This window comes from Sorex araneus, chromosome 3 (assembly GCF_027595985.1).
Source record: "Sorex araneus isolate mSorAra2 chromosome 3, mSorAra2.pri, whole genome shotgun sequence".
Taxonomy (NCBI): Eukaryota; Metazoa; Chordata; class Mammalia; order Eulipotyphla; family Soricidae; genus Sorex; species Sorex araneus.
In genome coordinates, this window is record NC_073304.1 from 33,863,743 (window position 1) to 33,935,831 (window position 72,089).

Below are 72,089 nucleotides of genomic sequence, written 5' to 3' on the forward strand. Positions count from 1 at the left end.
TAAATTCCTTTGTTTCCTCATAGAGAGAAGAGCAGTAGTGTTGGCAAATGCAGTAGCTATGTGTACCTGGGTCGAGAACTCAACATGAGGAACGACTTGGTGCCAGAACTGCGCAGGAGGAAGAGAGCAGTGTGGAATGCCTTCAAGAGCGTCAAAGAAGTGGTTAAGTGGATGAATAACCTCCGACTCTGGGCTCATCTTTTCGATTCCACCATTCTTCCTGCACTAACATATGCCTCAAGACCTGGCCCTATGCTAACAGGATGAGAATGCTATTTGGGTATCCTAAAGAGGAATCAAAAGAGCTATGCTAGGAGTATCACATCTCACTCAAGTGAGAGAAAGAATCCGGAGTTCTGACCTCCATCTACAGTCAAGAATCAGGGATGCTGTCTCGTTTGCCAAGGCATCAAAAATCAGATGGTCCGGTCATGTAATGTGATTCAGAGACTGCTGGACTAGAGCTGTTACCAACTGGGTTCCATGGGATGTCAGAAGACTTCGTGGCAGCCCACCAACTAGGTGGTCAGATTTCTTTGTCAAATCCCTGTATGAACGATTTGAGGCTCTTCCTGTGCCTGGAGCAAGCAGATATCATTGGGCTGCACTAGCACGCGACAGGGACAAATGGCGATGTTACTGGTGCCCACTCAAGCAAATCGAAATCAACAGGATGACAAGTGATACAAGTGAAGTGTTCACATACCTAGAAGCAGATTTATGGGTCCTATGATAATAGAATAATTTTGTTTGTTATGGGGCATCATCTGGTGGTGCTCAGGGCTTACACCTAACTCGGTAATTGGTTCACTCTTGGTGAGGCTCCAGGGACCACATGGGGTGCCAAGGAATGGATTTGGGTTGGCAGCATTCAAGGCATATGCCCTACCTGCTGTATTATTGCTCTGCCTGAGTTATTTTTTTGAAGCCTAAACAATAAATTATGATAAAATATAGAGTAATCTGAAATAGAATAAAAAATTTCCTTCTGGTAGAAAATAGCTTTTTTAATCTAGATATGTTTTTTTTGCATAATACTTAGATATGAAGTTGGGTATTTGAAGTTAGTGTTTGTGATTTTACTAAAGCTAGACCTACCTTTCTAAGCAAGAAAAGTATAGAAAGAAATCATGACTAAAATAGCATTAAGGAAGGGTGGTTTTTCTAAGACATGACTGCTTCAGTACTTAATATACTACATTTTAGGAGATCTCTCATTCTCAGGCAAATTAAGATAGTAAATCACTCTGTTTCAGAGATGGATAGTAACCTATACTCTTTAGAAAACCATGATCTTAGTTTTCTTGTTTGTGAAAAAACTGGGTACACCAATACCCACCGGATAGAGTTGATATCAAAGATATACAAGGCACTGGTTGAACTCTACAAAAAGAAGACATCCAATGCCATCAGAAAATGGGGGGATGGAGTGAACAGAAACTTTCTCAAAGAAGATATCCGAATGGCCAAAAGGCACATGAAAAAATGCTCTTCATCACTAATCACCAGGGAGATGCAGATCAAAACAAGATATTATCTCACACCACAAAGGCTAGCCCACATCCTAAAGAACAAAAGCAACCAGTGTTGGTGTGGATGTGGGGAGAAATGGATTCTCCTTCACTGCTGGTGGGAATGCCCACCGGTTCAGCCCTTTTTGAAAACAGTATGGACAATTCTCAAAAAAATTAGATATTGAGCTCCCATTTGACCCAGCAATACCACTTCTGGGACTATATCCCTGAGAGGCAAAATAGTATGATAGAACTGATATCTGCACGTGTATGTTCATTGCTGCACTGTTTACAATAGCCAAAATCTGGAAAACACCCGAGTGCCCAAGAACAGATGACTGGTTAAAGAAACTTTGGTATATCTACACGAAGGAATACTATGCAGCTGTTAGAAAAGATGTCACTGTCATGCCACTGCTCATTGATTTGCCTAAGCAGGCACCAGTAATGTCTCCATTGTGAGACCTGTTGTTACTGTTTTTGGCATATTGAATATGCCATAGGGATCTTGCCAGGCTTTTCCATGCTGGCGAGATATTCTCAGTAGCTTGCCCGGCTCTCCAAGAGTGAAGGAGGAATCGAACCAGGCAAATCCGGCATTTACCTTGCATGTGGTGAGGGTCAGCCACATGCAAGGCAAATGCCTGATGAAGTCATGAAATTTGCATATAAGTGGATCAACATGGAAAGTATCATATTAAGTGAAATGAGTCAGAAAGAGAGGGGAAGACATAGAAAGATTGCTCTCATCTGTGGAATATAAAGTATCAGAATGGGAGATTAACACCCAAGAATAGTAGAGATAAGGATCAGGAGGTTTACTCCATGCCTTGGAAGCTGGCCTCAAATGCTGGGGGAAAAGGCAGCTCAGATAGAGAAGGGAGTCACCAAGTAAAGGGTGTTTGGAGGACCCGTTTAGGTTGGGAGATGCCTGTGGAATGTAGACTATAGATCAAACACAATGGCCACTCAATACCTCTATTGCAAACTACAACACCAAAAAGGAAAAAGAGAACAAAAGGGAATGCCCTGCACAGAGGTGGGGTGGGGAGGTGGGGGATGGGGTGAGGGTGGTGGGAGGGATACTGGGATCATTGGTGGTGGAAAATGGGCACTGGTGGAGGGATGGGTACTTAATCATTGTATGACTGAAATACAAGCATGAAAGTTTGTATGTAACTGTACCTCATGGTGATTCACTAATAAAAATAATAATAATAATAAATAAAATAAAATGAAAAAACTGGGTATAATATTTTCTAAAAAAACTGCATGACATTTTGGGGAAAATAATATGTGGAAGATCTTTGGAATGAACTTTAGATGTGTCAAGTAATGCGGTTTTACTCTTAGAAGGTTGTGTGTTTATTAAATCACATGATGCCTAAATATCATTTTTTAATCAATAATTTGGTCTTCAATTATTTTTCTTCCCAATGAAATGATAATTTGGCAAGTTTTCTAATTTAATTTTGACTCACCATCTGCACCTTCACTGAGTCAAGTCTTTAAAACCTGGATTGCAGGAAGAATTGCAAGGTAGGAGTACACTATACAAGAATCTAATCAAGTGAATAAGGATGACTGCCTTAGGCAAGGTGCTTACAGAATTCTTTACAGGAAAGAGCTGGTGTTTGATGAAGCTCAAGAATTCTAGATACGATCCTGGATTATAGTACTAATAGGGACTATACAGGAGTTGCTATATATATATGTATATAAATATTTTCTAGCATAGTCAACAGGATCTATAGCAAATGCCCTGTAATTAAATGCATGAATATTTCTGCAGTGAAATATGTAAGGACTATAAACAACTTAAAAGGCATTTAGGTCAAGTGTGGGCAGATGAGTTTTGAAAATACACTCAGTTTTAATAGAAATTCATATTTTATAATTATAGATTAAAGATGGCATAGTTCTGAGTAAATATTCTAGTAACATTTTCATTGAAATGATAAAATATTAAAATGTAGAAGAGAATTCATGGGTTATCTTGTCTAACCATTTTTACAGCTAGGAAATAGTAACAATGTTCAATAAGCATTTACAATACTAATCTTGAGTTACCTCACTTAATTCTGTTTCACTATCACATTAAAAATCATCAATATTGGGTCAGGGAGAAAGGACAAGGCACAGACTTTTCATGCAGAAGTCCCAGATTTGATCCTTGGCATAGTCCTTTGAACATAAGGACTGTTCAAAAGATTGTCCCCCATACCACTGCTGGTTGTGGCTCCCAAACTGAAAAAATAAAATGTGCTATTAACCTCCAATAAAAAAACAGGTCTATATTTTTATTGAGTTAATGAAACATGTTTGTCTATTGAATTATAAATATAAGGAAATCAACACGATAGCAAAATTCTCTGATATGTAAATCTATGCTTTTGGGTTTTCCCAAAAACTTCACCAGTGGATAGATAGTGGTTAATTGTCATACTAAATAACTTAGTGTCATGAAGATATTTAAAAGTTTCACAAAGGTATTTTTTCTCCTGAAAACTCCATTTAAAAGCCATTATTCTTTGAGACATAAGAGATAAAACAGGGATTAAGCTGTTTGGGAGTCTGCTTTAAGAAATATGCTCTACATAAATCTAAATATAAACCTAGATAAAACTGTAATTTTGGGGCCGGAGCGATAGCACAGCAGGTAGGGCGTTTGCCTTGCATGCGGCCGACCTGGGTTCGATCCCCGGCATCCCATATGGTCCCCCAAGCACTGCCAGGAGCAATTCTTGAGTGCAAAGCCAGGAGTAACCCCTGAGCATTTCTGGGTGTGACCCCAAAAGAAAAAAAAACTATAATTTTATCTATATTATAAAATAATACTTTGCAAACAAATTTTAAATCCAAGATTTTAAAAATTACACTTTCTCTGGCACATTTGGTTGTAAATATTAGTTATTTGATTGAGAGTCTATAGGAACTACTGCCAAATGCTGATCAAACAGAAATGATGATAAAGAATTTCTGAAATGATAAGATGAATCATAGGTAAAATGCAACAAAATCTATTCCATTTTCCATAAAAATGTATGTATCCTAAAAATGGATTGATTTGAACTGGGAAGGTTTTTTTCATCAAGGTAGTTAGGTGACATATTTTCAAAGAACTACACTGAAAATAGCTCTGTCAGAAGTCTTTAAGGGAATAACTGCTCTAAACTGTAAGCAGGAAAAATTCTTATTTAAGAATGGGCAGACCAGGTAAATAGGTTATGCATTCAATGCTATAAATAAAGAAATAATGCTAAAACCCAAACAAAATGTTGCTAGTTCTTTGTTACTCTATCTACTCTATCTTCAACTTGAAGATTACTTGGCCCCTTTTAATTACTCCTGTTCCAGATATTACATATAGAATACCCAAATACTTCTAAGAGATATACTGATTAAAACCACAGAAGATGGTTTGACATCACAGAACAATAATAAAAGATTAAGAATGTAGATGAGGGGGCTGGAGCAATAGCACAGCGGGTAGAGTGTTTGCCTTGCACGCGGCCAACCTGGGTTCGATTTCCAGTATCCCATATGGTCCCCCGAGCACCGCCAGGAGTAATTCCTGAGTGCATGAGCCAGGAGTAACCCCTGTGCATTGCCTGGTGTGACCCAAAAAGCAAAAAAAAAAAAAAAAAAAAAGAATGTAGATGAGATACAACCCATAAAAGCATATTCTGAGTAAACAAAAATTAACTTCCTTGTGGAGGATTTTTCAGGATGAGAAAGAAATAAGAAGAAATAAAAATTAGATGGTGGGAATTGAAAAGTAAGCTTCTGCTTAATAAAACCTTTATGATTATATAACAAGATAGGTGCCCAAATAAGACCCAACTACTGAGACACTATACCGATTCAGAAAGATATTCTTTCTAAGTACTCCATTAAAAATAATTTTTCATATTTTCTCTTCAAATTCCTCTCTCTTTTATTGTAATATTGATTTTCAAATAAAGGCAGTTGATTTCACATCATCATATTCATATTCACCTTTAACAGCCCTCTTCCTCCTTTGAAAAATACAACCCTTGATAATTTCATTGTTTTCCATCTACAGAGTACTAAGGCAAACCTTTTATATCAATAACAGAAACAGTAAGGACAGCATTTACCATTTCTGGGTATCTTTTTTATTGAAGAAAGCACAGAGTATACACATTTAGTTTTTTCACATTTAATCCCCAAACTCAGATTCTGAGATTTAGAGATATTATGTGATTTACTCAAGACCAAATTTAGTTGCTTTTCTTTCCATCCACTGTAGAAAACATGAACCACAATGTACTTGGTATAAGTTTATGCAGCAGCTTTCCTCAAGTTGTAAATGTGATATACATTTACAATGGAATGGAAGAATCAGAATTTGAACATAAGGTTTCTTTTTGATTCCAGAGTCTTTGTTCTTAACCATTACATAGCACAAGTCACTGCTCCAGCCACACGTCCTTGGTGGTGGGAGTTTTCCTGAAATTGCAGTTGTATAAACACATTTTGTAGACCATATATTTTGAATAGTAGTTAGGTTATATATCTTAAAGGTAAATAATTAAAAGGGGGTTCAAAGGGGTCTCAAGTATGGAGATTGTAAGGATGAAAGGAAAGCTAAAACACTTGGTCTCCATAGTCTGACAACTGGACAATAATTGCTCTCCTTAACTATCCATGACTCTTTAATCCATGATTATTTTTAGAAGATCTTTAAAGAAGTCGATATGTAGCTATTAATTTAAACCTTCAGGTTAGGTTAAGAAAGAGAACCAGTTTAGTCAAAGATTAAATCATTTACCAGGTGATTGAAATTGAGCTCCTCTGGGTCAGGCTCTATGGGAAAGAGAAAAATCAGATAGAATATTTACTTTCACGTTGGAGTTTCTTCTCTAATGAAATTTTGATCTAAACCTTTTGTCAAGTTCTCTCCACACCACCAACAAGGGACTGTACCCCTACTACTAATATTTGTCCTTATAAAATTGAATTACCCAGCTTTATTTTTCTGTAGCTTGCAGCTACCTGTGGAAAGCTACTGCAAAAACTTATACCAAGTACGCTGTGGTTCATGTTTCTACAATGAATGGGAAAAAAAGCAAGTAAACAAACAACTCATTATGTTAAATCTGATTTTAATTCTCCTTTAAAAAATTAAGCAACTGGCATGATATTTTGGCCGTTTTTTGACATTGCCCACATTTGATTTGATTAGATGTGTGCTCCTATTTGAGTTGTGTCCAAAAGAGGGCAAACAGATGGAAGGTTTTTACAAAAGTGAAAAAAATCCTGGTTAACATGAGCCTGGAATTCATAATTTGCTTTTAAGTTTTTTTCTTTTAAAAAGCAATAAATAGGTCTAAACAGATGGGCAAACACTTGAATTACTAGCGTCCTTTGAAAAAATTCAAGTAATGAATGCCTTTTACGGATGCATAGAGTTCAAACACTGGCAAATCATAGCAAACCACATAGAGTGAGGTTAGAGAAACAGAAAATTTCTGAGAAATAAATACGTACTGAGAGCTATAAAACAATCTGCTGTGACCTTCCAGCACAGACTCTCAAACTGTGAATCGTGACACACTAATAGGTCATGAAATCAATTTAGTGGGTTGTGACCAAACTTGATACCAAAGATGGTGGTGGGAGCAGGAGTAGGAAATAATCAGAGTATAGCACATATGGTAAGAATAGATGTTTCATGGTAGTATGTTTCACCTATGTACTACATACTGGGTCATTATATATGCATGTATTACATATATATATTTAATTGAATCACCGTGAGATTCTGAGTTACAAAGCTGATCATGGTCAAGTTTCAGTCATAGTGTTCCAACACTAGTATACATTTCACCCCACCAATATCCCCAGTTTATCTCCTGCCACCCTCCCCCAATCCTGTCTCTATGGTAGGCACTTTCGTTCCTTCTCTCTCCTCTCCTCTCTCTTTACTCTCTCTCTCTCTATTTCTCTCTCTCTCTCTCTCTCTCTCTCTCTCTCTCCCCCTCTATCTTTTTCTCTGTCGCTGTGTCTATCTGTCTCTGTCTCTTTCCCTCCTACTTTGGAGCATTATGATTTGCAATACACGTACTGAAAAGTTATTATGTTTGTTTCTTTACTTGTTTTCAGTATGCAGTCATGATTATAATTTTTACTATGGGTTATAATTGGGAAATAATTTAATTTAGTTTGGGGGCCATACCCAGCGGTTCTCAGAGCTTACCTTTTACTCCTATGCTTAAGGATCACTCCTGGCAGTGTTCAGGGGACCATATGCAGTGCTGTGGATTGAACTGGGTTTGTTGTGCAAGGCAATGGCCTTAGCCATTATATTGTCTCTCTGTCCCAGAAAATTTTTTTCAAAGATGTCAGTCTAGAAGATGAGATATGAAGTATATTATACATGACTCTGTTCACAAATAGTTAAACTTTATTGTGTATTATGTAGCATTAACCTTAAGTTGTATTTTTGAGTATGCTAAAAGTGAAAAGAAATCCTAGTTGACTTGATCAGAGTTGACCAAGAATGGTTCTGTGAAAATATCCGATCTAACAGACATCCCTGGCAAGGATGCCTGAGGCAGACTCAGAATCCTCCTGTCTAATCTCAGGATGGAACCCAAAGAGAATATTTGGGAACTCAACTTAAAAAGACTATGCTTCAGATTTAAGAGGTTGATGTTATAAGGTGTGTGATAAGAAGCAAAAGATATAGAAGAAAAGAACAAAAAATACGACTGGTTGTTTTACAGTAAATGATTTTTTGATTTTTAGTTTTTTAGGGCCACACCTATCAGTGTTCAGGGTTTAATCCTGACTGTGTGCTCAGTTATCATTCCTCGTGATACTCAAGGAAGTCTACTTGGTTCCAGGGATTGAACCTGAGTCTTTCATGTCTAAAGCAAACACCTTACTCTCTGTACCATGTATCAGGCCCAATATACATGATTTTAAGGGAATAAAAATCATGGCAATCTAAGAAATTTTGAGCACTATGCCACTGATATTAAGTGTTCTAAATGACATTATCTAAGCACTATTTTGGGAGACAGGCACTATCCCCACCATTTCATAGATGAGGGAAGAAATGAAAACTCAGAGATGAGGCAGGGAAAATGGTACAAAGGTTCCAAATTACTAATTGTGGAATAAGAACTTAAATTTAATATTGCTGTCCTTATTCTTTATACTGTCTTGGTTGTATCTGTTTGCATTATCTAGGTATAATGTCTTCTTGTTAGAGCAATCCCTGAAACAAAATAAAATAAAGCTATTCTCTTTCCCCAGAAAGATAGCAAGAATTTGATTCTACAAATTATATTTAATTTCCTATTTCCTATTCTGCTCTAAATCAGTTCATTAGCTCTTTCTCAAAGTATGACTATGGCACACCAATTTACTTGTCTCCATTTTTTTTTTTTGGAAAGACCCTAATCCAACTCACCCAAGCCTCATGCTTTATGTGACATAGCAGTTTCCTTGCCTGTCTCCCATTTGCTGTTCATACTGTCAGTCAAATTACCTTTTATGTAGCAGTAATAGAAGTCTTTTTTTTTTTTTTTGACAGGAAAAAGTTTTATTTTCCTTTTCACCCTTTCACCCAGAATCTAGATAACTATGTTTTGGGACAACTTATTATGACACATCTATGTTCTGAGGATGCCGAGTTTTACATTTTTGAAATTTTGTTGTTTCATTATTAAAACAAAGCTTAAAATTATTTAGTTTGAGGTAAAACTCTGGTTGGAAAAAGTATATTTGGCATTTGGTTGCCTTCTATAATTCTTTTTTTTTTTTTTGTCATTAATAGATTGTATGTTTTCAGTTTTTAGAAAAGGTCGCGCTCCAGTCCCGCAACCCGGAGCCGTGTTAGTTGCTTCTCAGTGTCGCCAGGGTTCCATCCGGAGAAGGTGTACCAGCTGTACCTCCTCCGTCTGGATCCCTGGTGTTGTTGGCCCGGATTCGGGTCCGGAGCATTTCTCCGGCCGCGTTGCTCACCAGACTGCCTCAATAGAAGTCTTTTAAAACAAAATAATGCACATCAATAATACTTGTCACTTGAACGACCCATTATATGGCAGTGACAGAAATCTTTTAAAACAAAATAATGCTCATCAATAACACTTCCACTCACTCTCTCCATTAGTTTTTCCTTGAAATTGGAATAAAATTTAATTTAATTCTAAGATCTACAGATTTTCCCTTGCCTACCTCTTCAACCTCATTCCCTAAATGTCCTTCCATAGCTCTGACTTGGCTCAATCATGTGTCTGCTCTCCTCTTTGCTTGGAAAACATTTTTTCTAGTTCTCAATCAGACTGACTTCTTTCCCAGCACAAGACTTTGGTGCTGTACAGATGAGGATGTGTTCTCTGACCTATCTACCTCAAGATACAAAGAGCTTTGCAGATTGCCTATATGGAAGACCCCATATAAATTTTCCTTGCAGCACTTAACCACATATGAAGAAATATCATTTGTTTACTTTTTTTTAAATCTGTCTCCTCATATATGTGCCAAAACTCTGAGAGTTTGTCTGTGTTGTCCCTGGCTGTTTCTCTAGAATTTAAAACAGAATTAGCTTGGCAATTGTAGGTACTCAAAAATATCTTTGAATGTATGTAAATGAATGAATGAATTTGCTAGAGGATATCCAAATTTGGGTTCTGAGAAAAACCAAACAAAAACAAACTATGTAGAGAATTACAGAATGCAGCTAGAATGCAGCCAGATCCTGCCTTTTTTTTCTTTGGTAGAGAAAGAAAGGTTTATTGGAACTAGAGGGAAAGGAAAATAACTCTCCCCAGTCAGGGAGGGGGTCCTGCCTTTTGAATGTCACTTTTTGAATATAAAATAGTTCTGTCAGAATATGGTATCTCACTTACTGCCCTGGTTGCTTTTACCTTCCCACAAGACTTGCTGCTATCATTTTGACAGATTTAAAATTCATATAACATGGTATCAGAAAAGCAGAGTCCTATGATTGTTTGACTCATGATTCCTGTATCTATAAAATAAAGGTAAGAACAAATCTACAAAGGAACCTGAGATAACTCAGTGGTAGAGCACTTGCCTGACAAAGTTGGAAGCAAAGTTCCACCCCTGGCACTGACCCATATTGTCAAGTGAGATACTGTGGTACTGCTGTTATGTGATCCCTACTGCCTAACAGTATTAACATGAGCCCTGACACCTAGCAAACCTTCTCTGGGAAACCAGTTGTATAAACACAACAAGAAGTGTGCAATCCATAGTCACCCCTCAACAACAATAAAGGGAAGTGAGGAGAAAGGGGAAAAAACTTAACTAATTTACAAATGGAAAAAATATCTGATTAGTTTTTTCCCACAGAAGACATACATATAGTCAAACACATACATGAAAAGATGTTCGACACCAACTAGTCACAAGGAAGTGTAATTCAAAATAACAGTGAAGTATCTAGTATATGTTAGAATGACAATTATCAAAGACAGGAGTGGTAAGGAGGGTGGAGAGGAAACGTTGGTACACTGTTGCTGCAAATGCAAGTTGGTGCTGTCACTATGAGAAAGAGTATGAAATTTTTTAAAAAATTAAAAGTAAAATTAATCCCTTATCAGATGGGTATTGGGTAAATATTCTTTCCCATTCTGTGGGATCTTTCTGTATTTTGGTTACTGTTTCTTTTGAAGTGCAGAAGCTTTTTAGTTTGATGTAGTCCCATTTGTTTATGTTTGCTCCCACTTGCATGGTCAGTGCTGTTTCATCCTTAAAGATGCTTTTAGCTTCAATGTCATGGAGAGTTCTGCCTACATTTTCCTCTATGTACCTTATAGATTCATGTCTGATATTGAAATCCAATTTTTTTAATCCACTTTGATCTGACTTTTGTGCCTGGCATTAGACAGAAATTAGAGTTTATTTTTTACCCAATATTTACCCAATACCCATCTGATAAGGGATTAATATCCAGGATATACAAGATGCTAGTAGAATTGTATAAGAACAAAACCTCCAACCCCATCAAAAAATGGAGAGAAGAAATAAACAGAAGTTTCCTCAAAAAAAAATACAAATGGCCAAAAGGCACATGAAAAAAATGCTCCACATCGCTAGTCATCAGGGAGATGCAAATCAAAACAACTATGAGATATCATCTTACACCACAGAGACTGGCACACATTCAAAAGAACAAAAGCAACCAGTGCTGGCGTGGACGTGGGGAAAAGGGGATGCTCCTTCACTGTTGGTGGGAATGCTGACTGGTCAAGCCTTTCTGGAAAACAATATGGACAGTCCTTCAAAAACTAGAAATTGAGCTTCCATATGACCCCGCAATACCATTTCTGGGAATATATCCCTAGGATGCAAAAAAGCACAGTAGAAATGACATCTGTACCTATATATTCATTGCAGCACTGTTCACAATAGCCAAAATCTGGAAACAACCCAAGTGCCTTAGAACAGAATGACCGGTTAAAGAAACTTTGGTATATCTATACAATGGAATACTATGCAGCTGTTAAGAGAGATGAAGTCATGAAATTTGCTTATAAATGGATAGACATGGAGAGTATCATGTTAAGTGAAATGAGTCAGAAAGAGAGGGACAGACATAGAAGGTCTGCACTCATTTGTGGAGTATAGAATAACATCACATGAGGCTGACACCCAAGGACAGTAGATACAAGGGTCGGGAGGATTGCCCCATAGCTGGAAGACTGCTTCATGAGTGGAGGGAAAAAGGCAAATGGAATAGAGAAGGGATCACTAAGAAAATGATGGCTGGAGGAATCAGTTGGGATGGGAGACGCGTGCTGAAAGTAGATAATGGACCAAACATGATGACCTCTCAGTGTCTGTGTTGCAAGCCATAATGCCCAAAAGTAAAGAGAGAGTATGGGGAATATTGTCTGCCATGGAGGCAGGGGGAGGGTGGGAAAAGGGAGGTATATCATGGATATTGGTGGGGGGATGTGCACTGGTGGAGGGATGGGTATTTGATTATTGTGTGATTGTAACCCAAACATGAAAGCTTTTTAACTATCTCACAGTGAGTCAATAAAATTTTAAAATATTTTTTAAAAAATTAAAAGTAAAATTACCACATGAACTAGTAATTCTATGTCTAGATATTTATCCAAAGAAAGAAGCAATAAATGGTACAAGCACCCACATGTCATTGCAGCATTAGTTATTAATAGTCAAGATATGAAAACAATCTAGATGTTCATTGGTGGATATATTTATGGATAGAGAAATGTATACATATAAATGCAGATACATGTACAATGGAATATTATTCAGTCACAAAAGAGATTAATTCTTGCAACTTGTGAGAACATAGAAGGACCTTGATGGAATTATGCTAATACATAGATCAGACAGTCTTACTTTTCTAATAAGTAGAGAGAACTACTATAAAAACTCATCTATATTGGTGATCTTAGTAAAAATATCATATGGCTAGAGCTATAGTAGAGCAGGTAAGGTGCTTGCCTTGCATGTGGCCAACTTGGGATTAATCCCTGGCACCACATATGGTCCTCTGAGTACTACTAGAGTGAGTGATCCCTGATCTCAAAGCCAGAAGTAAGTCTTGAGCACTGCTAAGCATGGCCCCCAAAGGAACAAACAAAAAACCTCAAAACAAATTTAAGAATATGACAGCTACAGAGAACAGCCACCCATGCTCCAGGCCACTTTCCAGCACTCAGGCCAAGCCTCACGCATGAGTGAAACCCCACAGAACCAGGCAAAGCAGAATTTTGTGACCTTGGACTCCAGGCTCAACTAGACCTGGGAACAGAGATCCTCTGTCTGCTTCCCCATCTCCGGTGCCCCAAGAATCACACCTACCTGACCCACCCTACCAGCGCCAGACAAATACTTCATTGGCCAACTTCCACTACCTCTACTACCCACCCACCGCCATACTCCAGTCCGCTTTCAGGACCACAAGGCTACTTTGTGGCCATGCGACACATAATAAGACACAATACCTATTTTCCATCATTACCGCACCATATTTAATGGGGTTCAAATATGGTGTGAACCATAGGAACACCTGTAAGGGCGATTAGAGGCCGCCCTAAAAGCCTCTATCCCTCTTGGAGAGCCCGGCAAGCTACCAAGAGTGTCCCACCCCCACAGCAGAGCCTGGCAAGCTACCCATGGTGTATTTAATATGCCAAAAACAATAAAAACAATGGGCCTCATTCCCCTGACACTGAAAGAGCACACAATATGGCAGCATTAAGAAGGATGAGCAAGGAGAGGCTGATAAAATCTCAGGGAAGAACTAAACTGCCAAAACGAAGAAGGACTAAAATGATTGTCTGTACTTTTAACGCACATATGCTGGCATCAGAAGCATCCATTGAGGACCTGATGGTGCAAGTGCAGAAGATCAAGTACGACATCATTGGTCTCACTGAAACGAGAAGGAATTGAACACATCACGCCATTTTCGACACTGGAGAAGAACTGTTGCTCAGAACATGCAACAATAGAGGCAAAGGAGGTGTTAATGTTCTTGTCAACATGAACTTTGCCATGAGCATTGATTCATTCAAATGCCTGACAACCCGAATTGGAAGATTACACCTGAATAGATGTGGCTCCCTGCAAGCAGTTTCTATCTTCATTGTCTACGCACCAATAACCAACTGCAATGAAGAAGATATTGAGAAGTTCTACATGGAGCTGGAGAAGTTCTATACAGAAGACCACACCTTGTACAAGATCATTGTTGGTGATTTTAATTCTAAGATGGGACTGAGAAGGCCGTCGGAAGAACTACACATCTGGACCCATGGCCTAGAATGGAGCAAACAGGGTGAGAGACTGTCTGAGTTCATCATGTCGACCAAGACCATATATGGTAACTCACAGTTCCAGAAGGCCGAAACTAAACATTGGACATGGGAGTCTCTCAGTGGACAGTTTCACGATGAAATTGACCACATCATATTCAATCAACAGTTTAGTCTGAGTGATGTCGCTGTTGTCCCAAAATTCCAAATAGGATCGGACCACCGTCTCCTTCAGGGAAAATTCTATTTCACAGCACGGGGAGAAAGGACTGCAAAGTTTAAGTTTAAGAAGAGAACTCCCAGAATGACCACCAACTTGGAGCTCTTTGTCACTATTGTGGCAACGTGGGAAGACGCAGTCATTGACAACATCGACTAAGAACACGATCGACTGGTTCAGCACTTCCATGACTGCACGAGGAATGCTGAGAGTGGGAAAACCACAAAAAGACGCCTGTCTTCAGAAACTCTCGAGCTCATTCATCAACGCAGTTTGGCACAAGCCTCAGGCAACCACTAGCTAACGTCTGAGCTCAAAAATATGTGCAGAGGAGTGATAAAAGAAGACCTCAAAGAGAGAAGAGCAGCAGTGTTGGCTGATGCGGCAGAAGCCAGGAAAAGTATTCGCAACACTCGCCTGTCCTTTGCCAACTACAAGACCAAGATGCTGCCCTCCGATGTCCTGATGAATCTATCACATCTTCCAGAAGGGCAATGGAGAGGATTATTCATGACATCTAGTCGGATCTCTTGGATAGTCACGTCCACATCCCCACATACCAAATTCCACAGGATGAATATGTCATTCCCAATGTTCTTCCTTCTGATATCTGATATGCCATTTCGTCAGTAAAAACGCGTACAGCACCCAGTCCAGACAAGGTCAGACCTGAACACCTAAAGAATCTGCTGCCAGTACTCATAAATACACTGGCTCAGCTCTTCACATATTACCTGTCTGAATGCAAGGTTCCATTCCAATGGAAAACCAACAGGACCATTCTGTTGTATAAGAAGGGAGACATCCACGACATCGGCAATTATCGCCCAATCTGCCTGTTGTCCGTCATCTACAAGTTGTTCACTCGAGTCATCCTGGATAGAATAGGCAGAACACTAGATGAAGGACAACCATGTGAGCAAGCCAGGTTCCAAAAAGGATTCAGCACGATAGACCATATCCACACGTGACCAAGTTCCTTGATGTTTCATGAGGGAGAGGGTGGGAAAGGTGGGATATGCCATGGATATTGGTTGTAGAGAATGTGCACTGGTGGAGGGATGGGTAATTGTGTAATTGTAACCCAAACATGAAAGCTGTAACTATCTCACAGTGATTCAATTAAAAAGAAAAGATGCCACTCTGACTAACGTTCATCGATTTAAAGAAGGCCTTTGATTCTGTTGAGACTGACGCAGTCAACAAAGCCCTAACCAGTGTTCAAACTCAATACACCAGGATCCTCCATGAGCTGTACTACGGATTCACCACCAGGATCTCACCATTCTACATGTAAGTGATCTTGATGTAAAGAGAGGGGTTCAGCAAGGTGATACCATTTCACTGAAACTCTTCAGTGCCACCCTCGAGAACCTCATGTGACGACTGGAATGAGGAAGAATGGGAGTGAAGATAGACGGTCGACAACTACACCACCTATGCTTTGCCAATAACATAGTTCTAATAACACCAAACATTAGCCAAGGGGCACAAATGCTGGCCAGTTTCAAGCATGAGTGTGGAAAGGTCAGACTTCAGCTGAATCTCACCAAGACAATGTTCATGAAAAACAAACTTGTCGCTGATGTTTCATTTGCTCTCAATGAATGCAGCAGCTATGTGTACCTGGGTCGAGAACTCAACATGAGGAACGACTTGGTGCCAGAACTGTGCAGGAGGAAGAGAGTAGAGTGGAACGCCTTCAAGAGTGTCAAAGAAGTTGTTAAGAGGATGATGTTAAGAGGATGAAGAACCTCAGACTCCAGGCACAACTTTTCGACCCTACCATTTTTCCTGCATTTACATGTGCCTCAGAGACCTGGGCCCTACGAAAACAGGACGAGAATGCTTTTTGGGTAACCCAAAAAAGAATCAAAAGAGCTATGCTTGGAATATCACATTTCACTCAAGTGAGAGAAGGAATCCAGAGTTCCAACCTCTGTGGATGATCAAAATCAGGGATGCTGTCTCGTTTGCCAAGGCATCAAAAATCAGATGGGCCAGATGCATAATGCTATTTAGAGACGACCACTGGACTAGAGCTGTTACCGACTAGAATCCACGGACGTCAAAAGACTGAGTGGCCGCCCACCTATGAGATGGTTAGACTTCTTTGTCAAAACCCTGAATGAACGGTTTAAAGCTCTTCGTGTTCCTGGAGTAAGCAGATATCATTGGGCTACACTAGCATGTGACAGAGATGAATGGAGACATTACTGGCACCCACTTGAGCAAATTGAAGATTAACGGGATGACAAGTGATACAAGTAATACAGAGAACAGAAAGGGGGTGTGAGCAAAATAGGTAAAGGTGATCAATGTATGCACACATTAGTTATAAAATAAATAAATCATGGCACATTAATGTATGGCATGGTGATTATAACAAACAACATGGCATTGCATTCTAGAAAATTGTTAGGAGAAAAATCTCAAAGTTTTCAATACTGGGGTCCTGAGAATGGCTCAGTGGCAAAACAGCCTTGGAAGCATGAGGTCATGAGTTTGATCTTTATAACTGACAAGATGGAATCCTGTACTGTCTTAGCAGTCAAAATATAACATAATCTCTGACATATTGCAGTCAGGTGTGAGCAAGAACTGTAATTAAAATGTGAGACCTCTGGTAATTATGAATGTGAGCATGATGTGACCCCTGGCATATTTGCAGAAATACAACCTGCTAAATACAAGTGCTAAGCGTCACAGCTGAAAGAGGGTGACCCCAGGCAAGCACATGTGAAAGCGCTACAAACTGATATGCAATCGCCAGCAAGCACTGCAGCCAAGGGTGTGTGTGCAATTCATGATCATTACTCTTGCTGCTAAACTGCTTATTCTGAAAGAAGGAAGGAAGTACAGAAGGAAGGAAGGAAGGGAGGAAGGGAGGAAGGAAGGAAGGAAGGAAGGAAGGAAGGAAGGAAGGAAGGAAGGAAGGAAGGAAGGAAGGAAGGAAGGAAGGAAGGAAGGGAGGGAGGGAGGGAGGAAGAAGAGAGAAAAAGTAAAAAAGAAAAATTCTCAATACTAAAAAACTGTACAGTTATGTAGGATGCAATATGGTGACAAGACTTATCATGGTCATCATTTTGCATATGTAAATATGTTATAACCGAATAAAAAGTAAAACCTAAATCTAAACCTAGTAGGGATTTTTGAAGATTACCAAAAAAACTGATGTACAAAACCAAATATTTGCTATTGTGATTACTTTTATCTTAAAGCACTTTGGAGGTACAAGAAGTAAATGTAGAAGTGCTTTACCGATTCCATACTTGAGAAAATGCTTCTATGGACATCATCCTCTAGACCTTATTTCTCTTTATGTCCACATTTAACCATAAACCTAGAAATACTTCCTTGTTGCTGTAAAATGGAGACTATCTAGCCCATTTAACAGATGAGGTTTACATTGGATCAAATAATTTGGATTAGATGCTAACATGAGAAGACTCATAAATATTTCTAAAATGTTAAGTTCCTACCTTATCTCAAGGATAATTCATTTGTACCTTTTCCTGCTTTTCCTGCTTTTCAGTGTCACACAACTGCAGTTACAGTTGGATTTGTCAACCTTAATTGCTGAGAGGCAGTGAAGGAGTAAAGTTGCATAAGGTTTCATTCCTACCATTTTTCATATGATTTAAAATTTCCAGTAGTTACTGAAATATGTTCAATTCTACCTGGGTACCTCAGTAGTTCTGCTTTACTCTTAATCTCGAATGAACATATCACTTGCTTTTACTAAATCAGTCTGACACTTGTAGAATCTTCTGGTATGGCTTTCATGGAATATACATATATCTTCACTTCCTTTCATTACGCTTTTGCTGCCAAACCACTAACTCTTGATTTTTTTAGGGGCCTTCTCAGCAGTGCTGGGGGTCAAAAGGACTATATCTAGGGGTGTTTGATTGGTCCTGCTGTGCTGGGGATCAAACTCTAGGCCTTACACAGGCAAGGCATGTGCTATTTTGACTCTTAAAATTAATTTAAAATATAGGTTTTATAGGGCTGGAGTGATAGTACAGCAGGTAGGAAGCTTGCTTTGCATGCAGACAATATAGATTTGATCCCTGGTATACCGTATGCTCCCCTATTTTCTCAGGAGTGATCCCTGAGAGCAGACCCAGGAGTAATCCCAGAGCACTGTTAGGTGTGACTCAAATAACAAACCAAAACCATCTGTTTTATGTTTATCCATTGCCCACTTTCCTTATGTTCATAGTCTTCTCTTTTTTATTTTTTAATTAAAAATATTAAAATGACATATTTTATATAGGTTTCAGATCTACTGCATTGTAATTTGGTGCCTGATATCTTATAATCATCAGCAAAAGTCCACTTTCCATTCACCACCATATAATTGATCTGTTTTACCCAATTCACCCATTCCTTTCCCCTCCTTTTCATGCTAACCATTTTGTTCTTATAGTCTTGGGTGTCTTTTTAAAAATTTTTATTATGTTATTTTAATCTTTCTTTTCTTTTAACCTAATTTTTTATCAGCAGACTACTTTAATGGCCACTGAGTAGTTTCCTTGCCTTTAATCTCACATGCTCCCATATAACTTTCCAGTTATCGCTGTTATCTCATCCCTTTAGGCCTATTTCTGACCTTCATAGAGACAATCAGGTAACCTGGGAACAAATTAAAGCCAGGGCATGGAGCTATGAGGCAGTGAGGTGTGGCTCCTACTTTTCTTATCCATCTCAAAGGAACTATTTTAAATGAACTAACTGTGGACCAAATAAAGGTATTGCCCCAACTGGCCAATTCTAGGTCCAAGTGTGTACTAAATTGCTGGTTAATCTGGATAACTCACATAATGTCTCTGAGCTTGTTCATTTGAAATTACAAAATTATAGAAATAATAATAATGGTTTCATTTGTATTCAGTAAGTGCCAAGAAATATTTTTAGTGCTTTACACAAAACTACTTATATTTCCAGTAAAACTCTGAAGTAAATACTACTACTACTACTACTACTATTACTACTTGTATCTTACAGATAAGAACAAAGAGGCAGAGAGGTTAAGGAACGAGTCCAAAAGCACAGAGCTAAGAATTGTGGGTACTTTAATTCAAACCCAGGAAGGGACTTCAAAGCTGCACTTGAATGATGTGAAAAGAGTTGAATTACATGAGCTTCTGAGGGTCTCTTTAGCTCTAAAAATACCTTAAAATATACCAGAGAAGTCTGCTAATTCTCCCAATAAGCACAAAGGGCAGGAATAGAATTCTGTTAAGGTGTGACATTGCAGCCAGTACAGTTCATCCTCAGGCAGGGAACATTGTCTAAATATAGAACCACCCTTAACATTGGAAGGTCTGACTAAACTGGGTTAGTTGCTGGGTGAGGTGCTAGAGGCAGAGCAAACTGAAAGGTGTGCCAGCTGCGCAGTAGCGCTGTGCAACAATGTAGGGCAAGATTTCTCCCTGAGCTCTGCCCTGTTTGCATCATTGCTTTCATTGCACGTACTTCTGCGGGATTATATAATGCTGATTAAGGTGGATTAGTTTATGAATCAATCTGCTTCTCAGAGAAACCGGGGCATTTTTCCAAATCTTTCCACCAGGATGACAATTTCATGCCTTTAGGTTTATTCTCTTTGTATTTATTTGTCAGTTGCAGGAGAAGCCCTGGCATGTGTTTTATCCCTGCACAGCTGGACTGTCTTTGGGCATGCATGTCTTCCAAGGATGTTAATTACCTTCCTGGCATGATCTTTGAAAGATTTTTCTATACCACTTAAATAATGTTGAGGTTGAATGTGTCCTCTGAAAACGGTGTTCAAATTTTAACCCCAGTACCTGAGAAAGTTGCATCGTTTGGACGCAGGGTCTTTGCCGATGTAATCAAGTTATGATGAGTTCATGCAAGTTTCAGGTGGGTTCTAGTTAAAACATGTACTCAGAGAGAAGTCATGTGATAATGGAGCAGATATTGGATGATAGGTGATGTTTCTATAAAACCAAGGAATGTCAAAGATGGTGGGCAAAAAATCAGAATATATATATATTCACACAAATAGCCTTGGTTTTAGACTACCAGATTCAGACAGAATCATTCAGGAGAATGTTGTGACATAATACATTTCTGTTATATTAAGCTAACCTGTTTGTAGAACTTAGTCATGGCAGCCCTAGGAACCAATAGAGATCTTTTAACAAAGACACTTAGAGTATTTCATAAAATTTATTTCATTAATCCATGCAACATAAATTGAACTGGATTTATGGAAGGATACCATGGAAATGAAGCTACGACATAATTCTGAAGATGTGTGATGTCATTTTAACTCCTATTTAATTGCTCTGTGTTTTGGGAACAAGTGTTTTAACCTTTATGAGTTTTCTAAAAGTTACTCAAAAGTAGGTTTATTGTGATACTATTTTCCTGCTTGCCTTATAAAGTTGTAAAAAGAACAATAATAATTCATATTTATATAGATTTATACTATTTACAAAACAAATCCAGGTACAAACATTATTGTATTTGTTCTTCTCAATCATTACACAGGATGGATAGTTGTTGTGATTTACTATTGCTGATCTATGCCTAATTTAGAGAATCTATTTACTTGCCAAAAGTGACACAGCTGGCAAATATTAAGAATGGAGGATTTTGTGCTCTCTGCTCAATAAACTCCACATAAATGTTTAGGAAAGTGCTTAGTTGATAGTAAATGCTCAGTACATATTTATGAATGAATAAAATGATGAATGATACTTGATTTTTACACTTAGATATGATGTGAATATTTCATAACACCTAAAATCGGAGATGTTATATTAAAGCACATGGTTCAAATTATTAATTTATGTACACAAAGATAAATGATGACTACCAGATAAGGGACATGAGTTCATGTTTTCAAGAGGTAGTAGACTAAAATCTTTGTTGAGGTAGAATTTTTGTTTCTAGTTGGGAATATGTACAATGAAAACACAAAAACTTCTTTATTGTCATGAAATTGCTATCTAGAAAGTTAAGCTGACTATAAGAAATAGTGTTTATGGGGTCAAGCCAGGGGAGTAGAAATTTTATTGTATCTAGGGTAATCAGAAAAGATATCTTTGATAAAGATAAGATGTGAGCACATGATGGACATCTAAGGAAAGATTATTTCAGATAAGTAAATAGAAGTTCTAGTATTTTTTAATCTTTAAAAGGCAGCATGGAAGTCAGTATGGGAGAGAAATGGATTGAAGAATCAAAAATTATGGGAGGACTGATTTCATGACCTTTAGAGCAATGACAGAAGTTTTGGCTTTTTCTCTGACATAGCAATGCACTGGAGAGTTTTACAAAGAACTACTTCCTTTTTCTGATATTGCTTGCTAAATTTTAAGAAATTATGCTTAAAATAATGTCTTAAAAATAGAGAATAGATTCAGGGAGAATAAATGGTTGGAGGATAAAGGTAAAACTAGTTAAAGTAAGACTTGTAGAAATGTTAGCAAAAATGAAGGGAGTACTGACCTTCTGCTTGCTGCTTCGCCACACTAACTATGCTTGCCTCCAGCTGTCATCACTGGGCTAATCTGGAATGAGAGGTAGAGACTCTCCCTTCTGGCTAGGTCTCAGAAACCTCTACACCTGACCTGCTTTATGTTAAAGGCCTACACCACAGCTTCTTTCTCATCTTCTGCCTGCTGCTCTACCACTCCAGGTGAAACCTCAGCTGACATCACTGGGTCTAATCCACATCAAGAAGCAGAGCCCCTTCCTTATAACTAGGTCCTGGCAGCTTTCATGCTCAACTAATATCTTATTTTTATAATTTTTATATTTATATAAATATTTATATTTATATATTATACATATAATATATATATTGTGCCTATCCCACAGGTCCCGAAGTGCACAGAGTAGACATATCTACCCAACAAATTGCGTGCTGCTCATAGTTATTCTTCCTGTCATTGGATGAAAATGGGTAGAGAAGAAACAGAACAACCCCAGCCTAATACCTTGGCATCTTCCAGAGGTCTAACTACAAAGGCTACCCCCAGCACAGCAAGAGCATTGGAAAACCAATGGGGAAAACACATAGAAGTCCAATACACCCAATGAGTAAAAGCAGTATCACTGATGACATAAACAATACTAGCAAACCCTCATATAATGTCTTTAGTGTCTTTAGTGATACTATAATGAATATGTTCAACAAGTTCAAAGAAATGATAGCACAGCAAAGAAATGATAGTCAGCAAGGCAAAAGGAAGTATAAGAGTCAAAATGAAAGAACTACTACAATCAGAAATGACAGAAATGAAGAGCACCGTAGGTGATATTTAAGAAAAAGGTCAATAAAATCTTTGAATGGCAAATTAACAGAAGCTGAGCAAAAAATTCAAGGAACTACAAAGTAAGAGGAGGAAACTGCTTGGAAACAGTAGAAGGTGGGAAATAGTCTCAAAAGAAATGAATAGCATATCAGAGAACTATAGAATAAGTTCAAGAGGAACAGTATAAGAATAAGTAGAATTCTTGAAGAACATGAAGACAAATGAGATCAAAAACAGCAGTTTAAAAAATCATTAATAAGATTTCCCAGATTTTAGGATTACAGTCATTGAGATCCAAGAGACCCAAAGGGTCCCAGAGATAATAGAATCAACTAGCAAAACACCAAGACACATTGAACTCAAAATGACAACATTCAAAGAATAGAATACTGAAAGAGCAGGATCAAAATGGGAAGTTATATACAAAGGACATCCCATAGGATAGACAGTGGATTTAGCATGTAAAATTCTGTGAGCCAGAAAAGTATGGAGGGATATAATGTAAAAAACTCAGTGAAATGGAAATCTCACCAAGTATACTCTATCCAGCTATATTATCTTTCCTATTTAAAGGAATGATACAGAACTTCAAAGACAGGCAATAGTTTGTGGACTTCATAGTCTTGAAACCAATGTTGCAAGATGTGTTAAAAGAGTTTCAAGAAGGACAGGATTAAACTTCTCAACATGTGGCATGACATATGGCACTCATTAACGGTGCATGTGGTTGTACTCTATTAGATTAAGAAAGGTATGTTTATTTTATGTTCATTGCAGCACTATTCTCACAATAGCCAGATTCTGAAAACAACCTGAGTGCCTGAGGAACAAAGGACTGGGTAAAGATATACTATGGCACATCTACTCAATAGAGTACTATGAAGCTGCCAGGAAAGAATGGAGCCAAGAGAATTGTTTATAAATTGATGGACATGGAGAGTATCATATTGAGTGAAATGAGTCAGAAGGGGAGGGACAGACAGAATTATTGCAGTCATTTGTTGGAAATACATATATGTGTGTGTATGTATATATATATATATATATATAAATAAACAGTATGAGACTAATACACAAGGACAGTAGAAACAAGGGCCAAGAGGTCTGGGTGACTGTTCAAATCTTGCCAGAACTGGGGGAGTAAATTTAGGATAGAGGAGGAACCACTATGACAATGATAGTTGGAAATGATCACTCTGGACAAGAACTGAGTGATGAAAATAGGTAAAGGGATACACATGATAACCTTTCAGTACCTTTATTGCAAACTATAATGCCTAGAAGGAGAGAGAGAGTGAGAGAGAGAGAGGGAGAGAGAGACAGAGAGGTGCCTACTATGGGGAGGTGAGGTTGGCAGGAGGAAAACTAGGGACTTTGTGGTGGGAAATGTACACTGATGAAGGGATGGATGTTGGAACATTGCATGACTGAAACCCAATCATGAACAACTTTGTAATTGCATACTCACAGTGATTCAATAAATAAATAAATAAATTAATTAATTAATGGTATGTTTAATCTTAACTTGTTAAGGGATTATACACATCTTAATTATGAATTAATGTCTTATTTACATTGGTTAAAATAAGTTAATAAACCACAGATTGACTTTTATTGATTTATTTTCTGATAATTCCCTTTGTCATTTCTTTGAGTTTTGTTAGAGCAAGTAATATAAAATAAATGTATTATATGCCATAGGAGGGAACCTGGGAACATTGGTAGAGTGAGAGGAACTTTAGTGGAGAGTTTGGTATTGGAACATTGTATACTTGAAACAACTCTATTATGAGCAAGTTTGTAAATTATAGTGTCTTAATAAAAATTAAAATAATAAAAATGTAGGTAGTTAGAATGGTCATATTTGCATACATTTTTAAATAAGATAGTTAGAATTCACTGATTGATTAAATCAGAGTATGGGAAAAATTATGGGTTTAAGATTATGCCAAAATTTTTTAGATAAGTGACTGAAAGACATATCTGAGTGAGTAAAGTGGTGAGTTCTGTGGGAGAAGTAAGTTTGGGGTAAGAACAGGAAGACCAGTGTATTCTTGGGCATTTTAACATGATATTCACTGTAGAAAACCAAAGAGAGATGCTGTGCACTCAACTGGACAGGGGACCCTGGATCCAAGGATGAAGATTCAGGCCACAACAAACTTCTAGGAAATTTCAGCATTTCAAAAGTCTTTAAGTCTATGATATTGGGTAAGAGAAACTAGGGAGTGAATCTAGGTTATAGAGTTCAAGAATAAAGATAACATATGTCCTGAGACATTTTTTAAGGGCATAGGAAATACAAGTTATAGGTAGAAAAGATTGAGAAGAAATAGCAAGTGAGGTAGGAGGAAAATCAAAAGAGAGTAGTGACATAAAAGCTGAGGGAAAATGTGGTGACAAGAAGGTTTTGAAACTAGAAATTGAGCTTCTATATGACCCAGCAATACTACTTCTGGGAATACTTCAGAGGAGTGCAAAATGCATAATAGAAATGACATTTGCACTGGTATGTTCATTGCAGCACTGTTCACATTAGCAAGAATCTGGAAACATAATGCAGATGACTGGCTAAAGAAACTTTGGTACATCTACACAATGGAATACTATGGAGCTGTTATAAAAGATGAAGTCATGAAATTTGCTTGTAAGTGGATGGACATGGAGAGCACCATGCTAAGCAAAATGAGTCAGAAAGAGAGGGACAAACATAGAATGACTGTATTCCTTTGTGGAATATAAAATAACGTTGTATGAGACTAACACCCAAAGACAATGGAGACAAGGGTCAGAAGGATTGCTCCACGGTTGGAAGCCTGCCTAATGAAGAAAGCAGTTGGGATAGAGAAGAGATAACTAAGTCAATGATGGTTGGAAGGATCACACAGGGTAGGAGATGTATGCTGAAGTACTAAGGACCAAACATGATGGCCTCTCGGTATCTGTGGAGGTATTCAGAAATCTTGCCTGGCAGCGTTTGGAGGGGCAGATGGTGCCTTAGATCAAACTCAGGACCTTACTCATGCCAGGAATGTGCTCAAGTCCTTTGAGTTATCTCCCTGGCCCCACATAATTATCTTGAATCTCTAGCAATCATACTTTGCTTTAGTAAAATTTTCTTTTTGCTGTAAATCCCTATCAATATGAATAGATGTCTGCCTCATGTGCTGGGGGAGAGGGCAATTGGATGGATAAAGGAGCACTGATATCAGTGATGGTTGGAGGAATTGCTTGGGATGGGAGAAGTGTGCTGAAAGTAGACAAAGAACATGATGACCTCTCAGTATCGTATTGCAAACCATAATGCCCCCAAATAGAGAGAGAGTAAGAAGGAAATTTTCTGCCATAGAGACAGGGGGTGGGGTGGAGTGGGGATGGCGGGAGGGATACTGGGGACATTGGTGGTGGAAAATGTACACTGGTGGGGGGATGGGTGTTTGATCATTTTATGACTGGAACTCAATCATGAGGGCTTTGTATTTCACAATGGTTCAATTAAAATTTTAAAAAAAAATTTAAAAGAAGATTTCAAACTAATTTCACAGAAGACAGATGTAGAATTACTAAAACAGCATGCTCAGTTCACATACTGCTAACTGGTAGAGTTAGGAGATACTAAGCTACTTCCATTCAGTATGACAATTTTGAAGTAATAAATAACTAACTTTGACAAAAACTGTCCCCACTGGTGGGACAAAATCCTGACTGCAGTGGGTTCATGAGAAAATGGTAGGAGAAGCATGGAGACAGAAAATGCAGAATCCAAGGAGGAGTTCTGTTATACAGGGGGTAGAAACAGAATGTGGTAGCTGGAGAGTAATTTGATGTCAAAGGAGAAGGAGGTTTGTTTGCTTGCACATTAAGAGGGAGAAGTAATAGAACCCGCTGACACTAACAACCCTATATAAGGAGAACTTGGATTTTACAGGGGAGAGAAGAGAGAACTGCTGTGACAATGTCCTTGAACCAGTGAGGAGAGGAAATACAACAAACAAGGAAGGTTAACTTTAGAAAGGACCACAGAGCAGAGTCATTGTCACAGGAAGGAATATGTAAGTACGGTTGGGTAGAATATTTTCTATACAAGAGAGAACATGCAATTTTCTATGAATGCTTTTATTTTCTTAGCAATGTAGGCATCAAGGCCACCAACTAAGAGGAGGAATGGGGAAGAGGAGGAATCATGAAGTGTGACATCAGGAGAGTGGGAGAATAAATAGACTAAGGAAACGTAGTGGCAGGATTTCCAGGGAGCATTGTATTAAGGTCTGAGGGGGTATTTTGGTTAGTAGAAACCCAGAGCTGAGAGTTTTGTACATTTGTTGACAATCTGCCGTTGGAAGCAAATCTGTAGGCCTTAAGGCACAAAAATGAATTTTAATCTCCTTTTAAAGCAAGTTTAAATTTTAAAGCAAGCATAAGCAACAAATTATTAAAGATTTAGAGATAATTAAAGTATTACATATTTAAATAACATTTTGAGACAATAGAAAAGATGTCTATGACAGGAAGTATGTTAAGATGCTAAACACATTTAGAGAAAGAAAATAAGTGACCTAGAAGTGAAATGTTTGTAGAACAGATAAATTCAGAGAGGGATAAGTGATGGTGCTAAGTAGAGAAATATCCTAAGTACAGTTTCTCATAAGACACAGGATATATAGTTAAATTTGAAGATCAGATAAGCAACTAATAACATATATAGTATAAATATGTATCATGAATATCTACTGAAATCAAAGTTAAATCATCATCATCATCATCATCATCCCATTGATCATTGATTTTCTCGAGTGGTCTCAGTAACGTCTCCATTTGTCCTAACCCTGAGATGTTAAAAGCCTCTCTTCACTTGTCCTTCCTAAGGGTGCCTCATTGGAGGCTCTTTCAGGGTCAGGGGAATGAGACCCATAATTGTTACTGGTTTTGGCATATGACTACACCATGGGGAGTTTTCCAGGCTCTCCCATGTGGGCAGGAAACTCTTGGTAGCTTGTCAGGTTCTCCGAGAGGGAGAACTAGGCTATAGGATGTTGCACTGGTGCTTCTGGGAGCTTGGTCTTATAGTCTCTGGATGTTGGCTGTTGGTGGGACTATATGGCGCAGGGTTAAATATATAGGATAGATACTTACTTAAATATCTATCCTATATATTTTAGTCACTTTTATTATTAATTTATAATAGGGACAACTCCTGGCAATGCTTGGCTCTGATAATTTGGTCCTCCAGGGTGACAGGGGACACCCTGGTAGTACTCAGAGCTTGAACTCAAGTCCTCACATACACTGAGCATGTGCTCTACATCACTTGAGCTATCTCATTGACCTTTGACCCTGCTTTTAAATTTCTTTGCTATATTTGGCAATCCTCTGTCCGAGGTTAGAAAACTAATTACCACGAACACAAAAGGCATCCAGTGGTGGCAGAAACTTCAATAGAACCATGAAAATGAGGCTTTGTCACTAGAACATTGTGAAGGCAGAGACCCAATGTAATTGCTATGTATCATGAAATATAGAGATTTGATGATAAGAGGGAGAAGAACATATAGTCCAAAGTCGAATGTAGAGATGGACCCCAAATTCTGAGCTCATAGCCACTGGAATGCTATCTGCGTTTGGATAATGTACAAACCACCAAGATCTGGAGTTTTATTGATAAAAGGTCCCAAATGGTGCTTAGGAAGTCCCTAAGGAAAGATACTTGACCCACTGGACTGACAGTTCAGAGTTGGGGCCAGGGGATGTGGTAGTGTTCAGCTATGTGGTACTGGGAACCATCAGGGCTACATGTTCAAGAGCTATACCAGTTGATACTCAGAGAAGTCATGCAGTGCCAGGAATTGAATCTCCTTGCATGCACCCTAACCTCTGTACTATCTTCCCAGTCAACCCCCTTAAGTTCCTGTTTTTAAGACATTCAGTAAAGGCCAAAGATTTTCAGTGCTAAGGCCAAAGCATAACTAATTTGGTTCTCTTGAGCTCATGATTTTAATAAAATTTAATTTAATTTAAATTTTGATTTAATTTAAATCAAAAGTTAGAAAGTTTCAACTTGAAACTTTGATTTCAAATTGGGAAGGAGACACATTATTGCAAATGAAAAATGAGAGGGAAAAATATTCTCAGATGGAAATCAGATTGTGAACTTCAGAGTATAAATTGTTTAATAGAACACTCTCTTTTCCCAGGAGACTTGCCCTATATTGGATTTCATTTCAGTACAACTGGGAAAAAGAAATCATCACAGAAATTTCAAGCATTGGTGTGGAAAAAGAGATGTAAGAATTGTTTTTACTTGGCTACCAGAGATAGGGGCATGGTGACTGAGGACAATGAGTCCAAGGACTGTGGGTAAGACTCAAATGACATGCATATATGTGTCACAGTCTCATTTTATCCTTAGATGCTTCAAGATTATATGGTATCATCGTAGGATATTTGTTGCTGAGATTTCTGCTCTAGGAATAAAAGATGGCAGCTTTGAAAGGGAGTTTAAAAAATGAAGGTTAGCAAAGTGACCTTTGACAATAACGGCTAATGAATTAGGGTTAGTAACAACTTAGTGCTCACAAGCCTTAAAAATATTGCCATCTATCTTTTTCCCTGAATGGAGTGTTCATTTTGCCAGTTCCATAGTTAATTAGATTGTTAACTCTATCTATTTATAGCAGCAAACACTTTACTGGCATGTAACAAATGCTGATTATTAATCAGGGGCCTCTACTGAGTCAGGGTGGAACAAAATGTAATTATTTAAATTAGATTTAGGCCAAGGTCCAATGACCTCTCAGGCAACATCCTGATTCTGCAAGTACTTTATTCTTTTCCTAAGTTGTGTCTTTGAAAGATGTAGAGATTCCAATCTTTAGGAGCCTCAGGGTGAATAGTGATGCTGAGTTTAGGCATCTCCCAGCAACCTTAAAAGAATTGTGTTCTCTGCTATAAATGTACCTATGCACCTGCCAGCTCATGATTCAAAACCAGATTTACCAAGTAAATCATTATACAAAGTAGTAATGGATGTGGAATTTTAATAGAAAATCAATGAAAGTTAATTTTCATGGATGCTCTTAGGAAGGGTGTTCCCTAAGCCTGTCTTTTATCATATATCACTTTACTTTATGCTTTGGGAGAAAAACCTAAGATCTTATATAGGTGAATTTTAAAAAGACAGTGATTGGAATGACTCAGTCCTCAAGAGATTTTGACCAAGTGACCCCCCTCAACCTTGACCATTGGAAATTGGGATACCCCAGGTAGGGTAAGTAAAGCAACTTGAGAGTAGTTCTATGTGCAGCTTGCTATTGCTCTGAAAGAGCCTCTTCCTTTGAACACTAATTGAAGAGTTAGGTAAGACTAGCTTTTGTTGTCTCTTTCATCCCACCACCCCACTGTACCCCTATCACCCTGGTTGACCGTACTCCTCTAAGATGCTTCTGTGTTAAAGGATAACAACTTTTTCATTAATTTTTTTTGAGGCCATGCATGGAAATGCTGGGGTTGGGGGGCTACTCCTGGTGGTCCTCAGGGGAAACATGCAAAACCTGACTTCAGACCTTTTAGTTCTCTCCATGCTCACAGTTTTTCATATAAAAGTGTTCAGGCCAAGTGAAAATGAGTTTTCTATTTCTTCCAGACTCAGGTATTCATCACTTAAAGGTATTTCTATTTCATATTGATCCTGATTTTGGGGCTGGAGCGATAGCACAGTGGGTAGGGTATTTGCCTTGCATGCTGCTGACCCGGGTTCAATTCCTCTGTCCTTCTCAGAGAGTCCGGCAAGCTACTGAGAGTATCCCGCCTGCACAGCAGAGCCTGGTAACCTACTCTTGGCGCATTCTATATGCCAAAAACAGTAACAACAAGTCTCACAATGGAGACATTACTGGTGCCCGCTCGAGCAAATAGATGATCAACCGAACGACAGTGCTACAGTGCTATTGATCTTGAGAAGGCAGGTAAATTCTTTTACTTTTCTGATGGCTAGGTAAGGGAATAGCTACATTGCTTTCTATTTGATGTTTGTTTTAGACAAAAATATTTTGGTTCTAAATTCCAAGCCTGAACAAAAAGCTGGAATCAATTTAGTAGATATAGGGGTATCTCCCAAGAGCAAGCTATCCAGCTGGGTATAAGGATATATTCTAGGTATTAATGAGTCTTTTGCTGGGACTGTCAATCACTTGTCTTTGCTATTCTAAGTATTTTTTCCTTATGTTTGCCCTGCAGACTAACTTTCTCTGCTTAGCTTGAAGATGGTTTGTCATAGATGCCCTTGAATGGTTATCTGCAAACTCTCAGTTACAGGACATTCCCAGTCCAGAGCCTATAATGATCTAACTTAATCCTATTTTTTCAAGTATAACATTAAAAATTTAAATATATCTCATGTATAGAAAATGTATCTTTGAATTATTTTAAGATGCTCATCAGTGATTTTAGCCTACTCATTTATGCTGTCCAAGCATGGCATTACTTAACTAAAGAACATTTCTGTCAAACCACACCCTATCCCTAATAAATTTTGTACTCATTATCAGCTAGTACCAATTATCTCCTCCTTCCATTTCCTGAAAACCACTAATTTAATTACTGTTTCTATGGGTTTGCCTATTCTTAACATTTTACGTGAATGTTACTATATAATATATTACCTTTTGTGTCTGACTTCATTATTTAGCAGAAAATTTTAAAGTTTTCTCTACATTGCACCATTACTTAATTAGCTTTTGTGACTAAATAATATTTAAATCATATTTGATTTATTGCATATCCATCAACTGATGGGTTAATGGGTCTTCTTTTTTCAAATTATTTTGAATAATACTGCTTAAAATATCTGTAATCAAAAATTTTTGTGGGAACATACATTTTAAATTCTCTTAGACATATACTAGAGGTAAAATTGCTGGGTCATATGATTATTCTATATTTAAACTTTTGAGGAGCTGCTGTATGTTTTATATAGTCATGGAATAATTTGACATTGCCAACAGGAATAACTAATGAGGTTCATTGCTTTTTAATTTTAAATTTCTAGGGCACTATATCCAATTATCCCAAGTCAATCTTAGGATTGTTTTCCCTCAGGGTCAACTGTTTACTCTGATCAATAAGATTCAAAATGGGGGTGGGCAGTGCATGTCAGGGTAGAATGGTCAAGTGGTACATTTATGCAGAGACTAACCATTAAAACGTAACTCAGAAAAGGAGAGGATTGGTGTTTTGGCATCTTTCCCTTCCTGTCTCCCATCAAAACTCATGGAAGTCGTCAGCTGATGACGATTCATTATTTCTATATTGAACTGAAACTTAACTTTTTAAATGAAAATATGCAAATTACCTGTTAGCAAGTAACATTCCCTTTGAATAGTTGTTTTTTATATCAAACCTGTCCGAAAATTAAAATTTCATCATATGGTCCAGAAGTTAAGGTGATTGCACTGTGTGCAGCCGACTCTGGTTTGATCCCTGACACCACATGTGGTCCCCTAAGACCAAACCAAGAATCAGGTGATCATTGAGCACAGGTGATACTTGAACACAGAGCCAGGAATTAGCTTTAGTATAGCTGCATGTGGGCCCCAAACCCAACACCCCACCCTACCCCACTCCCCGAGCCCAAAAGAAAATTCCAACCCAATGTTAATCTGCTAACTAACATGTAAATAAAATTTTAAGGGAGTTAGATATTAAGTGACCATATTGGGGTGAGAATGTGAAATCTTAATGCTATTGATTGAATTCTTAGAACACTTGTGGGTTGGAACTATAACTATTGTCCTTTCTTGCTATTTTGGGATCTGAATTTCCATTTTTTATTCATGCCTTTGGGGAATTTGTAGACAAAAGCCTCATATACACTTTCCAAAATGAGTTGCTTTATAAAAATCCCAGAATGCAGTCAAGTCCATCTGTTTCCTCTCCTACATTAACTTATTTGTTGCTGTTAAGTCCCAGCCAGTCCTTGGAGAGATGCAGTTATAGGAAAGAAAACTGATTATGAGGGGGAATATTTTAGGGTCATTGAGATTTATTCCCCTGTATGCAAAGCCTGCATAATGTGCGCAGTAACCTGAGATCACCTTGGCATAAAGCAGGGCTCACGTTTAAGCAGCTAATCGTGCAGCTTGCACATGAGGGGAATAGTAAGCAAAGGATTCCCACCACAGAAGGCTTAACAATCAGGAGCTTAAGATATTGCAATGGAAATGAGGCTGGCTGTGCAGCATTTTAACTGAGCATTACTCTGGAGCTTGTCTCCTAGTACCAAGGCTCTCAAAAATTATTGCATCCAAATGGAGAGAAGATTTAATATTTGCCTTTTTTTGGTGAAAGTCAAGATAAATGTATACTAGCAACACTTAAACTGAGTTAACTGTGTGTATGATGCACACACACACACACACACACACAAGCAGAGTGAATGAAAGAGAGTGAATGAGTGAGAGAGAGAAATAAAAAATCTGACAGTGGAATATAAATAGATAGTGAGGCTTAGAGATAATTTTGATGTACTACTACACATTATTTATAATAATTTATGATCACTTTATATGTGGGGTTAGGAGAACATGGGTTTCATTTCTGTGTGGACAGCTGAGCCCCTATAGAGTGGCAATTCAGATGTTACAAGAGTCTGCTTCTTAACCCAGTGATTGTGGGCAATGTTGCTTCTCTTCTCTTTCTGTCTTCAGGAGACCTCCAGACACAGCAGGTGACACTGATGGATGGTCCCCACCTAGCTTTTTATTGAAGTCCCACACTGTACCCAGAAGGGGTGAGATAGTTGATGCTTCAGTCAGGAGTGGACAGCAAACAGGTCAATAGAAACTCAACCTGAAATTGCTGTCACAGCAGCTTGTTATAGCTTTTGGCTTTGATGTACAGCTATAGCACTTTGTAATTCAGCAGATGCAGTGCTGCGGGACTGCTCCATTAGGTGTAGCTGTAACCAGAAGTCAGGTGATCTGGAGCCCAATTCCAGCAGGAGCATCTTGACCTTGGGAAAATTCTCAACGCTTCTTTGATCTGCCAGAGCAGTGGAGTGGGTGTTAGACTTTCCTTACCAGAATTGACTAAGACGACACATGTAAGTATACCTTGAGAAAGCAATGGGGGAAAGAAATCATTGCTAATACAACAAAGCTAGGCATGTCAGAATTCCCTTTGGGGCATTTCTCTGCCCAAATTGGAAAAAGTGGGAGAAGAGAACATACCTTTTTCAAAATTAGGTATTATAAATTTTGTTTCATTTAACCCCATCAGTGTAGGAATTATTTCCATTTTGCGTATGAATTAACTTGGGTTTAGAGAACAAAATCCTGATTTGCTCAAAATTGCTCAGTTTGTACTCAGCAGAGGCAAGACTGAGAGGAAGTGAGTCTAATAGCAATGCTCATTCTAGTGTATAGGACCCTGCCTTGTTGTCCAACCTAAGACCTGTGCCTTAGTCGCCTAACCCTTCTCCATTGTTTCTACTACTTACCTGTTACCTGACCTTGGGAAAGTTAATCCATTTGAGTCTGACCCTTCTTCTGAAATAAGATTAATAGCATTCACTTTGAAGCCCTGTCTGAGGAGTCAATGAACTTGCTTATGAACAGTGGTCAGATGTGGACACAGAAAAGGTGCCTCATTGCCTCAACTCCTACCCCACTTCCTCATCTTTTCATGTATGCCTCTCATTCTGCAGTACTCCCCAAGTTGGGCCTGTTCTTTGAGGCTTCTCTTCATCTTTTCAACTACAGGAATTAAAAAAGAATACAGCTTATACATATTTTTTTTTCTTCTTGGGTCAGAGCCGGCAATGCACAGGGTTACTCCTGGCTCTGCACTCAGGAATTACTCCTGGCGGTGCTCAGGGGACCATTTAGGATGCTGGGAATTGAACGTGGGTCAGCCACGTGCAAGGCAAATGCCCCACCAGCTGTGCTATTGCTCCAGCCCCACAACTTAAATATATTTTAAACTGAGCACCTAATCACATCTTTGGGATGAAAATACTTGTTTTTTGTTGTAGTTTGGAGGACACATCAGCTGTGGTCAGCGCTTACTCCTGGCTCTGCACTCAGAGATTACTCCTGGTGGACTCCAGGAATCATATGTGTGGTGCTGGGGATCAGAACCATGTCAGCTACATACAAGGCAAGCTCCATCCATGCTGCTCTATTGCTTTGGGTCCTGGAGAGAAAGTGCTCTCAAGCTGTGGGAAGGCACGTTCCTTGAGCTGTAGCTCTGTGACATATCCGGAAGAAGACTATCTCTGTCAGTAGTAATTTGATCTGTATTTCCTTAGTCGCTGTAACTGTAGACACCATTATGGTATTGTTTTCTGCTACTAACTACAAATTATTTATCCCATCTAATATTTATTGATAGTGAGTATTGATAAAATCTATGAAGCAATGTTATTTCAATTGAAGATGGTGATTTGAATCCAGACATTTACTTTTCATTTCAGTTGACCAAAGAAATATTGAAAAACATCTGCAGCAGAGCTAGGAAACAGAAAACGGTGCCACCATCTGGCCAGAATCTTAAAAAAAAAAAAGCCCTTTAAATTATAGTTTATATAAAACTAGATTTAAGGTCTTATAGAGTAATGAGAAACTTTTTTTCTAAATTTCTAAAATAGTCTTCTTTGTGGTTGAGCTGTATGCCCAAGAATGATATATTCAAGTTTTATCCTCCAGCATCTGTGAATGTGACCTTATTAGAAAATACGGTTTTTGAAGATGTAATCAGATTAAAATGCAGTCAGGGTGGATTAGGACGGGTTCAAAGCCAGAAGCGGGTGCTCTTATGAGAGAGGGAAATTTATAACAGATATATAAGAAAGAAGCCCTGTAAGGATGAAAACAGAAATTGGAGGGGTGCAGCTGTCAGATAAGGAATGCCAAGCAGTGTTGGTAGCCAACAGATGCTGAGAGACATGAAAGAATAGTTCACTCTAGCATTTACAGGAGCACTGCCCTTCCAGAGCCTTGGTCTGGAACTCCCAGAATCCAGAGCTATAAAGGAATACATTTCCGTTTTAAGTCACCCAGTTTGTGGCAATGTGTTACAAAAGCCTGAGTATAAGCCTGACTGAAAACTTAAACTAACAAACAAAAATGGATTTAGAGGAAGTGCTGAACCACATGCACCTAAGCACATGTGAAGAAAACACTCACCTGGAAAGTAAATAACTGTAAAGTTTGTTTCAGCAGAAGCTCAGATCATCTCCAAACTCAGGCTTTCAGGGGATACAAGTAATATGGGACACGTCTGAACCGCTGTAAATGACTTTGGTAAGGACCTTAGCCTTCCATGACCTGCCACGTTAGGTAAAACCAAGGCAGTATTACAGTGGGGTGCTATTAAGAAAAGCTGTGCAGGTCAGTCAGAGAAGTAAGAAAGGATGCATAGCAGACATGTGAGGATCCTGAAGCACTGTGAGCTAAGTGAGCAGACAACCTATTTTCATTCATTGGTTTTTGTTTTGGGGCTGTATCCAATGATGTTCAGGGCTTACTCCTTGCTCTGAGTTTGAGAACCACTCATCGTGGTGCTTGGGAATCCATATGGGGTGCAAATAATTAAACATAGGTTGGTCATATGCAAGACAATCACTCTTCCTGCTGTATTATCTCTCCAGCCTGAGAGTGCCAATCTTGTAAAAATAAAAATTTCAACCAAGACATAGATGAAAATTTCCCTTTCTTCTGTGATGTCAGTTTGTATAAAGATCCATAGTCTTGTATCAATGACCTATCAAATCCACGAATAGTAGAAGAGTTTTTATTGAGAGCTTACTATGCACTAGGCTTAAAGCTAGGAAAAGGTTGAATTCAGAGGTTTTTGCATTATGTAAAAAAAAATTCTGATGTGTGCTGAAAGTAGATAAAGAACCAAACATGATCACCTCTCTGTATCTGTATTGCAAACCATAATACCCAAAAGTAGAGAGAGAGTATGGAGGTAATTGTCTGCCATAGAGGCAGGGGGGAGGATTGTAAGGGGAGTAATATGGAGGACATTGGTGTTGGAGAATGTTCACTGGTGGAGGGGGTGTTCGATCATTGTTTGACTGAAACTCAAACATGAAAGTTTTGTAACTGTATATCACGATGATTCAATTAAAAAATTATCTGAAAACAGTACAGAAAGGGTAAATGGTACAATCAGGGAAATTTTTTAGTGTGGGTAACTAGAAAAAACTACTGGGCCTGGGAAAGTATTTAATAATTCAAATTATTTAAACACGAGAGTCCTGACAGAGCAATCCAAGGAAATAACCATTCTGACATGCACTTACTCCAGGAAATTAGAAGAAAAAAAATTTAGATGAACCACCAATTCCTTTTAATATATATATATATATATATATTTTTTTTTTTTTTTTTGCTTTTTTGGGTCACACCCAGATATGCTCAGGAGTTACTCCTGGCTCTGCACTCAAGAATTATTCTTGGTGGTGCTTAAGGGACCATATGGGATGCCGGGGGTTGAACTCGGCTTGGCTTTGTGCAAGGCAAAATGCCTTACCTGCTGTACTATTGCTCTGGTCCTTAATATATCTATATAATAATAGGACACTGTATTGATGAAAACAGAATAATTTGAGACTGAGAACTGTTGTCATAAGAGAAGAAACATAATTCTTAAAATAAAGAAAGTTGAATTTTATAAGTTGAATTAGTGAATTAAATGATTAAGCTGAGAAATTCTCCCAGATTTCAGAACAAAGTCTGTAAACTTAACCATAATGCATATAAAGAAAAGTAGAGTTGGGGAAATAAAGCAATATATTCATATAGACATAACAAAAATAACAAAAGCAGATAAAACCTAGAGAAATGGCCAAAATAAAAAATTATTAATCTTAAATTTTGAGCCTGAAAACTGAAAGGCCCTACAGGAATTCTAAAAAATTATATACTCTGCTACACTGTGGTAGTATCATTTCCTTTCTGAATCCAGGAAAAACCCAACCAAACAACCAACCTAATCAGGTTGTCCAAAATGGCGAAAATAAGAGAGTTAACATACTATCTTCTGTCTAATATAGCAGTCTAATTAGTAGAAGACAAGAAACAACACACATAGGAAGTTTTGACAGGAAAATTTGTAAGAATTTATGTGGTTTAAATGTGAGGGAAATGGAAAATCTATTCTTAAACTTTCAGGAATTCAAAAAGTATTCTTCTTTCTGAGAAAATTTCTTGAAGTTCTATGGCAATTAAAGCAAGACATCAACATAAATAATTCAAACTGGAGGAAGCCAGAGACCCACATATTTTTGTGAGAAATGGAGCCATAAAATTTAGACTAATGTATAAATAATTGCTGCTAACATTATAAAATGTAGAAAAATATTTAAAGTGATAATGACCTGGATCTAATAAAAGAACTTACTTAGATAAAAGAATTTAGGAGTATGAGAGAAGAGGGAGGAAATAAGAATATTAATTTTGTCTAATTTGTAACTATTTTATTTCCAGGTTTAGAATAGTTCATAACTCGTGGGAGATGGCTATATGAATGGCAAAGAGTCTGTTTATTCTCTACAATCAATTTAGAACTTTAAAATTTCTTGTAGCAAATATAGGAATTGATAGCTGAACAAAAACATAGTTTATAGGCAAATTTAAATTTAAAAAAGCCAATGGCTTAGAAAAAGAAATATGGTCTACTATTATCAGGAAAATGCATTTATTTATTTATTTATTTTTATTAGTGAATCACTGTGAGGGTACAGTTACAGATTTATACATTTTTGTGCTCATGTTCCCCCATACAAAGTTCGAGAACCCATCCCTTCACCAGTGCCCATTCTCCACCACCAGTAAACCCAGCATCTCTCCCACCCTCCCCAGTCCCGTCTCCCCCGACCCCACACTGCCACTATGGCAGGGTATTCCCTTTTGTTCTCTCTCTCTGATTAGGTGTTGTGGTTTGCAGTAAAGGTGTTGAGCGGCCATTGTGTTCAGTCCCTAGTCTACATTCGGCACGCGTCACCCTTCCCCCGCATGACCTCCGACCACATTTTACTTGGTGTTCCCTTCTCTGAGTTGCCCAGAATGAGAGACCAGCCTCCAAGCCATGGAGACAGCCTCCTGGTACTTATTTCTACTATTCTTGGGTGTTAGACTCCTATTCTATTATTCTATATTCCACAGATGAGCTCAATCTTTCTATGTCTGTCTCTCTCTTTCTGACTCATTTCACTTAGCATGATACTTTCCATGCTGATCCACTTATATGCAAACTTCATGACCTCATTTTTTCTAACAGCTGCATAGTATTCCATTGTATAGATGTACCAAAGTTTCTTTAGCCAGTCATCTGTTCTAGGGCACTCAGGTTTTTTCCAGATTCTGGCTATTGTAAACAGTGCTGCGATGAACATATAAGTGCAGATGTCATTTCGACTATACTTTTTTGCTCCTCTGAGATATATTCCCAGCAGTGGCATTGCTGGGTCAAATGGAAGCTCAAGCTCTAGTTTTTTGAGAATCGTCCATATTGTTTTCCAGAAGGGCTGAACCAGTCGGCATTCCCACCAGCAGTGTAGAAGGGTCCCTTTCTCCCCACATCCTCTCCAACAGTGGTTGCTTTTGTTCTTTTGGATGTGTGCTAGTCTCTGTGGTGTGAGGTGGTATCTCATGGTTGTTTTGATCTGCATCTCTCTGATGATTAGTGATGTAGAGCACTTTTTCATGTGCCTTTTGGCCATTCGTATCTCTTCCTTGGGAAAGTTTCTGTTCATTTCTTCACCCCATTTTCTGATGGGGTTGGATGTTTTCTTCTTGTAGAGTTCAACCAGTGCTTTATACACCATTGATATCAACTCCTTATCTGATGGGTATTATGTAAATATCCTTTCCCATTCTGTAGATAGTCTTTGTATTCTGGTCACTGTATCTTTTGCGGTGCAGAAGCTTTTTAGTTTAATGTAGTCCCATTTGTTGATCTCTGTTTCTACTAGATTGCTTAGTTCCGTATCATCTTTGAAGATACCTTTATCTTCAATATCGTGGAGGGTTTTGCCGACCTTGTCTTCAATGTACCTAATGGTTTGTGGTCTGATGTTGAGGTCTTTAATCCACTTTGATCTGACTTTTGTGCATGGTGTCATGCACTATTCTTATTAACAGATTAATATGTATGATAATATCATGTGTTTGCTGACCATATGGACAAATAGGAACTCTCCTAGTCTATGAGTGGGACTTTATAAAGTACCACTTTATAAAGTACTTTAGAGAATTTGACTATATGAAACAAACCTGGATATCCAAAGTGCTTCAGCAATTCCACTTCTAGATTTGAACCCTAAAAATATTCTTTAAATATTCCCCTCATTAATTCCTCCAAGAATATTCATCCGGTATTATTTGTAATAGTGAATTATTGAAATCAACCTAGATGTTCATCAAAAGGAGATAAAAGAGGTGTGATTAATACATACACCTATACAATATACATTAGTTAAAACTGCTGAATTGCATTTATATATTAACTAAATGTTAAAGACAGATAGTTGCTAAAAATATATATATAGAGAGAGAACATTGTAGAATGGTATGTAAGATAAAATGGCACTCATGAAAATTTAACATTCAAAGCCATATCTACATTACTACAACTTTTGTATGCCTACAGAGGTGGCTAATAATACTTGGAATTAAGAAATAAAAAGAAAATGTCAATTTCATCTTAGTGATTACCTCTGGGGAGGAAGGATAGGAGAGTTTTTACATTGTGGATTGGTATAAAAGACTTCGACTTTATAATGTCTTACTTCCTTTATTTAAAAAAATCTGAAACTAAGTGACAATGTAACATTTGTTAATTCTGAGTAGTGAATACATGGGTGTTTGTTATATTCTTGTACTTTATTTTTAAAACCTTCTCACACTCCCCCAAAAGTGTAATAAATAGCTAACCTGATGGCCTCACAACAATGATTCCATTAGAAGATAGATGAGTTTTAGGGAGGAAGGAGTGGGCCCATTTAACTTCTGAAATGATATTAAAAAAACAACTTTTTGTATGTGCTGTGTGATTTTGAAGAGAGCACAGCTCTATTACTTCCAAAAACATTTGTAAATTATAGGGGGGAGTTTTGATTTGCACAACTGAACAATGCTACTGACAGTTAATATGTAAGGCCAAGAATGATAAATATCAATTTGTGTTTTGCAAATTGCAGGTTTCCCCCTACATAATAAAATGACCAGTTCCAAATGATAACAACATTTTTTTGAAAAAATATTGAATTAGAAATTATGTTCTACTTAAGAAAACAGAAACTTCTACTATTAGTGATTTAAACACATAAGCATTTTCTTTTCCTTATAGCAGAGGAACTGGAGGTTGCTAGTACAGGTGTCAGAGATATTTCTTTTTGCCTCTACCTTATTATTTAACAATGTCTTATGAAGTTCTAGCCAACAACTAGGGTGTTCAAAGAGGGGGGAAAGGGGAGAAGGAAAGGGTAATATCTGTATTTGGAGAGCAAGACTTACCTAGCAATTCTCATTAGATTTCTGTTTATGTTTCATCTCACCATATGGTCTTGCTTATTGCAAGAGGGTTTGTTTTTGGCTCTACAGACTTTATACTAGAAGAAGAAAAATGAGTTTTGGAATGGATATTAAAGTAAGTCAATCCACAATATTTGATATAATGGTGGTTAGGTTAAATTTTCACACTGAATTCCAAGAATGTGTGCATCAAGATTCACTTGGGATAAAAGAAAACACTTAGAATATTAATAACAAAGAAAAGGTAATGCAGGGAATGAAGTGGATGACCCAAAGAATGGAAGACCAGAAAAAGCTTAATAGGGGCAGTGAAGCAGCCTCAAGATTAACAAAATCAGGAAGCTACTATTCATTCAATATTAGAAAGATAAAGGGAAAAGACAGAATTACTGGGGTCATTTGGCAGAAGAACCACAAAAAGTCTAGCAGAAGCAAGAACCAGAATGGAGCAGAAACTAGTATAGAAAATAACACAGGAAGACAGAAGAGACTTTTTTTTCCCCATGTATTTCTTTGAGTGGCTAAACCCCTCTTGGAGAACCCGGCAAGCTACCGAGAGTATTGAGCTCACTCGGCAGAGCCTGGCAAGTTACCCATGCGTATTGGATATGCCAAAAACAGTAACAACAAGTCTCTCAATGAGAGACATTACTGGTGCCTGCTCAAACAAATCGATGCGCAATGGGATGACAGTGACAGTGACAGGCTAAACCCAGTGCAAAACCAGGTGACAGTCTGTAGAAGCTCCATTGTGATGCAGAACTAAGTAAGAGAAGTACAGGAATAAACTGAAGGGAAAAAAGATACAAAAACAGCACACTGGATGGAAACGTAAAACACACTTCAATATTAAATAACGGAAGGTATGGACAATAATTGGTTAAATAGACAATAGAGACTCAAATAATCAAACAAGAAAGATGGGGAAGTGATTGTGTTTCATTTTTATTTTTTGTTGCTGAGTCTATTGATTCATAACAAAGATAAAGAAATTGTTGAAACTTCAAAGGTTAAGTAGCATGCTATCAAATACATATACATCAAAACCTCTTAGAATTACACAAAACTATAATAGCTAAGGGAGAACTTTAATCACTATGATAGATCAAGCTGACAAAAATAAACAAAGACATTCAACAAGAGATGATATTAAGACATATGGCAACAGCCAAACCTGAAATCAGATATATTCACAGCTTTAAGTGCTTTTATTTATATACTGAAAAATGAAAATAAATGAATTCAATTATGGCTTCAACTCAAGGACATAAACAACAAAGATAACTTTAGGAAAGCTAAAAAAATTCAATAAGACAAAACCAGAAATCAATACATAAAGAATAGAATTGATAAATTTAACCAAGATCCTATTTCAAAAATAGCAATAAGAGAGACAGATTCTTGGAAAATTTTCCCACAAAAAAAAAGAGATGCAAATACACAACGTTACAAATAAGAAAGGTAATAGAACCACAGACAGAGAAATTAATGGCATTGGAAGAGCCACACTAAATATGACTCAATCCCAATATACTTGAAAATCTCAACAACAGGTCATTTCATCAAAAAATTTAAAATTAATAACTGTGAAGGAGGTCTTATTATGTATCATGAGACCATATCACAGAATCAGTGGTTTTCCTGTGTGACATTGATCCCCACTGAAAGCAAACTGCATTTACTGAACAGTCTCACCTATTAGACCAGATATGACCAGACGTTTCCTGAGGGCAGGGATTATGTTTATTTGACTCTGCATCTCCTGTATGTCTCTGAAGGATACACTGTCCAGGGTTGGGGAATGTTTGCTAAAATGGTTCTTTTTCCTTTCTCTCTGCACTTCTCTTTCTGCTCTTTCTGTCTCCAACCCTGCAAAAGAATAATGAAGAAATTACATTTGTGTGGCTTAAAATAAGGAGTGCCCTATTTATGTCATTCTTTAGGTTGTATTGATGGTCTGTTCACTATAGTTCCTGCTGCCCTCTGAAGGAAGCTTGTGCACGCAGGCTGCAATGTGGGGTCCACAGAGGGTTCCTCTGCAAACAGTGCTGCTTATCAGAGCTGCCCGGAGCTGGTGACTCAGAGAATGGCCCAGCAGGTCCTGGCTGTTGCTAGGAAACCATGTTCCCTTGTGGAACCAGGCAAAACACTTGCAGGTTGTCCTGATAACTTAGAGAAAACCAAGAGCTGTCAGAATAGGTAGAGGGGAAAACAAAAAAGTGAAAATGAAAAAAATGATTTTCCTTGCCAAACATTAAATGACATGAATTTATGGGGAGAAGGGACAAAAATAGTCAAAAGAGAGGTTGGCATCCCTAAACAAAACATCTTTTGCTCTTGCTTTGTTTGAGATGGTAGAGCTGCGATTTGAGATGGGCTTTAAAAGTCCCGTATACAATTTCTGAGTTTTCTGGAACTTTGACTATGGGAGAGTCAGGTGAAATGATGGAGGGCTCTCCCCAGAATCCCTGCCCAGGCACTGATGTGAGCCTCTCCAAACCACTTGGTCAACTGACTTTTACAAACAAGTACCTCCCTCAGCCTGCAACTTTCCCCAGGAACAATCTGAGAAGAAACAAGAGAAGGAGAATGGAACTCTATAGTAGTGGCTCCCAGATTTGTCAGAATTACTGGGAGGGTTTCTTAAACATAGACTTCTGAGTCCCCCTCCCAGAGTTTCTGCTTTAGGAGGTTTAGGAGAGGGTAGAGAACTCATATTTATTCTTTATGTTTAATAAATATGAATATTCATATTTAGTAAATTCCTAAATGAAGTAAATGCTATTCCAGGGACCATGCTTGGGGAACGTCTGCCGGAGACTCTTAAATTTTGCAGGGAATGTACTAATCACCTAACTAATGAAGACTTGGAAGTTCAAAGAAATGCTGTAGGTTGCCCAACGTCACTTAGTCACTCATGGTAGGTCAAACCACAAGTTCAGGCTTCCTGAATTATTTTCTCTACTATAAAATGCTCTCCAAGCAGTGTCTCTTTTAAAAGTTTCTAAAAGACTCCAGATGGTTGCCAACAGGGGTGGTCCTACCAAGTGAATGCCATGTTGCTAAATCTAACCCCAATAGCAACGGCTTTGAATATGAAGTCAGAGACCGTTTGCAAAAACCTTTGTGCTCGTCACTATGTTGTCTCTAATATTTCTAAATACAGCAGATAGAAAAGGAAGCATGTTGAGGAGGAGCAGACATAGCCAAGCAGGGATCTGATATATCTCCAAAGGGGCATGCCTCCAGTGTCACACTGCCAATCTACAGCTGCTGGTGGGAAGGCCACTGGCTTTTTTAAAAAATTTATTTATTTTTAATTAGAGAATCACCGTGAGGGTACAGTTACAGATTTATACACTTTTGTGCTTATACTTCCCTCATACAAAGTTCGGGAACCCATCCCTTCACCATGCCCATTCTCCACCACCCGTAAACCCAGCATCCCTCCCACCCTCCCCAATCCCATCTCCCCCCCACCCCACCCTGCCACTGTGGCAGGGCATTCCCTTCTGTTCTCTCTCTCTATTTAGCTTCTACGGCCTGCAATAAAGGTGTTGAGTGGCCACTGTGCTCAGTCTCTAGCCCTCATTCAGCCCGAAACTCCCTTCCCCCGCATGGCCTTCGACTACATTATAGTTGGTGATCGCTTCTCTGAGTTGCCCTTTCCCCAGGACGTGAGGACAGCCTCGAAGCCATGGAGTCAACCTCCTGGTACTTATTTCTACAGTTCTTGGGTGTTAGTCTCCCACTCTGTTATTCTATATACCATAGATGAGTGCAATCTTTCTATGTCTGTCTCTCTCTTTCTGACTCATTTCACTCAGCATGAAACTTTTCATGCCCATCCACTTAACTACAAAATTCTTGACCTCCTTTTTTCTAACAGCTGCATAGTATTCCATTGTATAGATGTACCAAAGTTTCCTCAACCAGTCATCCGTTCTGGGGCATTCAGGTTTTTTCCAGATTCTGGCTATTGTAAACAGTGCTGCGATGAACATACATGTGCAGATGTTGTTTCGATTATACTTTTTTGCCTCTCTGGGATATATTCCCAGCAGTGGTATTGCTGAGTCAAATGGGAGTTCAATATCTAATTTTTTGAGAATTGTCCAAATTGTTTTCCAGAAGGGCTGAACCAGTCGGCATTCCCACCAGTTTTGACTCGTACCACAGGGCAGGTCTCCCCCTTGCGTTCTCCAACCCCCAACATCGCTACTGGCCGCTGTATTTGCTGAGTTAGCTTCAAAGTTATATTTAAAACTTCAAAAATACACTTTATTTGCACTTTCTCTTGAAATGAATAGGCTTCATCAACCATCAGGGCTATTTGTAAGCTGCAATACACACAAAAAATGAAAGTCTGGGACAGAGAGATAGCACCACAGGTAAGACATTTGCTTTGCACCTGGCTGACGCAAGTTTGATCCTCAATACCACCTATAGTCTCCCTGGACAACACTAGAACAATTTCTGAGCACAGCATCAGAAGTAAGTCCTGAACACTTTTGAGTCAGGTGTGGTTCAAAAACAAAATGAAAAAGAAATTCAGGAAAAGTAACATAGCAGCATATATTAGTGAGGCTTGGCTAAAGCAAAATATGGGTGAAATGAGGTTTTTGTTTGGTTCTCTTTTTCTTGTATCCTCTCAGCTCTCCGTGGTCTCTTGGTTTCCATTTCTATAAAGGAAATTTTAGAAGTAAATTCAGCTAGAGTGTGATGAAGTGATTTAGGAGTTATTTGTTCACAATTCTTTTCATTTTAATAAAGTGTTTGAAGACTAAAACCCCCCATCGTACTCGAAGATTGAAATTTGATGAGGTTTGGGGCTGGAGGAATGGGAGTGGAAGGGAGATCAACAAGAGCTAGGACCCTCCATCCCCATTTCTCAGGCCCCAGCCCTCACCAAAGAACTAAGAACCAAGAACTCCAGAACTCCAGAGGTTTTTTAAATCTTGCGCTTCATGGGTAATCACTAGTTTGTCTCCTGCTAAGGTCAAGAATCACCTTGTTTATTGATTATACGACAGAAGCTTATGCCTTAGGAACCATCACTTTTAGTACTTGTATTCTCACAAGAACACTGTGTCCACTAGATGGCATTCAGATAAAGCTGGTGGACAAATGCTTTGTTCTATAACCTAATGTTGAGAAGAAAAATGAAGTGAATTGTTTCTCCTTCCTGCCAGGGTTTCAACTTTGTTCATATTGTCTCTGTTTCATGGGACAAACTCATTGTCTGTGGCTGCTACTGAGGAGAGCAGAAATACCATATGGTACATAGGTCTATGGTGCTTTATAGTTTTTAATTGCTCTCCATATATTGTTTCCCTTAAGCTCACTTTTTGAACGTGTAGAAGCTATCATTTCCATTTTACCTCCAAGGAAACTGATTCTACCTCAAATCAGTTAGAAAAGAGCAGAGCTAGAACTTGAGTCTAAAGCTTTTGATTTCTGATTCCAAGTAGACCATTTTCACCCCCAACTGTAAATACATTGGCTGGCTGACTGGGCATAGAGGCCCTTGGAGGACTAACTGGAGTTGGGAAGTGACTCTGGAAAATCTCGGAATATATTGAAAAGTAGGGCATTGTAATGCTTGTTCTCTCTCTGGTGATCCCAGGGGATGCTACGATTTGTATGTTTTCAGTCCAGAGAAGCAGGGCAGATAGTAACATAGTGTGACTCGTGGCTGTCAGGAAGGTGGAAGAGCAAGGAAATGTTGGTTAGACAAGTAGAGAAGAAAGATGGTGCTTAAGATGGAGTGAAAGGGTACGTCCTGCTACCAGTGAGGTTCCATTCAAGACATGAAAAGAATAACATGGTTCCTTCAAAACCGAATCTCAGTGAGAAATGCAAAAATGATTACTAGTCAGTAAAAGGGCTTGTGCTGATGGAAGCCACTCAAGGATTATCTGCACTTTGACTGCTCATTTAATGCTCTATAAAACTGTTACATAGTGTTACATTTCATTAATATTATTTTGTTGTGGAGTGCTTGTCCTATATTTTAGATGTTCCCAGGGATGCTGGGATAAGGAATTATGTTAACCAACAATATTCTATGTGCTTAATTACTCCTGGGAAATTAATATGGCAATAACATTGACTAAGGAGTTAAGAGAATACAGAGGGCATTTCAGGTATGTGGGTAGTGGACACAAAAGTACTAAAGATGGGGATGAACTTGGTCTGTGGGGAAGAATAAAATTCCTTGCCCTATTGAAGTGCAGAATTGGGAAATAATAGAAAGTGAGGTTGGACTGATAAGTTGAGACTGGATTAAAGGAACCGATGCATCAGACTAAAGAGGGCTAACTTGATTGCACAGGTCACTGAGGGTTTTTAAGCAACTGTTATCTTAGAAAAATTATTCCATCAATGCACAGGGATGGTTTGGAGTATGAAGAGCCTGGGGAAAATAGAAAAAACAAAAAACTAGGGAAGTAATTTTTACATGAGGGAATGAGGGGCTGACCTTGTATGGAAACAGAGAGAAAAGATAGATATGAATGACCCTCAGCTGAGTCTTTTTTACTTGCCAATGAGAAAGTCAATTGTTTGCTGAACATAGTGTCCCCACTGGGATCTTGTGAGCAAGAAACAGGTTTGTCTGCTAGTCTTTTAACCTCATATTCTTGCTGCTTGTTTTCACAATGTGCTCCCCAGGAGCGGTTCTTAATGGAGCAGTAGAGCTCTACTCATTAAAATTGTGCAGCACATTACAAATATCACTCATTTTAAGTAACTGACTTTATAGCATTTCAAACCTGCCACGTTGATAAATTAGGCACTGTGCTTTTACACAATCTGGAGGCTCAGGTCTAGGGAGTTTTGAAATTAAGCGAATCCTCTGGCAAATGGCAGCACCTGCTGGCAAATATGATATTACAGGCAAGTGCTAGTAGACAATGTAATGGTCCAGAAAAAGAACAAAAAGAGCAAAGCTTCGGGGTCTGGGTGGGCTGAGAGGGGAACTCACATACTTAGGAAAAATTGTATTCCAAGGAAAGAAGGGAAAAGTAACTAGAGACGAACTTGAAAACACCAAAGTTGGGGGAGGATGAGAAACTCAGAAAAATTTTAATGATTAAATATTTTTCTGTATCAGGTGTTTTGAATAATATAACTATGATAACAGACAAGCTTCCTGATTTGATTACCCTAACCTTGTTCCTGGCCTAAGTGATTACACATTGAAAATGATAAATTCTAAATTCTAAAACTCTAAATGCTCTGAGCCTTTATTAACAATAATTTTGTATCTAATGTATTTGAAAATAATTTTCTTGAGAATTATTTCTCCTTTTTGAAAAAAAAATGTAGTAGCGTCTTTTAATGTTGTTTGGAAACTGGTGTGTGCCTGGGCCTGGGGCTTGGTTTTTTATCTATGGTTATCACTACTAGAATTTGTAAAATCACTAAATTGAAAAGAAAAAGAGCCTTGTTTTTAAGCAACCAGATTCTCCTCTATGAATTAAAGAAGATGACAAAAGTCTTCATGAGATTTTATCAGAGATTTTTCAGGAGACAATATGTAAGAAATTTTCATAGTTTCTGGGGCTGGAGTGATAGCACAGCGGGTAGGGCATTTGCCTTGCACGCGGCCGACCCGGGTTCGATTCCCAGGCATCCCATATGGTCCCCTGAGCACCGCCAGGGATAATTTCTGAGTACAGAGCCAGGAGTAACCCCTGTGCAGAGCCAGATGTGACCCCAAAAGCAAAAAAATTTTTTTCATAGTTTCTTATTTGTTGTATCCCAGAAAGAATTTTTTTTCCTAGAAAGAATTTAAGCTGCTTTAAAGCAGAAAGATTTGCAGACTCTCAAAACCTAGATACTTTCAAAAACATCCTGTTAGTTAAGGGAAGGGATAGGATGAGGCATAGGACACAATGACTTACTTTAAAAGAATCTGATTGGGAAGATTCTAAAAACTATTAGAAGATTTTTCTATTAGAACATGGTTGAGTAAAGCACAGTCTTTGGTGTTCAACTGTTTGAGTAAAAAAATCACCTCTACATCTTTCTATTTGAGTAATCTTGAACATATTCTTAGTGTGTGATCTGTGAAAAGGGAATGATGAGAGTTCTTGTCTAGAATGATTGTTGTGAATTTTAGCCAGGTTAATAAGTGCAAACCATAACATAGTTCATGGCATTAGAAAGCACTTTCTATATATTAGCAACAGTTAACATGGAAAGTGGTAAAAGAATGACATACTTAACAAACTCTTCAAGAGTCAATTATGAAGTCTTTTGGGAATTAATAAAACAGAAATAATGTGAATAAAAGGCAGAGGATGCTTTGGGAGTTTTATTGGGAGAATGGTGGCAAGCAGGGGATGTATGAGAGAAGAAGCAAGGCGGAATGTCTTTCCTAGTGTAGAAATGGAAATGTGTGTGGTCTTCCAGGGACAGGAAGAGAGATTGGTTTAACTGAAGGGTGTGAACATGAGAAATAGTTGACGCCCCATATAGAAACGATTGTGGAGGGTCTGAACACTGGGCTGAGGAGACAGAACTTTATTCTGAAGACTTGAGAACTATAACTAGAGTTTGAATAGGAGTGGGGACATGTTAGAAATATTAATTGTTGCTGCAAATCCAAGACACCAGGATACTTGTTAGGGGTTGTAAGAAAGGAAAACAAATCTTTTTTCTACACTTCAGACTGCTGCTGAAATCTATTTAGCAAAAAAAAAGAACCCAGATAACCAGAAAGAAAAGCAAGTAAATCATTCATATGCATATCATCTTGGAAATGCCCTGGGGCAAATAAGTAACTCCCTAGAGTGATTTAGGATTTGGAATTGAATGTCAATTTACAAGGGTAATAGGAGGAGGGAGGATCTTTGGGGAGAGTGACTGGGGTTCAGGAAGGATTGATGGGTCTTGAGAGGAACGTGTGAGGGTTGAGAGTGTGGTCCCCCTTCAGGCTCCTCTGGCGAGTCCCTCTTTTCTGACTGCTGAAACTCTGGGTAGCAGTTTAGAATAAGCACATTCCGGTTGCAGGACCCATATTTAGGCAAATAAGGAGAGACCAAAGAAAGTTTAGTGTTTTCCAAGTCACCCAGAAGTAATATATTAAGGTAACATATTTGGTGGTGGAATATTATGATGCTCTTCAAGATTAAGTCTATGCAAGTACAGAAGTGCAGTGATGAGTGGACAGGTGAAAGGCAGATGGAAGGATAATGAAATAGACCTAAGATCTGAATGTTGGGGTCAAGGAAGGGAATGAGAAGAACTCTGCTGTTTGAAAGTGAGATGTTAGCAAAATTGAGGTGCCAGCAGGTGAATTTTTCATTTTCATACAAAATAATGTTATCTTAGAACTGGTGACTTCACTGATTTCAGGTGGAGTTTGAACTCTTTGAAAAGTACTGAGCAATATAAAGTTTTCATCATTATTAGAACTTAGTTTGGTCCATTCATCCCAGCTAATTCGCATTCAGCTTTTGTGCCCACTTTCTGCCTGAGGACCCCAATGTCTTGCCTTCCAATTTAGCATTAATATTAATGATAACTGCTAGAGCAGAAAATTAGATAATCAGGCAGAGCAGAACTGCCCCTTAGAGAGTACTCAGTTTACCCTAATGGGAAGGTCTGGAGGGTGTTTTTATCCTTTAGGTGGAGTCTGGCAAGGGGGAGAACTCTTTTTCTCAAGTGAAAGGCTGATGCCATTAGAGATGGTTCGCTCTTTGCAACCTCATTTAGCAGCACACTAAACAGTGGTTCATTAAGCTGTAAGCAGCTGTGTAGAGGCGCCAGAGGGTTCTGAGGGCACTGGGCTAAGATGGCTGCACTGTTTAACTCTTAGTCTGGGGCCATTTAGAGCTCTGAAGGAAGAACAGGGAGAGTAGCAAGTACAATGAAATTGAACAGTGCCAGATTTGCCCTAACATTGAATTAAGGGTATAAACTCTGATATCCAGAAATAGCATTATACAGCAAACAAGACTGTGACTTTTGCAAAGGATCATCTGCTTTTCTGATTTCAAGCCTTGAGTAATGGAGATAGGAAGTAAAGTCAAAACACAAACTATTGTTTGGTTCTTCTACCAAATTATAGCTCAGTACCTTTTGGTATATCTTAGTATTTTTCCTATATGTTATTTTAGGTGGGTTCAAAATTATTTTAAGGTTATGGGATTTTTCCAGTGCGTAATCTGTTAACTTGTTTTCTTTCTACTTGTAAATCAGCAATGCCCCCAGTGGCAGTGAGCACAAATAGCTCAATATGCTTTGAGTCATACTTTCCATTTTTATAACTTTTGCTTGTTTCGTAGTCTAATTTTAGGCCTGACTTATTTTTTTCCTCTCTTAGTGCTATATTAAAATTCACAATGCCTTGAGTGTAGCAAAAAGTCAAATGTTCATTGAATGACTGTTTCATAATTATAGTAGGCAGGAAAGAGCTCAGAAAGAATGTTCCCAGCGTTGGTGATTCTATTGTGCAAGCAGTGTAGGCATAAGGATAAGAAACACTTGGGTTCCAATCCTATGTAACCATAGGCAAGCTGCTTAAGCAGTTTTCTCATCTTCTAAGTAGGAGTATATGACCTAGGCAGAATCATTGTGAAAAATAAATTAGAAGATAACATTAAAAGTTCAGAGCAAAGTACCTTGCATATTAATAGGCCTTCAGGACTTTACCAAATAATGATGAACTCCATAGGAAACATGAACAGTTTGCTAAATAGAAATACATTCCTGGTGTGTCATACTGATGATGTAATATCCATCATGGAATAAGTTATATAATTCCATTTTTACATAAGTATTTTTAATTGTCACACTCATGGAACCTAGATATTTCCTAAAATGATGCTAGATTTTTACAAGTTGATTTGAAAGAATTTTATGATATTTTGGGAGAAGGCCACACCTGGTGATGCTCAGGGGGTCATTGCATTCAAGAATTATTCCGAATGGTGCTCTGGGTACCATAAGGGATGCTGGGGATTGAGCCTTATGGTGACCACATGCCAGAAAAGCACCCTACCTGCTGTGCTGTTTATTGCTCCGACCCCAGTTTTATGCTATTTTAAAAAGTATATATCAAGAGTGAAATTGAATTCTAGGATATATTCCAACTTGCCATTATACTAGAAGATCATTTTCAATGACAGATGAAAAAAATCATTATGAATCAACTTATATGAAAATTTTGATACATCAAAATACCATTGGCAGGCAATATTATAGAATCAACCTGACAAGTGGACCAGTGCCTCTGATAATCACCAGGTATACTCCTATTCTCAAGGGCCTTTAAGTTTATTTGAGGCACCTCTAACCATCATGAAGAAAGCCAGTGTCATAGATAGATATCTACTTGTTTTTGTTTTAGGACTTAACAAATTTGCTTCACAATGTAGAGAAATAGAATCACTTTGGGGAGAGAATTGGAACTTTATGCTGAGAATATTGGCAGGCAAGTTGGTCTTACCTATCAGCTATTTATAGTTCAAGAAACAAGTTACACCTTTTTGAAGAAACCTTAATTCATAATGCCTTCCGATGGAATTACCATTTCATAAAATTAAGCACACACACTAAAAGTTGTCTTCTAGGTAAGCTTTCTTTAAGCTTTTCTTAGAAGCTGCTCGTTTTAGCGTACACCTAAGGTATCTGTTTTCTTGCTGCTGTTCAGAACTCCTAGAGAAGGTTATGAGGCTGTAAGGAACTTACTTGTAATTGCATTCAGATATAACAATGGGGAACTCCTGAAGATGGCAGCAGCACTTTAAATTTCACCAGCCCAAGAAGGGCCTCTGGTTAACAACTAGATATCAAAAGAGGCTTGCAGTTTCTTCATTGTTTCCCCTGCATGACACCCACCCCATTTTTAGGCCCTATTTCATATGTCAAGTTTGAACCTTGCACAGTGCAGGGCATAGAAGGATAAAAAATCCAAGAAAAGCTGTCTAATCTTCTTATAGGAATCTTTTAACCTTTAACCAACAGTTTCTCATTTCCCTCCTAAATGTGGATTCACCTTTCATTTGGGTGCCAGTGAAAGAATACAAACAGAAGTTGGACACCAGACACTAATTTTTAAAATGATATTATCTACTGGCTAGTTACACTATTACATAAAGAAAGAGTTACTTTTTCTTTCTCATACATAAATGCCCGTCAAAAAATGATGCTTATTCTGAAATTGCTAACTACTATAAATTGGTACATAAGAAGTGTCCATAGATATGAGAGTACAATCTATCATATACATCTTTAAAAGTAAAATTATATAATTTCTGTATGGAAGATTAGGGGCTGGAGCGATAGCACAGCGTGTAGGGCATTTGCTTTGTACGTGGCCGACACAGGTTTGAGTCCTCCATCTCTCTCAGAGAGCCCAGCAAGCTACTGAGAGTATCTTGCCCATATGTCAGAGCCTGGCAAGCTACCCATATTGTATTCGATATGCCAAAGCAGTAACAAGTTTCACAATGGAGATGTTATTGGTGCCCGCTCGAGCAAATCGATGAACAATGGGATGACAGTGCTACAGTGCAGTGCTATGGAAGATTAAAAACATTTATAAGTTGATTATTTTATATTTCTATTTTTAATTAGAATTTTAAATTGCACAGTCAATGCAATCTTGTATAAAGTGAGACAGTTCAGAAGTACATCAAAAAAAAGTAATCTTCTCTTCTTTCACCTAGTTCCTAGAATAATTACTATACTATGAAGACATTTACCAAAAAACAATAGCATCATATTGTACATATTATTGACATCTTGATCTATATCTCTATGTATTTATATACTAGAACATAAGATAGGAGTCTAATATCACTGTGTCATCGATTTGCTCAAGTGGGCACCAGTAATGACTCCATCGTGAGAATTGTTGTTACTGTTTTTGGCATGTTGAATACAACACGGGTAGCTTGCCAGGCTCTGCTGTGCAGGCGAGATACTCTTGGTAGCTTGCTGGGCTCTCTGAGAGGGGCGGAGGAATCAAACCTGGTTGGCCTCGTGCAAGGCAAACACCCTACCTGCTGTGCTATTGCTTCAGCCCAGGAGTCTTATATACTAATTATATAATATTTCATAGTAAGGATGTAAAATAATTTTGTCCATCTTTGTTTCAGTGATGAATTGGGCTGTTTACAACTTGATCACCACCATAAACAATGATGTTGTTTTCTGAATAGGTGTACTGGTGCCTTCACCAGTAGGTCAGAGAAATTGAAGTACAATGTTATGGAGGTTTTGTATGGTGAACATTCTAGTGAATCCTGCAGATTTCTTCTAAATGGGGTGTAATACTCAGTACTGATTTACCCACATTCTTACCAACACTTGATTTATCATTCTGTTGGATAGAAAATGGGAGCTTGATGGATTTGCATTTCCTTCACATCATGTCATGCCATGACACTTCATTGTGATTAAGTTTCATAGTTCCTATAGAAAATGGAAAACATTTCTATTATCTGTCTCATAGGATTATTGTTGGGATGAGGGAAACTGATATTCATCATATCTTAGAATAGTTCTTGATGCTTATAGAAGTGCCTGAAATATAACAAACATATGAGTCAAATAAATATATTCTAGTCACACTGGATATATATATATATATGTATATATACACATACATGAAGCTTTTGGATTTCTTATTAAATAAGTCAATATTTATTTTTTAGTTTAGAAAAGTTGATGGGAAGTTTTTTCACCTTTGAGATTCCCCTTCAACACCCCTTTTAGAAATACATCAATGGGGCCAGGGAGATGATAATTTGGATTGGAGTGGATACTTTGCATTGCAGAAGTCCCAGATATAATCCCTGGCACAGCCTGCACTGCCCCTGAGTGTGGTTTCCTGGATATGGCCAAAAAATACCTCATTGCTTGAAAATACCATTGTGAAATGTTTGCTGAAATACTTGATTGAGAAAAAAAGTTAGAAAGATTTTTTTAAAATTTATTTTTAATTAGTGAATCACCGTGAGGGTACAGTTACAGATTTACTCATCTTTGTGCTCTTGTTTCCCTCATACAAAGTTCGAGAACCCATCGCTTCACCAGTGCCCATTCTCTACCACCAGTAAACCCAGCATCCCTCCTACCCTCCCCAATCCCATCTCCCCCCACCCCACCCCGCCACTGTGGCAGGGTATTCCCTTTTGTTCTCTCTCTCTAAAATTAGAAAGATTTTAGCAAAATTCCAGAATTAACTTCCATGAATAAAAAATAGATTTCCTTAACATGTGAGACCTCAGTCTGAATAAGCATTTAAATGTGAGAGGATGGGGGGAAGGAGAAGAGAGAGATATGCAATAAGGCAGTTGGGAAGCGCTTTAAATGCCAAGTAAATAATTTTACAAATAAAAATAGTTTTTTGATATCTTGAGTTTCAGGATAGCTTAGCTTTTGTTGTTATTATCAACCACATATCTCTCTCTTCAATTTCTTATTTCTCACTTAGATTTGTCCTCAACAGGGAGCTTGTATTATTTATCAGTCACACAAATCTAGAAAACCCAGTACCAAGCTTGCTTAAATGTCAAAGCCAACTTTTTTTGTATTCTTCCCCTGAGTTTCCATCAGTATCATGCTTCTTTTATGCTTTATGTATCTCCTCAGTGTGATAGAGAGATGTTCATTCATTAGCACTGGTCTTAGTTTGTTTAAATTAAATTAACATTTGAGTTGTTATATTACAATTCAGAATTATGGAATAGAGGAAGAAAGAGGGAAGGTGGGGAAGAGAGATGCAGGAGAAGGGAGAAGGCTGTCAGTGATGCACACTGATACATTAATAGGCAATAGGCAATAGGCATTGATAGGCAGTAAACTGAGTAATGAATCTTAAGAACCTTGGAAGCCTTGGTGGGCAATTATAATGTTTATGGAAATGCATCCCCATTCATACTCTCAACTCTGAACATTTTGATATCCCACCAATAGCTCATTGTATTTGAACTGTAATAGCTCTTCAACCTCACCTCCAGTCTTTTAATCCTATTACCTTTGCACTGATCATTACCTCTCCTCATCTCTTTACTTCTCTCCTAATTCCCTTGCATGTATCTTCAAATCCCTTGTCCCCTCTTTCTCAATCACCCTAGTCTGAATTAATTGCCACAAACCTCAAGTGGATTGTGTGGTCAGCCAATCTTACAGGATTTTCTAGTCAATTTATTTCCTCTCCCTCCTACACCATCATTTCATTCTCTGTCCTCCAACCATGCACCTCCCTACTCCTCATTCTCATGACCTAATTTCTTATTTTACTGACAGGATACAAGCAATCAGAAGAGAAATTTCACATGCTTTCACCACCAAAAATACATGGTCTTGTTGCTTCTCACAAACTAGCTCTCACTTTTGTTGCAGGGGGTGAACCTTCCCTGTAGCTCTACCTGCAGTCCTTTTTCTTGTATGGTGCTCTCTGTATGTCCCATAACCTAGTGTCTTGGGAACAGCATTTCTGTAATTTTATATTTCTGTCCTGTAAGATAAATTTACTCCTCCTATGTCATTATTTCTGTGAATTTACCAGCATGCAGCAATATACAATTTTCTTAAATTTTTTAGTATAGGTATTAATTAAAAGCTCTATAAACAAAGAGCTGTGCAGTCATTTATTAAAAGAAATATTATTATGTGAAAAGGTACAGAACATGAAGCTGGCTCCTTTCCCTTAGTGAAGCACTTTTTCAAAGCTCTAAATTAGTGATAACTGTAAATAGACATTCTACAAAATACACTAAAGCAAATCCTGTCAAATGTTATATTTAAATCTGGATAGACTCCAATATAAAATGCAGAAATAAGTGTTAGTACTAGGTTTCTTTGGAAGAATTAATAAAATGGACATTGATGGACCTAAAGCTTAAAGTGAATAAGAAATCATGTAGTTTTGACACCAATATTGTTAAAATTATGTTACTACTGGTTTAGCTTAGTAACATAAGCTCTGCAACTCCCCCCCAAATATCAGAAATAATTTTTTTTAACTTTTTATTGAATCGCTGTGAGAAAGACCCTTACAAAGCTGTTCATGATTGGATTTCAATCACACAGTATTACAACACCCATCCCTCCACCAGTGTACATTTACAACACCAGTGTCCCCAGGTTCCCTCCCATCACCCCCCCCTACCTCTCACCTCCTGCCTGCCTCTATGCCAGGTGCTTTCCTTCTCTCTCTCTTTTTCTTTCTCTCTCTTTCTCTCCTTTTGGGCACTGTGGTTTGCAATATTGATACTGAAAGGTTATCAAGAATATCCTCTTACCTACTTTTAACACTCAGTTCTTGTCCAGCATGATCATGCCCAGCTATTATTGTCATACTGTTTTTTTCTCTATCTTACTACCCTCAGCCCCACACACTCTTGTGATTAGATCCAACCACTGACCAGTCTTCCTAACCCCTGTTTTCTTGGCCTTACATACTAGTCTCCTACTAAATATGTATGTATACATATCAATGTCACTGTCATGCTGTTGCTCATTGATTTGCTTGAGCGGGCACCAGTAACGTCTCCATTGTGAGACTTGTTGTTACTGTTTTTGGCATATCAAATACGCCACAGGGAGCTTGCCAGGCTCTGCCGTGAAGGGCGAGATACTCTCGGTAGCTTGCCGGGCTCTCCGAGAGGGATGGAGGAATCGAACCTGGCTCAGCCACGTGCAAGGCAAATGCCCTAACTGCTGCGCTATCCCTCCAGCCCATGTATACACATATACATATGTATATATTTATATACTACAAATGAATGCAGTCATTCTATATCTGTCCCTCTCCTGATTCATTTCACTTAGCATGATACTCTCCATGTCCGTCCATTTATCGGCGAGTTTCATGACTTCATTTTTCCTAACGGTTGCATAGTATTCCTTGTGTAGATGTGCCATAGTTTATTTATCAATTCATCTGTTCTTGGACACTTAGGTTGTTTCCAGATTCTGGCTATGGTGAATAGTGCTGCAATTATTATAGGAGTGCAGTTGGTGTTTCTGCTGTGTGTTTTTGGACCCCCAGGGTATATTCCCAGAAGTAGTATTGCTAGGTCAAATGGGAGCTCAATTTCTTGTTTTTTGAGAAACATCCATATTGTTTTTCAAAAAGGGCTGAACCAGTTGGCATTCCCACCAACAATGAAGGAGAGTCCTTTTCTCCCCACCACCATGCCAACACTGGTTGCTTTTGTTCTTTTCGATGTGTGCCAATCTCTGTGGTGTGAGATATCTCATTGTTGTTTTGATCTACATCTCCCTGGTGGTTAGTGATGAAGAGCATTTTTTTTCATGTGCCTTTGGTCAATCAAATTTATTTTTTAAAGAAAGTTTCTATTCAATTCATTCCCCCATTTTCTTATGGGGTTGGATTTTTTTTTCTTGTGGAGATCAATCAGTATCTTGTATATCTTCCATATTAACCTTTTCTCAGAAGGGAATTGGGTGAAAATCCTTTCCTATTGCATAACTATATTTGTATCCTGGTCACTGTTTTTTTTTTTGAGGTACAGAAGCTTCTTAGTTTAAGATAGTCCCATTTGTTTATTTTTGCTTCCACATGCTTGGTCAGTGGCATTTCAGAAAGAGAGAAATTCTTAAATATGAAGCCATTTAGAAAGCATAGACTGTGTACATATTGTTCAAGGAATCTGAACTTATGTTTCTCTAAATTGAGTTGGGGCCAGTGAGATAGCTCAGGGATCAGGGCACAGGACCCAAGTTTAGCCATGGTGCTATTGTGCCCCTCCCTATTCCAGGATTGCTAGGCATAGCTCTGGAGGCCTGAGTATCACTGCTTGTGACCCTGGTGGCCTATATCCTCTAGGCACCAGCAGAACAACACTGTTTAGTTACATTACAATGTTTAGCTACATTACAGAAGCACTGAACTCTCTGGCCTGGTTGGTTGAGATCTCTGAAAGTTTCCCCTGAGCACAGGCTTCCTGACCACTACTAAAAAGGCCCAAACAAAAACAAACAAACAGAAATGGACTCGGGATGTGGTTCAACAATAAAGTACATGACACACACACATGAAATCTGGGTTAGATCCCTGGCATCACTGGGGGAAAAAAATTAATGAGCTGTATCTTTCAACACTGATGGGGCACATTGCAGTTGAAGATGGTTGGGAACAGGTGAATAGTGCCAGATTGGATCTTTCAGTCAAGGTCAATCTCATCTTATGTTGCTGAAGTGTCTGATACCAGGATTCACAGAGGTACCTGAATGTCCTATAATTATCTACCAGTCCCACTGCTAAACATCTTCTGTGTAACTAAAAACTTTTTTTTTAACTGGAGAGAATACAGTGGGTAAGATGATTGTCTTGCACAGGACTGACTGGGTTCAATTCTTGGCACCCCATGCAGTCTCCTGAGCCCTGCCCAGATGATCTGAGTACAAATCCAGGAGTAATATCTGAACACAGTTATATGTGACCCCAACACCAAAAAATAACTTAGAGCTCCCCCACCCTCCACTTACAATTCATCTGGGTCATGTTCTCTTTTTCTGCACTGAATATTTCAGTGACATGTGTTATCTTTTTGAAGCCCCAATTAAGCACCTGAGCAGTAGAAACATATGTAATCACTCTTCTAAACTTTTTAAGATAGAGAAACTGAATCTTGCATATTTATTGATCAACCATTCACTGAGAGTTTGACTCAGTCAACTCAATCTCACCATGATTAACATAAATCTTGATTTTCCTTTGTCATACAAAATGTATTCTCTTTGTTGGCTTCTTCATTTCAGGCAGTGACATCACCATTCTTTTTGTTGATGTCATTATGTTTTGCCTTTCTTTTTCATTTGCTACATATTCAGTCTACTAACAATCCCCAGAGACAGTATCATCACAATATAATTAGAGTTATCACTTCTGCTACCCCTACTGTTACCAGGAGGATACCACCATCATCATCGGCCCTCACATGAATCTTGAACCCATTCCATGTCCAGATTTGTGGTTCTTTAATCATACAGCAAAGAATTACTATTCATGTCTAGTAGAGATTGATTTGATTGTAGTGAACAATTGTGACTCAGTTGTTCAGAGTCACAAACGAGCTAGATAACAAAGGTTGGGGTTGGTGGTGGTTGTGAATAAAGGGGGCAGAAGCAGGAGTTAAGAAAGTAAGTCTTTGGAGGGAATGATGGAGGGATGTTTTCCCAAAAAGAAGCGAGGTACCCTTTGCATGCTACTTATGCCTTCTTTGTACAGATATTCCTGGGAATAACACAAAGAAATCAGTATTAGCTATTTATAGCTTATTGCCTGATCTTTTTTGGTATAAAGAATATGGTTGTTGAATAATTTTCAATAAAATTTTTTTAGCGAATTATAACTCGAGTTCACAATGTTCACATTTCTAGACCTGGCTAAAATCATTGCAGGTTATTGTATGTTCTGATTCTGAAAAGGTACCAGATGTTTTCAGTGTCCCTTATTTCAGAAAAAAAAAAAGTAACAGGTTATTTTTAGCTAGATTTTATGACATTCTTTTTGCCATTTAAGTTCTCAGGCCAAAAACCTAGATCAATAATTAATTCCTATTGCTCCAATACATGCTATTGTTGTACAATCAGTAGCTTGTACATCCATGTCAGAGTGCCTGCCATGTTATTCTCTAAGATTTTTAGTTATTTTGGGATTAGTGAAGATATGTAATTGAGTCTAAACACTAGATATATTTTATAGATAAAATAACTTTCCTGTCATTACTATCATCATCATTTTTATCATTATTAACACAAAATAAATGTTTGAATGCTGTATTACAGTTGACAAATCATAACACATTATTATTATGATATTTTTGTTTATCTTTTACTATTTCTATCTTCTCTTAAAGGATAGTACAACTTATTGAAAGTCAATATTGTTCCTTTGTCTTTTAAAATTGTCACTGGGACATATGTAACTGCCAACTTTTGTTTCTCTGAAAACAATAAACCAATGACTAATGATCAAAAGTAATGGGCAATAAGGAACCCGGGCTGGCTTTAACACTTAAGATATAGATATAGCCTTTACATATTAAAACAAACTAAAATGCATTAAAAACAAATGAAATATAAACTTTTTTATAAAACTTATAGAATAATTCAAAGTCTGTAGCTTTTTATATTAATATTATGTAAAAATAATTTTAGAGGCATTGAGGGTTGGTTGTAATAGTGAATTAAAAAGATACCAGGAATTAAGTGATAAAATTGTCAAAGTTTCAGCTTTAATTTTTAAAATAGAAGTGACCTAACTGATTAACAACTAGGACTGGTAATGTGATGACTATAAATACTATTTTTAGCTTATAATGTATGCTTTCAAGTAAGGTTTCTTGGGGATGGGGAGGTGACTCAAATACTGGAGCTTATGCTTTGTATGTGGGAGCCTGGGTTTTAATCATGACACTGCATGTTCCCTCAATTACCTCTTGAAATGTACACCAAACACCTCACCAGAAGCAGCCCTGTGCACCACTGGCTATAACCAAAAGAAGAAATTATATTCTGACAGCTTATATATGAAGGAGAATAACACACACTTAGGAGGCCAGTTGGCTCTAACACTGCTATACAAGCTACATATTAAGCACTGTAGCTCTGTCGCTGCAGCACTGTCATCCCATTGTTCATTGATTTGCTCAAGCGGGCACCAGTAATGTCTCCATAGTGAGTGCTTTGTTACTGTTTTTGGCATATTGTATACGCCATGGGTAGCTTGCCAGGCTCTGCTGTATGGGCGCGATACTCTCTGTAGCTTGCCGGGCTCTCCGAGAGGGATGGAGGAATCGAACCCGGGTCAGCTGCGTGCAAGGCAAACGCCCAACCCTCTGTGCTATTGCAGCAGTCCTGCATATTAAGACAAAGTAAAATTTATTTAAAAAGCAAATTAAATGTAGAAAACTTCAAAAGACTGATAGGTAGTTCAAAGTATTAAAAGCATTAACATTTTGAGGAGAAGAGCTCAAGAAGAGCTCAGGAGGCCTGAGGAGGGACCAATCATTGTGATAGCCATTCTGGCTCACGGTTTGGGCCTGGTAATATGGGATTGGCGGCTACCAGGACACACTGCTAGGGTGCTTGGGGGGTGGGGGACATTTTGTACCAGAAATCAAACTTGAGTCCTTTTCCCTGACCCCTAAACTATCTTTCTGGCCCTAAATAATGTTTCTTGATTTGAGGCACTGTGAATATAGTTTGCCCTCTGTTGCCTTATTTGGAAACTGACATTCTTGACTTGACCACTAAAAGGTTCAGGCTGCTTATAAAGGATAATGTAAAGCTGGGTGAATTTTCAATGCCAAAGATAAAACTATAGAGTGGGAGGAAAGGAATGTTGCCTCCCTCCCCTCATTGTACAGTTTGACCTCCAGGGAAATGATTTTGTTTATGAGTGTGTAGGGAAGTGTGAGTATATTTAAACTGTCAGAGTATAGATTTAATCATTTCAAGTTTTGATTTTACTTTGATCTCAATGTCTTCAGGAGGTTTTGGATGTCAAGAACATCTCAGATTCAAAGAGATGAAGGCATTTTATTTTTCATTCAATAAAATGAAAGGGTTTTTTTGCATAAACTTTCTTCCTCCTGTATCTGAACTTGCATATATAGTTAGATGGAAACAGAGTTTTTCTTGTCATTAACCAACTTTAAAGGCAACTTCAGTTTAATAGGCTGTAGCTGAGTGCTTCCAGCCCAGTCAGCCTCTCTCTCTGCTTGAGCGCAGGCAAGAGTAATTCACTCTCAGTGGGTAGCAGAAAGGCCATGTACTACTTCCTAAGAAACCAAAGTAAAATCTGTGTGTCTGACAGACAACAACATCCCTCCACCCCACCTCCAGTGCTATCTGTGTGGCAAGACTGTTGAGTATATTTCCCACTGCTTCCACTGAAGTGTACAAATTTATGCCCTGACAGGACTATTCCCTGGAACTACCTTCCTGCTGTAAATGCCCTCCCAATAAAATTTCATCCTTTTTTTGAATTTGGCTCCTACTTCTTGGAGAAGGGTCAGAAATGAAATGACAGAGTGAGATTCATTGTAGAAATGGGAATTCAGTTTCCTTATGAAAAGATATCATTGAAAAGAACTCAGTTCTCACTTGAAAACTGAATGCTGTTTTAAAATACTCTGCAACAATTGGCTTTGTTCAATGTAAAATACTCGAGAGCTGCAAGATAGAGAAATGTTTCTCTATCTCTGGATCTCAGATGCTTTTAAAATTAAGACACGTTGTGTCTGGCAAAAGCATTGCGATGTTTGGCAGTGAACAAAACTGACTCTAGTTTTTTTGTCGATATTGGAAAATACTTCTGGGCTCATAACCTTGAGTCTATAAAAGTCATCATCTATTATCTCACTAACATCTTTTAGTGAGAAACATTTCATCCATTGTTTCTTTGCACTTGGCACTTGGCCTTGGAGACCATGTGGGGAAGGTCATGAATCTCAATTGAATAGTGAATCTGCTTAGAGTCTCTATTCAATCTGAACCTTCATAGTCCACATTCTGCTTGGCAAAAATGCAGAGAGAATCTGTCAGTTGTGTTTTGTTCATGGATCGGCAAGGGCAAAGCCCTTCAGTTTTCACCTGACATTAAAAAGTGCCTAAAACAATGTGTGACTTTTCACCTTTCAATTCTTCAAGTACCAGCTACAGGCAAGGAACTCACTCCAGGTGCAGATTTCACACTGCCTTGCAATTCTCAGGAGAAGTCAAGAAAAGATATGTAATATTACTGGCTTGTATCACTCCTGAGGGGCTTCCATCTTTTCTCTCATTTATGTCTTTGTGGTTTATCTCCTCTGAATGTCAGTCGACAGAATAGAGATCAGATCTAATTGTGTACGGTGTAGCACCATTATTGGCATTCAATATGTCACCTTTTTCAAATAGTAAGAGCTATAAACCTATTTTTGGTGCTAGCTAAAGCCTCCCTGGGAAAAAAAAAAAAGAGGAAGAAGTTAGAGATTTTCTGAAGAGTCTCAAAAGGCCAGAAATCTCTCAGAGGCTTTGATTTCCTTGGCATTTATCTTTTTCTCTGTCCCCATTTTTGTGTTTTATTTGATTTTCCCCCCAAATGCAAGAGAAAAGGCTGTCTCAACCTGTGCTGATTTTCCTGGGTGTGGGTTGAGGACATGGTGTCTAGCACGGACAGGATGGAGTTTCAGCTTTGATGAATCATCCTTTGATGAATCTTTTGATCTTACTCGATTTTTAGGGATCAGTTTCCAGATACCTGACAATAAGCACACTCAGCAGAAACAGCCTTCAGACTTCATTTCCCTCCTACCTAGGGAAGCCTTTAACCATGCCCTTTCATCTCCTCCTCTAATGCCAGATGATATCTCTGGTGCATTTGCAGAATTGTTATTAGGGCTCTAAAGTTCCCACTCTTTTGCATTTTCACTCAAATGAAGCAGTTCTTGCTGGACTTTTGATGAAAGTGAATGAAACAACAACAAATTTACTAACTTCTTAGAGGGCTATAGAGCCTAGAAAGGTGTGAAATAGATGTGTATGTATGAGGTTTCTAACAAAGCTTGGCTCCTGTATCTACCTGTTTTTGCATTTTCCCTGGGTTAACAAATCCCAGTGCTGAGTAAACTAAAACACAGAGGACGACATGCATAACGAGGACACAGGACTGCCACACTGTGAATGGTTTAGATAGTATTAGTTGCAGGAAAAGAGAAGTGACCATCTCTAGGGTAAGGAAATAAGTTCTTATTCCAAGGTCTAGAAATTAAGAATATAGCCGTATTGCTCTTGGGTTAATCTGAAAAAGAAAAGGAGCAAATATTTGGTTACTACAGGATATAGTTAAAAATGTCTTACTTAAAATGTTTTTTTTAAACATAGTACTCATAGGGCTAAGTCATAGGACTTAATGATCACTGTCACTGTCACTGGCATCCCCTTGATTATTGATTTGCTCAAGCGGGTGCCAGTAACATCTCCATTTCGTCCTAACCTTGAGATTTTAACAACCTCTCTTTACTTGTTCTTCCCAGCGGTGCCACATTGGAGGCTCTTTCAGGGTAAGGGGAATGAGACCCATCATTGCTACTGTATTTGGCATATCAAATACGCCACAGAGAGCTTGCCAGGCTCTGCAGTGTGGGCAGGATCCTCTCGGTAACTTGCCAGTTTCTCCAAGAAGGAAGAGGTCGCTTCTGGCAGTTTTTGTTTTATAGACTCTGGATCTTGGCCCTTAATGGGATTACATAGTGCCGGGCCAGGGGGCAGTTTGTGGGTGTGGCTGCCAAGCTACTGGAAAATGGGGGATCTGGGTGGAGGAGGCCCAGTCCCAATCCAAGCAGGCTTGGAGATCTCAGCCCTGGGTCCTGCACACATGGGTTCCTCTGCCGGTTCCTTCATGTGCAAGGCTCATCCAAATGTGTGGAAAATGGCCTCAAGCATGGTTGTGGCTAGATTCCAGAGGTCTTGGGCTGCCAGGGCTCTGCTCGGGGCCTGAAGGGAAACTCCAACTCATCCCCCTCTGAGAGGCCTCGGTGAAGACAGCCAGGGTGGGGGTAAGAGACTCTGCAAATATATTCCTAGAAAACAAATAAAGATTGTAATATCCCACTGAGATATATATATATATATCACATATATATCAGTGGATATATATGTATATATTCCACGGATCTGCACTGCACTACACTGCACTGTCATCCCATTGTTCATCAATTCGCTTGAGTGGGCACCAGTAACATCTCCATTGTGAGACTTGTTACTGTTTTTGGCATATCGAATATACCAAAAAGGACTTAATGATGATGGGAGAATTTAGTTGTGGAGCATGTCCTGAGAAAGGAACACCCAGCAGATTATACATTGTCAAATGAGTTCTTTCTTTCAACAGTACATTCGGGGGAGAGGGAAATATCATTTTTGTTTCTGTTTGGGGCACACTTACTATACTCAGGGCTTACTCCTGACTCTGCTCTTAGATGCTAGATCAGTCACATGCAAGGCCTTACCTGCTGGCTCCCATTGAGGAAATATTTTTATCTAGGTATTTTGAAATTACTGTGTCACTGTCATCCCTTTGTTCATCGATTCGCTCGAATGGGTGCCAGTAACATCTCTATTATCCCAGCCCTGAGATTTTTAGCAGCCTTTCCTTACTCTTCCTTCTCAACGGTGCCATATTGGAGGCTATTTCAGGGTCAGGGGAATGAGACCCATTATTGTTATTGTATTTGGCATATTGAATATGCCATGGAAAGCTTGCCAGGCTCTGCTGTGTGGGAGGGATACTCTCGGTAGTTTGCCAGGCTCTCTGAGAGGGACAGAGAATGTATATAAGATAATATAAGCAACTATGTTAAAACCAAACATGTGTGCTGCTTTATGTACATCAGTGGGTTAGAATATAAGAGGTTGCAGGCCTGCAAATGCAGCTGCATGCTTCCAGGAGCTTTGTTTTATAGTCTCTGGATCTTGGCTGTTGATGGGATTATATGGTACCAAAGGTGTTTTGTGGGTGTGGCTGCCAAGCTACTGGAAAATGGGGATCTGGGTGGAGGAGTCCCAGTCTCGATCCGAGCAGGCCTGGTGATCTCAGCCTTGGGTCCCACACACCTGGGTTCCTTTGCTGGTTCTTTCATGTGTGAGGCTCATCCGAGCATGTGGAGAGTGGCCTTGAGTATGGCTGTGACTGGGTTCTGGAGGTTTTCGGCTGCTGAGGTTCTGCTTGGGGTGGAGAGGGAAATTCAACCCGCCCCCCCCTTCGAGGGGCCCCAGTGAAGACAGTCTAGCATGGCCCCAGTGAAGGAGATTCTGCGTCCGGTGTTTTGACATAGCCGATGATATTGGGGTTTTCCTATGGACAGGTGTGAAAAGCAACAGATTTCAGCTAGACTACTGTTCCTCACCAGGCACATCACCCTGTGGTAAAGGAGAACAAAAGTGTGATGAATAAAACAGGAGCTTCTATTCTGGGCCTCCCCTAGCATCTATTGGCTAACTGGGGTTATGGTTCAATGTGAAGGCCTGAGGCTGCAATGCTGCCGAGGCCCTGAAGTGCTGGGGATTACCTGGACCATCTCAGCAGTGCTCCAGAGTCAGTTGCATGCAGTGCATGTGCCTTAATCCCAGGACTTCCTCTAGTTCCCTAGTTTTTATCCTAGGATGTGTGTGTGTTTGTGTAAAAATGAAGTATTGCTTGATGCTACTGGAGATACTTCCTTCTTCCCTGTCTGTTTGGCTGTGGACCCACCTACTCTCCTAATTGTTTCAGTTTTTTCTATTTTGTTACTGGCAAGACTTACTGTTATTTTCCACCATCCAACCCTTAAACAGTTAAAAAATCTCACTTTTTTTTTCTCCTTGTGGGTACCAGGCTAGCTAACGCAAATTTTTATATGGGTCCCACCATAGCAAGCAATATTTATGATTCTGACTGAGGAAAAATGTCATACTGTCCAAGTTAATGTCTACCAGTTCTGAATATATATGATTCATGAGTCTCTCCCATTGCTGACTCGGAGGACTTTTCCCCCTCCCTTTACAACATCTTACAACAGCTTGCAATTCCCTGAAATTTTCAGGGTGTAGTTTCTGAAAAGGCAAAAAAGATCTGCCATCTTATGCCTGTGGTAGAGTTCCTGGTCTAGGACCCTTTTGGAACTGTTTCTAACCTGGTCCTTTCCTCTTGTTGGTAACAAATACTCCCTCCCATAGCAAACAACTCTTGGTAAGTCTTCATTTAAGGTACCTCCTTTCTTCATGTGTGCCGTCAGAGGTGTGCTTGTTTATATACAAAGAGCACGGGTTGGCCGTGTGCAAGGCAAATGCCCTACCTGCTGTGCCATCGCTCCACCCACTATTCCAAACTAAAATCCTTAATCAATATAATTCTCTAAATGTTCTGTGGCTTGCCCAAAAAGGGTTTCCATTCTCCTTTTCTAAGGGATTTCCTATTTCAGGATGTCCTTCCTCCCAGGTCCATAGCTCCCAGGTAGTAAAGTAGTTGTAAACAGTAGAGTTTTGGATTGATACAGATTCCATTCCATGTTTCATCTCACTCTCACATTTTTTTTTTTAGCCAGGGTGTTCTTTATTTTTATTTATTTTTTAAATTTTATTGAATCACCATGTGGAGGGTTACATAGTTCTCAGGATTATGTCCGTTATACAATACTCAAACACCCTTCCCTTCACCAGTGCCCATATTCCATCATCAACCACCCCAGTATACCTCCCACCCCCTCCCACCTCCCCAGTCCCTACCCTTGTAAGTGATAAGTTTCACTTCGCTTTATCTCGATTACATTCCATGTTTCAACACATAACTCACTATTGTTGCTGGGGTTTCCCCCAAAAAAGAAAAAGACAGTCCTATTGCCAAGGAAGCATTTGATAGTTCTCCATTGCTAAGAATATAGAGATATTAAGTCCCGCTGTTTGTTACATAACTTTTCTTTTTTCCCCCCTTGCCCCGAGCCACCGAGTAATCGCCATGCTGCCTGACAAAGGGAAAAAAACCGAAAAAGATGGTTATTTCCCGTCATCAGCCGGCGTGGGGCTCTGGCTTAGTTGATAGTCTAGTAGAGGTCTGCAAGCAGTTTCTGGAACCAAAGGTATTGCGCTGGTATCGACTCCGGCTCGAGATTCCACCAGCGTCCCGCTGTTCCATGTACATAATTTTTACCCTTATATCCCATTCCCACGCCACCAGGTCTGTGTTTGCTTAATGTACATCACACTATGGTTGATGCCACGCCGCGTTTCTTCCCGAGAAAGAAGGATATTTCTTCTCAGCCGGTGTGGGGATATGGCTTAGTTCAGTCTAGAGAGATGGCTACCACTTTGATTGCCTTCAATATTTCAGCAAAAGACTTACTATTCTTGTTAGGATCTCCCACAAAAGTCTGACCCGTTAAAAAGGAACCATTACATATTGCTGATGCTAAGATGACATTAGGTTTTGGGTTTCTGTATAAAGTCCAGGGAAAGTACAACCAGAAATAACATCACTACAAACTTTTACCCTTTTATGGTGCTCATAAGATGGAGAAACCTAGAGAGAGCTGGCTCGGCGTCTCCATTTTGCGCTCAGAAAGCCGTGGACCCTGTGCTGTGCTCAGGAGGAAGGGGTTGAGAGAGAGAGGTTAAAAGAATTGGGGAATGCCCGGTTTCCACTGTTGCAGCCCGCCGTGGGGTCTCCGTTCCCGTGCCGGAATTAGTTCAGTGGGCTGCTTGGAGTCCAAGGGCGCTCTTTTGGGCTCTTCCATCGTGCTCGATCCGCAGCAGCGCCAAAAGGGGTGTTCTTTATTTTTAATTAATTTTTTTTATTTTATTGAATCACTGTGAGATATTTACAAGCTTTCATGTTTAGGTTATAATTACACAATGATCAAACACCCATCCCTCCACCAGTGCACATTCCCTACCACCAATACCCCTGATATACCCCCCCTTTCCCAACCTTCCCCTGCCTCCATGTCAGACAATATTCCCCATACTCTATCTCTACTTTTGGGCATTATGGCTTGCAATACAGATAATGAGAGTTTACCATGTTTGGTCCATTATCTATTTTTAGCACACATCTCCCATCACGACCAATTCCTCTAGCCATCATTTTCTTAGTGATTCCTTTTCTATTCCAACTGCCTTCTCCCCTCCGCTCATGAGGCTGGCTTCTAACTCTGGAGCAGTCTTTCTGGCCCTTGTATCTACTATTCTTGGGTGTCAGCCTCATGTTATGTTATTTTATACTCCACAAATGTCACTCCTACTCTTTATGGTTACCTAATCACTCTGAACTTGATTATTTAGAAATAGATGTTATTCATGACTTCAGAGCATAGAACTTCAGACCATGGTCTTAATATTGAAACAGTTATATATCAAAGACAAAAGTTTATGTTCAAGATCATAGATAATGAAAATCATTAGTTTGGGGAGAAATGATTCTGCGTGACTCTGGAGATGATAAACTCACCACTCTTTTTTATACATGGATTGTCACAATTAAGAAACTGCAGGCCTACCCTCTCCCTGCTGTGACAAAGCCCCAAGTTGCCACCCAGGAATGGCTGCTGACTCCTGAATGGCCGTCATCCCAGAGGCACACAAACCAATCTCGGAAACCATCAGCTTTTGGCAGAAATACATCTGGACTGAGCATTAAACTACGGCGCCATTGGGGAAAGGTGTTTGTCCCTTCCGCCTTTTCTCCCCAGTGGCACAGTGGCTGCCACATTTTCAGAGCTATTGGACAGCCCAGTATGAGACTGCAATGATGTGACACTCGGGGCCTCATGGGATGGGGGGGGGTGGAACCGGCCCTCTCCCCACTTTAATGAGGCCCTAAGTTGCTGCCCATGAATGGCTCCTGGCTCCTGAATGGCCATGATCCCAGAGGCATACAAACCAATCTCAGAACCCAGTGGCTTTTAGCAGAAATCCCTCCAGACTTATTGTCAGGATCCTGGCCAGTCAACCCTGACAAACTGGGGTAAGATCCCCCAGCCACCAGACTTACTCCCTATAGGAGAGGAGAAGCCTCTGCCCTGCCCCCCTGCGCACTGTGGTCACCCACACCGCCAACACCGAGAAAGAACCACGCAGAGAGGGGAGAGTTGGAGGTCAATACAACTCTCATTTTATTGAGCTCACATACTAATATTTAAAGAAGAAATTTTAGGGAGGAGTGGGTGGGATGGACACCTGGTTATCGTATCTGAAGAAAACATTTTGCTAGGCTCTTTACAGATGTTAATTGATTATCTATGTTCCCTCCCTTCCAGGCTGGGGTATGCTTAGCTCAGACAAGTGGTGACTTTCAAGTTTCATCCCACTATCTCCTCGACCAGGGAGCCCTTCTGGGTGGAGTGCTGGCACAGGGCCTTGGGGCCCTGTTTGAAGAGAGCCTGTTTCTGTCTCTAAGGGCAGGGGATTTGGCCAGGGTCTCAGGCTAGCTGCTAAGACCCCAACAACTTATTACTAAAATATCAGAAGTCCAAAATGCTCTTCATATCAGCAACAGAAAACAAATTATCTAATGATGCCTTTTCGGTGGTCTGATTATTGGGGAAAATTCCAAATAATAATGGTGGATTTTTGTCGAAATATTGAATGTTATCAAAGCGGAGAGAGAGTAAGGTGGAAACCATCTGCCACATAGGCAGGGGGAGGGTTGGGACGGGGGGTATACTGGGGTTTTTGGTAGTGGAGGGTGTCCACACTGGGGAGGGGATGGATGTTTGATCATTGTATGACTGAGGCTTAGACTAGAAAGCTTTGTAACTGTTCTCATGGTGATTCACTTAAAAAAAAAAACTGCAGGCCTAGAGAAGTTTAGTCACTTGATCAAGGACTTAGTTAATTAGTTACACAGCCATGTCTAAAATGTAGTTTTCTTATTTTGTTTAGAAAGCACTTTGCTAAAAGTTGCCTGGGATGCCTGATCTGCATTGACTCTAGTGCTGATTTTAGTCCCTAGAGGAGCTCCCACCTGTGTCTGAAGTGATAGTAGAGGTCCACATTTGGAGGGGGGAGTGAGATTGCCAGGATAAGAAATAATATGAGTCCCTTTAGATTCAGTTTATTGAATCAAAAAAGCACAAGCTCTCTGTGGCTCAGCAGTTTTTCAGAGAACTCCTGGTGTTAGGGCTTTTGTATTCAGCAGCAGGAACAGTTTGTAGGGCTGGCCTGTGTCTAAGCAGGAAATGCACATCAACAAAGGGATCTGATCTTTCTGACCTGTA